Source organism: Sturnus vulgaris, chromosome 9 (assembly GCF_052056855.1).
Source record: "Sturnus vulgaris isolate bStuVul1 chromosome 9, bStuVul1.hap1, whole genome shotgun sequence".
Classification (NCBI taxonomy): domain Eukaryota; kingdom Metazoa; phylum Chordata; class Aves; order Passeriformes; family Sturnidae; genus Sturnus; species Sturnus vulgaris.
In genome coordinates, this window is record NC_142251.1 from 16,547,464 (window position 1) to 16,619,552 (window position 72,089).

General features: G+C 38.1%; 1 protein-coding gene across 6 annotated transcripts; it reads right to left on the bottom strand.

Annotated features, from left to right (window-relative positions):
• Positions 1–2,804: 2,804 nt before the first annotated feature.
• Positions 2,805–54,490, bottom strand: ZNF644 (zinc finger protein 644). Of its 6 annotated transcripts, XM_088169959.1 has the most exons (9): positions 54,416–54,490; positions 34,973–35,028; positions 22,831–22,903; positions 19,543–21,571; positions 18,558–19,113; positions 17,779–18,384; positions 15,107–15,229; positions 7,749–7,851; positions 2,805–7,249 (listed from the first exon to the last, which is right to left on the bottom strand). In XM_088169959.1, the coding sequence occupies exons 4-9, from the start codon at positions 21,538–21,540 to the stop codon at positions 7,057–7,059; spliced, it is 3,579 nt and encodes a 1,192-aa protein (XP_088026085.1). In that variant the 5' UTR covers positions 21,541–21,571; positions 22,831–22,903; positions 34,973–35,028; positions 54,416–54,490; the 3' UTR covers positions 2,805–7,056. The 6 variants fall into 6 exon arrangements, with proteins under 6 accessions (XP_088026085.1, XP_088026080.1, XP_088026082.1 ...); XM_088169954.1 differs by having other exon boundaries at positions 18,558–21,571; XM_088169956.1 differs by having other exon boundaries at positions 18,558–21,571; positions 22,798–22,903.
• Positions 54,491–72,089: the final 17,599 nt, after the last annotated feature.

Consider the following 72,089-nt stretch of genomic DNA (forward strand, 5'->3'; position numbering starts at 1 on the left):
ACTGTCTCTATAGAAAATAAATCATAAATCAGACCAATAGCTATGCTTTCAAGAATACTAAGCAGTACTCTATCTGTTTTTACAGTAATATAGGACTTTCCCAAAAAGCTACATCACTGGTAACCAGTGGTAAAATAAAGTCCTAAAGAAAAAGAGAGATGGAAAATGAAGACAAAAACCCAGATGTAGATATAAGCAAAAATTGAGGAAAGGGAAAACAAACCAAGCTAGGAATGAAGATAATGAAAATGGTCAGGTTAGCAGCCCAGTGAAACACGGCTAAGGACCAATCCCAGATGGGAACCTGGGCCTGAGGGCAAAGAAATGAGTTTGGGTTCCTGCAAAAATACTCACATTCTGGGTCAGGGTCTTCAGTCACTTATTAGCACTCATGGGCAGCTGCAGTCAGAGAACACTGGGTTGAGTAGTGGAGGTTATTTCAGTGAGAAAAGAATGTTGCAAAATAATGGATGTCAAATAGTAAAGGGAAAAATTTTTGGAGGCAATGAATGGCAATCTATCATGAACAGAAGCTGAAAAATCAGATTTCAGTAGCAAATTTGTAACTGAGGCTATACATGGGGAAGACCAGTTCATGCTCTTTCATGATTGGACTAAGTGTCTATGGATTTATACACAGCTCTTAAAAAGCTTCAGTGAATGTACTCCAGATGGCAAAGGGAATGGGTATAATTGACTTCCTACATGAGAAATTGGATTTAAAGCCTCTTTCCCCTGTCACTGCCTATCTCTTTAACAGTTTTGGGTGAAAACTCCTTCCTTGGCTGTTCTGCTAAGGATAATAGTTGCCCTAGCTTCCTCTGTGCCAGGAACCCAAGTGCACCCCTGAAGATTTGGAGGCACAGCAAATGCAGCCATCAACTAGATTTCAGGGACTATAAAACAAGTGTCAACCCCAGGCTTATGCTGTCTTCTCCTCTTTGCAATTTCTCTTTCAACCTATGGGGTTTTTGTTTGTTTTTAAAAGATTTTTTCCCCAGCTTTTTTTATCCAAATAAGGCTGTTTTCTTTCTCCTACTTTCACACAATTAAGTTTTTTCAGAGAAGAGACAGATGAAAGAATTATTTCTTGTCAGCAAGACTTGTACCTGGGTGACACACAATTCCTTATTTGGTTAAAACACAGTCTAATGGTGTTAGTTTGCATTCTCCTTTATCAGTCTATTATTTTCTGAAGCTGTTTCAAAGAGCACAACGGGATTCAGAGCTTCAATATTGTTGCTACAGCAGTGAGGATGGATTTGGCTGAGTTTCACAGAGAGATACAAACATGATTCACACCTGCTGCTTACTTAAGATACATAATGAAAGGTTTACATGTGAAGTTTTCAGTTTCTAATAAACAGATTTTTTAAAAGAGGTAGATTTTATTTAGGAACACTTACCAAGAGTATCATGTAAGCATGTTTCATGTCACAGGTCTCTAACACAAAAGCAGAAGGGTTTTTATCACTTAGTACACAAACCTCAGATTTTATGAGTTAGAAGTGTACTTTTAAGTGAAAATACAGGACAGAAAGCCCAAAAGCATTATGATTTATACAACATAAGGAATACGAGCACCTTGGAAGCTCTGAAAAGGCTCCAAGGCTCCCTTTGAGCCCTAACTGGACAGTAAGAGTTGGAATTTTGGAACCTCTGGGCTCACAGTTACTGAGGATGCCATTTTCTTGGGTTTTAATTGTGGTAAAAAGAACATGGGAGCCTGCACGAGAAAGACTTTTCAGGGCCTCTGTAAAAAAGTTTGCCTCTACTTAGAGAAAAGCATTCCCACAGGAATGAATTTATTCAAATTTATATTTTTAGCCAAAATAACTCCACTCTTCAGATAATGTGTGCAAACCACCCTCATACTTAGTGACACACTGCCCAGATCCCTCCACCTGCCATTGTGGCACACTGTAGTCACCTGCACACGAGGTTAAGGCAGCCAGGACCACTTCCCTTAGGGGCAAGCACTGCAGCTGGACACCAGCTACTGGACCACAAGGTTTTTCTCCTTGATGGACTTGAGTTACTAAGCAGTTTTAGAAAAAGGCTGTTGGCTGACTTATGCTCAAATCTTAATAGGGAGTAGGACACTAAAGTTAAGAGACGTTTCTTAATTGCTTTTTAAAAATACAAGCTTATTAGTCTATAGCATAACTAGAAATGAAAATGAGCAGTTCCAGAGTTCAACCTCAGCAAAATATGGAAGGGATCCCCACTCTAATCCCTATTTAAAACAAACACACCCCTCAACAGTCTTTGATGCTGTATTTGATCAATCTCTGTATTTTTTTCTTACAGAGTGTGTGAATGGCTGTGGTATGGCAATGAATCCTCTCATGCTGCAGGAGGAGACCAGGACTTGCAGAGCACCAGGCAGATTGGATTTTTCACTGTGCTCTGTCCAGGTACATGTGGCAGACACTGGGCAGCCAAAGCTGCAAGGAAAATTTGCTCTTAACTGGAAGAGAAGGCAGCAGTGAGACCAGATTGTACAGAGTGGAAATTAGGCAGATGGGCACAGATAAGAGCCACTGGCACCTGGGATTCAGCTTCCGATTTGGGCCCCTGGCTCTGGTACCATTCCCTCCACCACCAATTTTCATCCTTACTCTCCAGCACTGGAATGTAAATATCCCCCTTCTTGCCTCATCTCTGAATTTACAGTGGCTACAGCCAGCAAATCTGTCCTGTGCATCTCCACAAACTGCTCCGGTTGGGGTGGAATTCCCAGGTTAAATGACATGTGCAGTGCAGCTCACCTCTGAGCAATGGGAAGAACACCAAGAAGCCTGCAGTGTTAAAAAGGAACATTTTATTGCAAGAGATTACAAACCTGGCACTATGGCCAAATGTTTCCATTACATCACAATTGCTACCCATGTATAGGCAACAGCACCTACAAAGCACGGTGGATTGAAATATCTGAAATCATAATGCAGTCAGCTTTTTAAAGTATCACCCCGAAAAGTTTGGGATTTTCTTTAAACAAACTCAAAACTATATAAATCTTTAAAATACGAATCTGGTGTTTAAATATCCAGGCCACTAACTACTGTTATAAAAAGTGGAAAAGTCTGTTAACCATAGTGCTGAACTAAAAAGGGTTTGTTCACAGCCCATAACCATTTAGTTAAAAGCAAATACTTGTTACTCACTGCTAATGTTCCCACATTTGTTCAGCCCAATTTATCTTATGTAGGTTTTCGGAATCAGGTAATTTAATGCATAACCCCTCTTTAAAGCACTGCAGGAAACCTAGAACCATAACTAGCTCAGGAAAAGCATCACACTCAAAAGCAGCATCGCATCTTCCCATCTCAGTCCTGTGACACTGACCTTTAGAAACTTTGGATGCTCTCCTCTGAGCCTCAGTTCATAACTCGTGTTTCTCCTGTGATCACTTACCTCAAAGAGCTTGGTGATTTCCCTGAGCATGGCTGAAACAGGAGAAATTAGTGCAGGCACACAGCTCAAACACGACCTGCCTGGCCCAGGACTCACACCCGACTGGCAGTGCCCCCCTCAGCACGGCCGTGCTCGCTCTCCCTCCCCACACCTACGGTCACAGTCCTTCCTCTCCCAGCAGGAGCAGCCAGCAGCTCATTTCCTGACACTGCTGCCTGGGGAAGGTGAGCCCTGAGGAAGAAGCTGGATCTGGAGCTGGACCCCCTCAGTCCGTGGGAGCAGCCCACCTCACACAGCTCCCCGAGCCACTCGGAGCAGTACTGGCCAAAGAGCAGTACCCGCCCAGCACGCCTTGTCTGCTCACCTCCATTTGCCAGGCGTCCAGCCTGAACACACTACCCCATGGCAGCAGCTACCGCGGGCACTTCAAATTATCACCTACCCAAGGCTCTGCAGAAACATCTTCTCAAGGAATGCAAGCAGAGTTTTAACTTTTGAAAGAGGATTTGGAAATATCACTGGGGCTAGGGAATATAGGCCATCATCTTAAGAAAAGTGTATGGGGGTGGTCTTTACAATTTTCCTGAGGCTACTACTAAAGAGACCTTTACCAGAAACTAGGATAACTTCAGAAACAAGTAGGACTGTGATAAAGAACCAAAATCAACCAAACAAAAAATCACTGTGCCACTGTAGCCTTTACCCCAAAGCAATCTAAGCCAACCTGAACAGACTAACACCTGTGTTTAGATGTGCAATTCTGGTGGAGGTCCAGCTCTTTAGCATGGACTGCCACAGAGCCCCTCAAGCCACATAACATCAGACTGGCATCACAAAGTGACTGATTTAATTTACCCTCTTCTACCACATTATTTCGAATTTTGGTAACTCCGGAGAGGAGGATTTATATTTCCTTGTAGATAATGATTAAAAAATACCTGTATTTCCAAACAAAAGAAACCAGGAAAACAAATAGTCCCACTTGAGGACTACAGGCTATGGACAGCTAATAGTACTCTATTTTTTTTTAAAGATTATTCAGCCTGTATCAACCACATATACAATTAATTTAATAATGAGAAGTATTCTAGAACTCGTACATATTTTTCGAATATACCACAAGGATCTGATGCCAGCAGGCCACACAGTTTGTCACTGAAAACTGCTCCTCATCAACAGAATCTCATTTTGGAAACTGATCAGCCCTAGAGCTCACTGCTCTTCAGACACAACCCTGAATTTTAGTATTATATAAAGAAGCTAACTATTGGGGTTTAATGAATTAAACAGAATTAAGTAGGGTTTTAAAAATTATTATTATTGATCTAGTAAGAGTTTTTTGCTAACGCAAAATTTTGCACAGTATGGCTTCACCTCACAAGCATTCTTAACAACACTAGATAAATATCATTTGCACTTAATTGATCTTTTCATTTGCTAAACAGCCATAAAACATGGTGCTCTCACAAGCACCTTTTTGGTGAGAAGGGTAAACAAGCACTCTATTAAAGCATTATAAACATTCAAGGTGATGTGATTACTTCCCTCTATTCTGTTTCAATACATTGCTTTAAATCTTCAGTTTTCACATCATATTAAAAAGTCCCACAAGTATCCACAAATTCAGAAATTTGTTACTCTGCATACACGATTGGTCTGCAATACACTTCAACATCCCAGTTATCTTTTCTAAAATCTCGAAAGCATGTATTCCTCCAGCCTTCAAATGTAACTATGTAGATTTTCCACTTACAAGAGAATAAATTTCAACAAGAAAGCTAAACTTAACTGTAGCAATTTGTACAGTTAAACACCTGACAGAACTAATTTAATGATAGCCCTGACAGAGCTAGGATGGCCTTGTCTGAGGCCTCTGTCTTGCACAGCTGTGCATTTTTAGCCCGTCTATTCTATCAGAACATTAACAAGCCTCATGTGTTAACTCTGAGCTCTGTGCATCCAGGAAGACAGACATTTATTCATACTTTCCACCAATCAAATGTAATGCGTCTGTGAACAATTCAGTTTATTGCAAGTAAATGTACTTTTACTCAAGATCATGAGAAGATTGTATTCTCAAGCAAGACAAATCAATTCCACAACTTAATTCACACAATGCAAATAAATGCTTCACATTATAGACATTTAGATTTTCTTTAAACCTTTTTATTTAGAGATTTTTCTGGTAAGGAGATATACCATAGGAAAGCAATTTCACTGGCAGTGAGGTATGTATATACTCTACCAAAATACTCCTCTTGCTTTAACTGCTTTTAACTTTATTTACATATAAAGAAAATATCAATGCATATCCTTGGCTTAACTACAGTATCTGTTACCCTATATGAGTAAAATGAAATGTTACTTGCATACAAAATTGATTTGTAGAGGAATCTAATTTAAACAAAAATCATGTTCTGAAGACAGTTTAAATGAACAAACACAATTCATCATGACCAAGACACCTGCACCATATTTCCATCCTCACAGCACATTTATTTCAATAATTCTGTAAGTAGGTCCTTAGCATGAGCATAGTGTTACAGTTTTCATACATATAATCACATCCAAAACAAGCTCTAAAATTTAAGTTGTAAACATTCTCTTCATATGTAGAAACATTTCAATCTGTGTTTGAATTTTCTAAAATGATCAATCTTTTAAACAGAATTATAAATGAAAAGCCTACTCTAACCGTGTAGTGAGCAATGCTTATTAGTACATTTCTACAGTGTTAAATAAAATAGTAGAGGCAAACTTCTGTAAGCAAGTCAGACTTTAAGTAAATTGTCATAAAAGTAACAAACTTGTTAACAAAAAGATGCTTTGTAATAAAGAAAGTTGGATTTAATCTACTATGATACAAAAACATAAGGGTAAATACCATCTTTGTTGACAAGTAGGAGGTAGCATGGATGCACCACTTTATTGTCAGTGAGAAATGCAACTGAAGTAAAGAATATTTCCTTACCACAAATTTCCAGTATTATGTACATATTTCTCTTAGAAATTTGTTTAAACAAGTTTCCCTCCACTTTTTAGTACAAAAAGCCTCATGTGATTTAAAAAAAACACTTACACACCTAGATAGAATAGTACTAATTGCCCTATTTGAACGAAACAGTCTCTTGAACTATGAAGTACATGGTATTTAATGCCCTAAGTTGAGTAAATTGTATTAGCAGTTCTTGGTATTATACAAAACACTACATACATACAAACAAAATATAATAGTATCTTATTTTACTATGTAATTCTTTTTGGAATAAACAGAATCTTGATTTGGGTAACACTGAAGAGAACGTGGTTTCTTTGTTTTATTAAATCTGTCTTTTAAGTACCCATGTGCAACAATTAAAAAATGGCTGCCATACATACAATGGTCTTGTATTGATAGTGAACACAGTAACTGACAAAAACATAATAAACCTTAAAAACACATCTTCCACCCTATATAAAATATAAAGACTACTTACTGTAACTGTTAAGTATTCAATTTATTTTGATGTTACTGTAATCCACTTCCTCTATTTTCTCTCTTTAGCATTTATAAACATAATTTAGTGTAGCAATTTATCTTAAAAAATGATGAAGTATTTCAAATTTACACCCAATTAAAATTTTAAATGCTTCTGTGTTCTATGATGCTGCTTCTGCCATCAGTAAAGAAAATGAAGTTTCAGTGATTGAAGCAGGCTTTTTAAGTAGTGATGTGACCTCAACCATGCCAGCTCCAGTCCGTGGAAGATTTGCGTTGACAATGTGTCGCTGCAAGTGCTTTATCCAGTCTTCTTGAACAGACAAAGGTCCTCGAAAGACCAGACCACAAAACCTATGCAAATAGTAAAATTAATCCATCAAGATACATCAATCTCTACTGAAAAATTATAAAATAAAGACAGTAAGAGGAAAGTCTTAATTTTCTTGAAGTTTGTTTCTACATGTTTTAGCTGAAAAACGTAGTAATTGAGTTCATTAGTAGTAACTGTGAGCACAAAACCCTGCAGCTTATACAACTAACATTCTCACACTTTCAATGCCAGTAATAACAATTTGTTGTTCTTCTGTAAGGTTTCTTTTGAATGATAGAGCATTACTCAGACATGACCAATAAGATTTTAGCTCAAGAAACAACCGGCAATTTGGATGTAACATCCAAATGTGACTTAATCAAATCCTCTTGTTCAAATTAACGAAAACGGACAATTCCTTTCCCCCCTTATTATTCAATTTAATCACAAACATTTACGAATACAATCACAAATCTTTTTATGACTAACATTAGTAAGCTCTTAAGAATGTATTCTTCCAATTAAAGTAACACTATGTACCTGCATCTGAGTATGTAAACTTCATCAGCACTATGAGGTAACGGCAGCATTTTCTTCTTGCTTCCAGATCTTGACCTTGACTTCTTTTGCTTACAGTCTAAAGCTAAGAAGAGAAATTTTCAAGTGTGAAAGTAATACTTCGTTGGGTATTAGTTATTCAGTAAGTATTCCCTATACCAAAAATGAAAAGGCATCTACCCTCCTTGTTTTTCTATATTTAATTATGATGTAAATCCAAAACAAGTACAGCGTATTCTAAGAAATACACTGGCAAAACATACGAAGCTGATTTTTTTAGCTTAGCATTGTGCTTGCTCTTTGAAAGATTAGATAATTGACATTCAGCATTAAACTGTTGTTTTAGTATCAGCAAGCACCTACAAACCTATTGCAGAATTATACAGAAGCAAAGCACCATTGGAAATTCCCTTTCATGCACAAAACACCGTCAAAATCTCAGAACTTGTTTTGTAGTTCAAGCACCATCATAAGACCACTCATGTTCAACCAAGTTACAACTTTTATGAAGTTGTAGCTTTCAGCTAGTACAATCAGGAATTTCTAGTTTGAATAAAACACCTGCCATTTGTTTTCAACACAAAGGAAAAATCTGTCCTTTTGTTCTAAGAATTTCAAATGAAGCTTCCCCTTCACTCCTGTCTGAATTCTAATGAAGCTTATAAAAAGTATGTATTAGTCCTTGGCAGTGGGAGCTGGTATTAGGACAATCAAGAAGGATGGTAAGGCAAATTCTTAAATTCAGTCTAAGCATTTAAAACTGTGTATGAAAGTAACGTGTGTGAACAGGAAATATATAGCAAATGAGTTCAGATAGCTTTGAGGTCTGTATCTCCCATAAACAAACGTAATGGGAGTCTGAAACAAAACCTGGAGATCCGAAGAAGCAGCCAAAGTGGGAGATTAAATGGAATTAATATTGTTATGATGCAAACAGATGATAAAGCTCAAGAAGTTTGTGACTGCTTGAACTGAGAAGTGTATCTAGCTACACTCTATTCCAAAACACAAGACACCAAAAATAGAACTCCAACACAAAAACTTTTTGCAAACAACCAGTTACATCACTTCAACAAAAACTCCACAGAAACCAGAAAGACAGTACCAGGTGGTATTCTTGATACCAAGAAGGCATAATGCTATGCTACTGAAGTGTCTTAACAGTAAAATGGGGAAAAAGAAATTGTTACACTTGGCTAAAGTTTTGACTCCTAGAATATAAAACAGAAGAAATAACTTCTTAGCATTCTGAAGCATAAGACATCATCTGGTGAGGTAAAACACGTTGATTTAAAAAACACACAGTCTTGATTGTATCCTTAATTTTTCTCATGCCCTCCAAACGAGCACCTCTCAAGCTTTTACTTTGTAGCCCAACTTTTAACTTGGTAGACCTACCAGATATATCCCAGTTCTATCCCCAGACTTAAGGATTCCTACCTATCTAAAATTCAGAATGAATTTCTGAGGTTTGAAGGTATCAGAGAACCAACAGAGTAAGTAGAAAGCAGACACCAACCTAGAGAGACTCCTTCAGATCAACATGAGGAAAATGAGGCTTAACAGCATTTTTTTTCTGACAGCAACAACAAAACCAGTCTAGATTAAAAGGCAATAACCCAAGGTGGCAGAGGGCAGAGAGAGAGAGAAATGGCCAAGATGCTTCTGGAAAAGCATCAACAGGTTCTTAATACTTTACTCTCTCACCAGAAATATATTCTTCACTTAATTAGGAAGAAAAAAGCTAATGATCATATCAGGTAGGAACTACCACATATATAAATATTTTACATACCACAATTTCAGTAACACCATCAGCAATGTAAGTAGGCAAAATACTGGAACCGACACCCATGCTTTGAAGAGAACTGTTTGTGTAAGGGGCAACTTATCTGCAGCAGTTATTACAGCAAAAGCTTTGCCTTTGCCAATTTTGTGGAACATCATGGGAAGAAGGGAAACAGAAGTCGGTATTACCAGAAGGTAAACATGTCCATGAGTTGAATCTGATGACAGTTAGTTGATGTCAGTTTATACGCGTGGAAAAAAAAAGAAGCAGTAATGACAACAGATTCCTCCTAGAGAGGCCAACCTGCATTTGGAACAAGAACTTGCTGATTTCCTTGATGTTGGCAAAGACATTCTCATCAAGAAATTTGATTCTATTCACATACATCTGGAGCATTTCAGAGACCCTTCTCTTCCCTATAAGACCTGGACTGGTCTTCTGCAACAGATTCCTGACACCTAACGTTTGCGTGTGTGTATAATCTTCTTAATCTTCTAAAAAAAAAAAAAACCCTCTCAACTACTGTGCAATCAAACAACAGCAACAGTGACAGAAATTGCCATAATGAACCCAGAGAGGTAGTTTCTACTTCCTTGAAAGATACCTTTTCCACAAACAGTGAGAAAACAAGGAAAACAAAATAAATGGCATGTTCTCTGAGCCATTTATGATGGAGGCTCTATATAAGGAAATTCTAAAACAAAGAGAAGAAAATATCATCGTAAATGACCATGAAAAATAATTCAGATTATGCTATGAATTCTCAGAGAAACTTAGCTAAATTTGAAAGTAGATTTGCCCAAGCAAGAAGCTGTGATAAAAGACAGAAAACACTAAGAACACTAAGCCCATGTTCTGTAAGGGTCATTTTTTGTGCCCTTTGTCTTCTGAGATAGTGAACATATTCTTTCACATTTTAGGGAGCTCAAAACAGCACCAGTATATTTAGAATTTACTCCAGTGAAGATGGAGAGAGAAGAAGGAAGAATATCCGAGTAAAGCTCATTGAAAACTACAATTCAAACAGCAGTTAGGAGGCATGTGTAACTATAATCACATTAATTTTTGTTCATCCAGAGAGCAACAAGTTTAAATAAAGTCACATGCACACTCTTGAGTACTCTGTTGGTACGATGTTTACAAGTGGCTGCAAACATCAAGCACATCAAACAACTGCCTCAGCCATTGTCTCCCCATAAATTAGCCATGTTCTGACCAAAACTCAGTTGCTGCTTTTTCTATGCCTTTACTGTAACAGAACATGACCTCTTCAGAAAGTATATTTTTATCATGCCTGGGAAGAGACCAAGGATAATTTAGCTCTAGTAAGCCGCATGGAAACTGCAGCAAACTGCTAAAGAGATGCAGGAATTACCTAACACTTAGTTTGTAATTTTAACAGCTTATGAACTATCATTCCTCATTCTCCCTAAAGGCCTACTTCTTTTCAGAAGAACTCTCTTTCTTTCAAATTTGGCCACCTGGTGTTTCCTAGTTGATAACTGAAAAACTTATTGTAAACAACCAGTCACATCACTTCTTCAAACTGCTGATACAACATGACAGAGAAAAAACAATTTAAAACAAAAGACTATCAAACTTTGGAGGAATCTCCTTGAGATACTTATGTACAATTTCAGAGCACACTACTTCAAAAAACATATGCTAGGTAGAAACACTGTGTACAAAAACCTCTACGACAACTTGTCAAGAAAGACTACAAGCAGATGGACATAGGAGGTTACAATGAGCATGACCAAGTGAATTAGACAGGTCACAATTACAGGCCCTTTCATGCCATGACATTTGGTCTGCAGCTCCAAATTAAAATGCTCGGCTTCCTGATGTCCCCCAAAACGAAATGTTTCTTATTTCAGGAAACCTGAAGCTGGGTCTTTTATTCAGACTTCATTACCTTTGTGAAAGTGTACGTAAGCTAAAACAAGTTGAGTAATTGACACAGAAATGAAACTAATTAACCATTTGAAAACACTGCCAATTGAAAAGTAAAGAATAATGAACTATCTTTCATTTTCATCTTACATTTAGTCACTAATTTTTAAAATTCAATCACTTGCACATCCTCATCATTACTACACAGTTACATTAAAAAGTACATTAAAAAGCCCCTCCTATCATTTGCTCCCTATAGGATTTTATAGGATACCGAAAATGAGCTCGTCATGCCAGCGGATTCGTTATGACTGTAACAGCACAGAACAATCACACACAAAGCCAGTGGAGCTCAGATTTCTGTGTACCTGATACGCCTCCACCACAAGCAGCCCAAAGGCACAAGTTTGACAAAACAACATTTGAAATTATTTGAACACACAGTAGCCATCATGAACTGCTACCTCAGGCACACTGCTGGCTTGAAGGCCAGACTCCTTGGTCTGTACTTTTATTTTTCCCTCCCAAACTTCTGACAAAGTAGCTTCCACCTACAGAAGCAGAGACCAAAGAAGAAAGTAGTGACTCCCAGAAGATGAAAGTCAGTAAGAAAAGACTGAGTATGTGAAAAGAGTTAATAAAGAGAAGATGGAAAAAGCAAGTGTGCAAGAAAGAATCAAGAGACTTAGGAAGGCCCAGGGCAGGAGGGAGCAAGAGAATCCCAAAGAGAAAAAAAAGGAAAGGAAGGTGAATATACAACTATAACGAAGAAGAGTGAGATGCATTTTGAAGACTTTGTGTAGGTTTGTCCCATGGTCTAAAGATACTCAGAAGAAGCAAGTTGACCACCTGATCTGAGAAACACCAATGTGTTGCCATACATCAAAACACGTATAAAAGAAAATTAACATCTACTCAAGATGAGCAATTAGATCATTACATTTAAAAAATTGGACTGAATAACAACAAAAAAGCTCCAGCCCGATATCTGAAGACAGGTATTTCCTCTACAGCAGATCTATACTGCACTGGTATAGGCACAAATAAAGTTTAATAAAGACTAGCCTCAAACAGCCTAGGAACTTTCACTTCTAGGATGTTTTTCTTGAGTCCATTCTCCAAAGCTACCATTATGCTTAACTATGTCTACTATACTACCAGAAGTGTCAAGTTGTATTTGAAAAGAAAAACAGGCTAAGATTTAACTAAATATGATGACATGACTGACTGAAGAAGCAGGGCATCTGCTAGAAGAACAATATGGTAACAGTCAATATCAAAACCACGTGCAGACAAATGGAAATTCTGAGACTAGTACATAAGCTAATGTAATGCCTCACTTTAGTGGCATGCAGAGATCACATATTTCTCATGTATTTCTCCTAATAAACAGTAGTGCCTAGATAGGTCCCATGACAACTGCCAGATAAAAGAATTACAGGATTCATGCTTAGACACCATTATTTTATTACAGCAAGAAACTGAGATAATTATTCAACTGATGTGATTTATTTTTGGTAGCTTTGTTTGCTTTAGAAGATATAAGAAAAGCTTAATGAGAAGGAACATGTATAAACATGTCCTCATTGTCTACATACAATGGCATTGAAGGTTCAGCTGTGGCTGAGGCCCAACTGAAGACATCTTGAAATTGTTCTCAAGTGCAACCACCTTTTAATAAGAAAACCTGAGATCTACCCAAGAGCAACACTCATAACAAGGGTGTACTTGTGTGTACTTTAAAACTGGTGTGTACTAGTGAAATCTTGCATTAAAATAATTCTCTTCACAAAACTTTTGAAGTGGAACATCAAATAGAACAACTGTTTAAAAGCGTATTTTTTGGTCTACAAGCCTTGCGTTAAGATTGCTTGAATGAGAAGGCAATGAGCAGAGTTTACAACCCTCAGAGTTGCAGCAGAGTAAAGACTACAAATATACACTGGCTGCATGATGTTATAGCCAGAACTCAACACTGACTCCTTAAGTCAATGATTTCAGTGACAGGCATTTATTCATGGTATAAATTATTTATCTGGCTTAGCTCCAGCTTCTGAGAGCAAAAAATTTTTTTTTCTAAACTTTTGTTTCTAGCCTTCTATTTAAACTTTCTTTCTAACATCATTTTGTTTCCAGCCTAATTCAAAACCAACTTCTAAGTCCAAATATACAAGACTCATGAGTTTTCTTTCCATTTTTTTAAGAAAGTGGTAATTCTTCTGATGACTATGCAACTACTTCACTAGCAAAATACATTTTTTAGAAAAAACAAACATAAATCCCTGAAAGTACCTAAACAAGCTCCCTTCACTTTTCCCACTTAGCAAAAGGGAAGCTAGGTACAAAGTGCTTGTCCAGAATTCAATCTCTGTGTACTATCCTGTTTGCCACTGTCTCCTTCACTGAATTACTGTTAAGATATTAATGTGCAATTTAAATATATAGCTATTGAAAAATACTTCCTCAGTAAGTATGTAAGAAAAGGAACTTACCACAGGGTTAATATCAAATCACAGCAGTGGTAAATGAAGTTCACTATCATCACCCTTCTACTGGATAAATATGAAAATTTTCAGAATCACTGACTAAAGACATATTCTTCTACATGTTAGGTATTACTGCACCTGCTGACTTCCTTCCAAATCTGCTTTATTATGGCATTAATGTAGTGCAACATAAGACCTGGCAGCCACAGGCCCATATTATAAAAATACTTATTTTAGCCTTCTACAGAACAAGTCTGCTACTCAGTTTGTCATTCTTAGCATAATGAACTACATTTGCAGATAAAAAAAGGATTATGCATTTTCCAAGAGCGTTATGTAAAAGTCTGCGTTTGTTGACACAGAAAACTGATGGTTGCCCTTCTTAATTACAGAGTATTTCAGGCTTCATATCTCCAAATTTTCCTCATTATACTGCATCTCTGCTCCTCAATTTGCTGTTATTCATGTGAAGTCCCACTAATCTCAGCAATAGTCCAAGTAAACTCAGAAACTGCCTACAGCCAAGCAAGCCGCAGGTCTCTGAAAACAAGTCAAAATATGGCATATTAGAAGAATTTAAAAATTAAGTGTGGTTTAATAAAAAATATTAATAGCAGTGCCCAATGCTGTACTACCCTCATTCAATGTCAGAGCAGGTAGTTTTTGGGTTATGAGCCAAACAAGATATGAAACCAACTACATACAGTATGTTAGAAATATACAAAATGTAAAACTACTTGCTTTTCCTATTTTACTGAAGTATTCTTTGCAATTATACGTACTAGACAATAAAAACTACTTGCACTGTTGCCATTTTTTTTTCTCCCCACCACTCTCATTTCCAAGACACTTTAGAATACTTCATTAGAAGGCAAACTATCTGGTTTGGAAGTTGTAATATCATAGGAGAATGAATTTAATCAACCATCTCTTAGTTTTGCTTACATACCTTAAGTGTTGGATCCAAAATCAAAGACTAAGAATGAAAATCAGACATGAGAGTGGACAACAGCAACATACGTTTTCTTACAAGTTGCTGAAGTTTTATGGCAAATAAATCGTTTACCAGCAGAAGCTTCAAAATAATTTTGAATTAACAAATGCTTTTGTCCAGTCTGATGAAGAAAATGTATCATAGACAGACTTGCTTTTACATCTGTAACAAAACATACCTGTCCCAGTCAAAAGTCCAGCACTCTTCTTTCGTGCATAAGCGCGTAAGTGGTTGGACAGGCTAACAGCACTTGTAAACGTCGTATTGCAATGCACACACGTTCTAAGCTTCACAGGCATACCTATCATTCAAAAGAAAACTATAATCCAGTTCTCTCTTCAAAAAATGAAATTCTCAAAGCGTTGTAAAAAGTTTTCTGCAATAAAGATGGTTTAAAATATATTCACTGCATTGACGCGATTGTTTAGTATATTAGAAGGATCCAAGTTAACCGTTATTAGTTTTCCACCTAGTGCTTTAAGCCAAACCGTGTTATTCGAAAAAGAACAGAAAGGAGGCAACTTGAGCCAGGTAGGCTACTCTGCATTTAATACCTACTACCAAGCTCCTACAGATCTCCACATAATGAAGCTCTAATTCCAAAATATAATCCTGCAATTTGAATAGCACAGTTCTGTTGAGAAATTTCAGAGTTTTCAGAATTTCCAATAAAGAGAATTTGAAAAGTCAAGTTGACAAAGTGGCAATTAAAAGTGTTTTACCCATAAGACCAAAGTGCTCAGTATTAAAATTAGGCTGCTGTTGAAGGCTCAGAGAAAAAGGTGGTAAAACACACCACTGAACAGCTGTTAGACAAAACATTTTGTTCAGTGCATTTTCTATTCATTACATTAGATGCACAATTGATAATGAAAATAAATGATTTGAAGTTTTTTGCTAAAATATTTGTGCTAAATAAATATCAACAAAGCAACATGCTATTTATCACACGAAAACAATCAAACAATACTGAACTCCTCACTTACAGACAAAGAAACCATTATAACTTATCTCCTGCTCAACTTCACCATAACATTTCTCCCTGCATGTTACCAAAGATATATTGTTTTGGTCAACTAATATTTCAGGCTCTCTACTAATAAATTATTAGAAGAATAAATGAAAAACCTAAAACTACTCAGCTGAAAAGTCTCTGCAGGAAAGAAAGAATGCTATTCTCCAGCAGCCCACAGAAGACATGCTGTTTTTTCAGGCAAGTTATAGAAGAAGAACACCTGGCTGGTAAAAGCCTTTTTAAAACTAAAACCAGAATTAGGAATATTTGCCCTTTTTAGGAAAACGAGAAGATTTTCAACTTGATGTTAAATATTTTCTTATTAACTCAACTGGCACAGTGCGTTAGTTATCAAATTCTGTTACCTCAGCCACAGAAAACTATCGGGCCCCATTCAGAACTGTTAGTACTATGCGAGCGTATGTTTATTTTTACTTGGTTGTTCATCACAACCAAACAGGTTCTACCTAGTACTGAGCAGTAAATATTACACAGAAAGCAAAACACAGTGTCAGGTTTGGCAAGCTATTCCATGAGCATTGTTTTTCAAATCATTAAACCTGTCAGATACACTTCCTTTATTAAGCAATCTCCAGTCTTAAGGGACAACCACAGACGTACAAAAGACGTAAAATGTAATTCTTTCCCACTTCTACTATGTCATTTTAGGAAGCCACCTTTCTTAAGAGATTTATTGCCACACTTTTATAGCCCCCTAAAAGAACTTCTGAGCACATCAGATTGCTGGGGTTTTTTGTTTAAAGGAAGAAAAGAATATAGGTGAAAAAGTACTAGGCACTGCCAGTTTTACTAACCTGGTTAATAACAAGAAAAGAAACAGCACCAAAAAAGTCAGGGGTATAAAAATAAGAACCTGCTCCTCAAACTAGAGAATCCTGCAGCATTGGTGGCGTCCAACCAAGAAAACCAGTAAATGCAACCTCTACATACATATTAAAAAGGATGTTGTAAGAGTTCCCCAAGACTAGAAATAATTCTCATGTGACAAGTAAGTTAAAAACATCACCCTAAGAGCCTGCTCTAATAGAGTCTGTATACTAATAGTACACAGAGTATCTAGGAAGTTGATTGTAGAATTGTTCGATTAGCACAATTCTCAGTGGAAGGACAATCTAGGTCCTTAATGGTCAGAGGCTGTGCTTTGGAAACCTGCTGGCTACAACTGTATGCCAACAGAGCTTGAACCAGCACAGGTTGTCACTCAGGATAGACAGGCCCTAAGCAAGCATGAGTTTTTCACAATAGCCACAATTTGCAACAAACAAGAATTAATCTATGTTGTAAGAGTATGTTGGCCTAAAACCATCAAAATTAGTTGACAGTGATTTACCAATTTGCAGTAATGGTATCAACAGTTCTGTTAGTTTGAGCAAATGCTGCCTTGCACAAACCTTGAAGACTTAAATGCAGTATTCCCCAACCAGCTGTTTTAACGTCCAAAACCGGGGTTGCAAGCCCAAACATTTCAGAACTGTTATTCTACTAAATGTGCATGGACACTTCAACTTGTTTACTGCAGGATGTCTTCTTCCTTACTGAGGCTCACTTTCTGTCTGCTTTCAATTTGCATGCCCAGTCATATGCAGAACAGGAACTAAATTCCATGCAAAAACCCTTCAGTGCTGCTGAGGGGTTTTTTCACTTTAGGAAAAACATGTCAGAAAAATTTGCTGTGCTACCTCTCGCAGTCAAGTGTCCTCTGGAAATGAAACAAGAATTAAATGAACAGAATCTCAAATAAAATACTCTGCACTTGCACATTTTCTATGAATTATATAATTCTTTGGAAATGTTGTCAAGAAACACCTTCTTACCTGACTGCATAGTCAAGTCCATTTTTTGCGGCTGATACATCAATGGACTGTCTTCATTTAATGGAAGAACACATTTCTGAACAAACCTCTTTCTTGCAGTTTGATTATGAATCTTTTGAGGGGAAATATCAGGATTCCTTTCTTCTCCTAACCTCTTGTTTTTCAGGAGTTCTATCAGTGTAAGTGATTGATTTCTTTTTTCATCATGTAGCACTGCTTTTGCTTCATCACATTCATTTAGGAAACTCAGCCCTTCTTCCTCCGATGCAGACACAGATATATCTTCAGTCTTTAGGCCATTATGGTATGCTTCAAGAGGTATAACATTCTGAGATAAAAAGTCATCATTTGATGCAAATTTCTGAGCAACAAATGGTCTGGGAATAATACGGCGACTGTTCAAAGCCTTTAGGATTTTTTCATACTTCTCTTCATTTTGCATCATCTCATTCAGAACACAGATGGGAGATTTGTGTGCGTCCCACTTGGTTTTGCCAAGCCTCTTCAGGTGTCCTCGCACATGATTAGACAATCCAATTTTAGTATCAAACCAGCCACCACAGAGCTGACATGTATGCTCAGAGGAAGTTTCAGATTTCTCAATCGCTACAAAGAAAATAATTATAATGTTTTTTGACAATTATATACAGTTAAATATGACAACTGCAAATCATGAGAAGAGAGGCTTTACAACAAGATAAAGCAAGTCTTGCTCAGTGCTCAGTAAACCCCTTTGTCCCCCCCTTTACTTCGTACCCAAATAAAAAAACAAATCTTACCTTTTCTGACACGTTTAACAGGAGTCCCTGTTCCAGCTCTTTTAAAATGTTGCATTTTGTCACTTGTTGCTATCTGTTCTGGTGAAACAACATGACGAGCTTCATAGCTTAGTCCAGCTCTGTGAAGATGTCCTCTGACATGATTGGACAAGCCAACACCTGTTTCAAAGGTTGCTGGACAGTACGGGCACGACTTCTTTTCAAGTGACAAATCAGTCCAATGGAAAACTGAATTATGCTTTGGCAATGCTGATCCTACATTTTCTAAATTCTGAGGATCATGCAAATCATGCAAGAAGTTACTACCCTCAGCATCTTCGTAATACTCAAAATAAAAGCCATCATTCTGCTCATAACCAAGTGAAGATTTATCAGCAGCTTCATTATCTTCAATTTTACCTTTGAATATGGGGAATAGGTTTACATGCTCCTGATTAATATCACTGTAAGATTCATCCTCCACAGACTGTGTAGTGTAATCACATAGTTCAACATTTTCCCATGAACTCTCATCCTCCGTTTCATAGCTGTCTTTTTTTTCAGCAGAGTTTAGTTTCTGTAAAACAACAACAGTCATTTTATGCAGAAAATCTGGATAGCAATCCAAATCATCTCCTGTAACAGAGCCTTCCCTCTTGGATTCTTTAACCACTCTTTTTACAGCTACATGTCTATGATCTTTACAGCCTTCTGCCCTTTTGCAATCAAGGCTATTTGAATCCATGACAAAACAATTATTACTTGATGAAGAAAATAAATGTAAAGCACTGACAGATTTGGACTCTTCCTTTTTTAAATGCAAAGGGTAAGAGTCACTAGATTTTTTAATTATCCTGTAGTTTTCATATTTGTGTCTATACAAATAATTACTTTTTTTGACACTAGCTTTCTGCTTTGCTGCTTGATGAAAACATTTACGTTTTTGGTCAATGCTACTTCTAATAAAAAAGTTCTTGTTTGTAGAATTTAGATTGCACACACTTACAGATGTCTGTGAAACGCTTTTCCGAGCCTTCTGTATCCTGTAGGGTCTCTTGTGAAGTTTTGTGAAGTTACTGGACTGTGAAGTAGAGCCAAATGATCTTTTTACATCCTGTTTTAAAGCAGAGTTCTTTGGAAAAGTAGAAGAATGTTTGATCAACTGTTTTGTCCTGCTGCGAAAATCTAAAGATTCCTCCATTATGCTGCCTTTTCTTTTCTCTAGTCTAAGATGGCTACCAAAGGGATCAATGCATGATGCTGAATGCAAATATGCCATGTGTTTTTTTAAAATGCTTCTAGCTGAAGTAGCAAACGGACACAGCTTACACATATATGTCGATGACTTTCTCGAGGATCCTAAATAAGGATCTTTCAAGGATGCCTTTTTCTGGGTTTTTCTCTGGGATAAGTCACTACCAATAATTGAACATTTGACTACTGCTCCATGAGCGATCCCTCGATGGCATTCCAACTCATTTTCTGTCACAGCCATGAAATTGCATTCCTCACAACAATAATACCTTTTATCTTTTTCATGGGTCTTTGCATGCTGCACAAACGTTTTGGGACAATTGGTACCAAATACACACTGTGGGCATTGTAACCGTGCACTCCTACCCTCATCCTGAAGTTCTTTCAGCTCACGGATTTCTTCCATCAGTTTCTGCCTTCTTTCCTGGTGAATTATCATATGTTTAAGAAGTGAATTACGATCTCGAAATGTCCTTCCACATTCCCTACATGCGTAGGGCCTGGGGACATTGAGATGCCGGAAATGACTGTTCCCATCTAAATGGTACATCATATGCCTATGCAGGTGTTTCTTCTCTCTAAAATTCACATTGCACTTTGTACAGGGATAAAATGATGGTTCATCAGTACTAAAAGTAGATGGTGGTTCAGAATCATTCTCTTCACATTTGTTTTTCAAAGTATTGGATAGAAAAGTGCTAGTGTGAACAGGAGAAGTATCTTCTGCACAGTTACTAGTGGGACTATAAATGAGCTGCTGGATACCATCAACAGTTTCCAGCTCTTCATCTGTGGATTCAGGCTTTACTTTACTCAACGAATATTTCTGTGGTTCTACTATTTGTAGTTCCTCATTCTGCTCTAAGAATTCAACATTTAATAGTTTTGATTTACTAGGAATACAACTGGTATCATCAAAACAGTCTTCAGTATAACGTGTTATTTTACTAACATCCATTTTCCTTTTTCGCTTCTTTTCTATCCCTACCTTACAGTGAATGGGAGACTTCTCTGCTGTTTCTTCATTTGTCATAAGAAACTGTATAAACTCTTTTTGTGGATCCCAGCTAGGATCACACCCCGATCTGAAGTCACCTGTACCTGAGGAAATGCCTGTTAATGTATCAACACAATCATCTTTTAATAGTAAATTTTTATCATCCTCACAAACTTCTACTTGGTCTACTAAAGTGCTATCTACACTGTTTCCTACTGTTTTCTGTGAATCACAACCAGTTGAAGCAGAGGTAGGTAGATTTTTAATGGAATGAGTCAGGTTCTTAGCATGTGCTACATCAGGTAACAAAAATAAAACTTGGTGCTGATTTGATTTCTGTGTTGTACTCTTTGCAGGCAGCTGAAGATCATGAACCACTGTCAAAGTTGAGCAGGAATCTGTGAGATGACCTCCAGGCTGTCCAGTGGTTAATGAAGCACTGCCTTTATTCATAATGGAAGTCTTTGTTGAGGTGGAGTGTGAAACTGGTCCATTAACAGCAGTTCCTCTAGACAACATGAAGTTTTCACTAGAAACAGTAGGAGCACCAGTGTGTATAAATAGAGAAGCCTGGCCTCCACTTAAGGCTTTTTCAGATCTGTCCCTTGATAGCTCCTCAGTCAGAGTCAATGTGTCACTCTCTTCTGGTTTAGGAATGCCACCTTCTTCCTCAGATACAAAATTATCATCACATAGGATTTCTTCTTCTTCTTTAGCACCAGTGACACCAGTATTTATTTCTAAATCATCCATATTGCTGGTCTGTCCATTAAATACATTTATACTAAAAAAGAAACAAGAAAAAAAATCAGACAATTGCAGAAATAAATAATGACAACTTTAATTTACAGCTTTTCTTCAGGATCACTCTTCACACTGTAATCTAAAAAGATGTTTTGAACTTTTCAAAAATCTACTTTTCATTTAGGATATCCAGGACATTTATAGTGAATCAATGAAGCAATAAAATACACTTTTTAAAATATGCAGTATTAATAACCATACATAAACTAATCACTGCCAAATATCCCAGTTTAAAGAAGCCTAAGACCTACACACAAGCAAGATGGGGAAATTTAGATTGCAAAACAAACTCAAATACATTCTCTATGTACATAAATACAGTTTATCTTCAGTTGTTCTGCAAAAGTCAAAGTCAAGAGTAAAGGCTACCTAGACATCTACAAGCTATTTTGGGTTTTTTCAAGACATACTTTCTTTAGGAAATTAAAACAGTCTTTACATTTCTCAAGGTAGCACTTTTTTTGAAGTACTTCCATACAATTGACCTGATGCTAAATGGAAGCCTGCAGAAGGAAAAAACACAATAAAGCTGATTTTGAGCATCTGATTAGTGACAGAGACACAGCAAAGCATCAAACTCACTGAGTTAACTAGATGTCTTCCTATTATCTTCTTACAAAAGGACTCTCCTTGCTTTAAAACAAATCCTATTTGCTTATAAGGTTATTTTAAACTATAAGGAAATCAAACAACATCTTATCAAAGGTGAGGAAAAAATACTCTAAGAACAAAACATTTCATTAGGATTTACCTACCAGATGAAGTCACCGTGTTGAATCCAGAGCATGACACTAACAATATCTTCCAGTACAGAGAACTACTGTTAATTCTGTTAATTAATTACTGTTAATAAATACTGTTAATTAATATCAATTCCCTGTGGATGGCCTTGTCTTTCTACAAATGACTTCTATTCATATATCAAATCATCTATTCAATGCTCAGCAAGCACAAATAGTTGCCTACACATGAAAATCAATGTGTGACCTGGCATTCACTTTTCATACGGGTCCTCAGAACACAGGGAGCATAACACATTAAAACATTCATCTAGGAGTCAGGACATCTATATTTTACAGAAATCAAGTCTTTTACCCTTAGAGAGTACTACTCACTTTGATCTTTTGGGGGTTTGATTCCTGTAATCACATAGTTTCAGTTACTAATTAACATTTTGAATAGAACTCAGTTATAAGGAGTTATTACCTAGACTTTTTTAAGTAAGATGTTATAACTCACAACTAGTATCCATGGCTTCCTGCAATGGTCCTTTATTGAAATCCAGGAAGACCACTTTGGACATCCTTTTTTCCTAAGGAGAGAAAACAACCTAGTTAAACAACACCACTTTCATCTTCACACATAATGTTTTAATAAATGTCCAGTATTTTCAATTCAACCAAATGACAGCTATCCACACAATTCAAAGCTAACTACAGCTTCATGGAAATTCTCTTTTATTGCACTTGTTTTGTTTCAAATCAACAAAAGGACAAAGCAATTATTTAATCACTTCTGAGTTTGTAGAAAACAAACCTTAATGTACAGTAACTTATTTTGGCAGATAAAAGTAATTTTATTTGGAGTAGAAATACAATGAAATAATAAGTCATTAAAAATATACTTCCTTTGCTACTCCATCACTGAACTAGCCCATTCAGAAATACAGCAATGCTCACACCAGAGCCATAATAAATGTTTAAAGTGTGTGAAATATTTTATTATATTATTATCTGTAACATACCTGTACACAAACGTTTTACAAGACACACCAGTTTCTCATCTTGCCATTTCTTAGATGTTTGCTTTTCTTTGCTGTTTTGAGATGGGTCATTTTTCACTATAATAATGACTTCCAATAAGATCACATCCAAAACTATCACCCTAAAATGGTGATAATGCACCACCCAGCAGGAGTCTTTACATCACCTACACAAGTTAGAAATGGGCAGTACAAACATGCACTAATAATCAGTAATGCAAAAGTCAATTAAAAGAAGTGAAGCCTACAATGATGCAGAACAGCTCCAGCAATTTTACAACTCAATAATGTAGGCTTCATATAGCATCAGGCAGCAAAGTATAAAACTGTTCACAAAACATTTATAAGAAACTGAGCAAGACAACTTTGCCTGGAAGATGTGCGTTTTCCTTGGTGTATTGCTGCAGAAGCAGACAAAAGCGTGCTCAATCTGAGAGCCTGTATTAGCTTTTCTCAACAGGAAGCAACGTTGCTAACGAAGTGGTAAATTCAGTGTTAATGAGTGGCTTCACTGTTACCACCTCTGAGGTAAAACCTTCCATGTTCCAAGATCCACCCATCTGTTCTGGTGTGAGGGGTTCAGAGGAAGAACAGACGCTTCCCATTAAAAGCAACTTCATTGGTACCCCCTGAACAGCAGGAAGGCAGACTGAGAATACTGTGCTGCTTGGAGACTGAAATTCTCATTATCAGAATGGCTCCTCAAAACTTCGCACAGGTTTACAAGATGAAGACAAAACTATGTTGCTCTACATACAAAACCACACTGCTAATGAATATTTGTGTTAAAGCTGAAGTTAAGAAGGTGGCTGTGACACCCTGTGGTCACCATTAAACTGAGATTCTCTTCAGACTTATCAGAGATATCTGAAGTATTACCTAATACAATCTTCTAAGGATTCCTCTCCATACTGTATATTAATAGAGATTGTGAAGTATTCCATATGGATATGATTAGAAGTCTTCTATGGCAATACAGGTATCCCTACAGATTTCAGTCTTTGAATCAAGCCTGAAATGGTTACTGTATCAATAATGTCACTGCTGTATTTTAAAAATTTTCAGCTAATTATCATTTTTATTCTTATCATCATATATAATTATTCTTTCCAGCTATCAAGGTGGTACAACGCACTATTTTTTGTGCAGGACAGCAACAATAAAGTTAACAGTTTTAACAGTGTGGCATTAGAGAAAACAGAAAATGTATTTTGAAATCACAATAACTTAGTCTTGCGATAACGTTGAACCAAGATGCAATACTTCAGTTACATTATCTACTCCACGTGCCAGAATTTATGCAGTGACAACGACAGGTATAACTAAAGACACAATGCCATGTTTTTGAGGAAATGTTATCATCTAACTTGTCTCTTGGGAAAGAAAGAAAAATCAATCATTGTAACTAAGATGTAACCGAGGCTATGCAATATTCTTTGCATGCTTCCATCAGAGTTTTAAATTTATCTTCTCTATACTATATCAGGAATACAAAATTATTAATTCTGTCAAAATATATAGCATTTAATATTTGATGTATTTGAAAAATTAAAAATTGAGATCAAATTTTCAATTTATTGAAAGTACTGCTTATCATATCCACTACCAGGACTATATCACCTCAACAAGAGAGCTGAGGTAATTTTTATTTAAGCATCTAAGTGCAATACACTTTGGAGATATATACATGTAAAAATGGTGATGGAAAGTGTCTGGAAAAGCCTGCAAAAGTGTACATAATCCCAGCTCCTACCTTTGAAACATTTTATCTAATGGCTAGGTAAAATTCAATTCAATTATTTCAGTTAAGCATAGAATAACTGCAGTGCATTTAACAGTGTTATTCTTGGTTTACTTGCTATGCTATTTTCTATACAGAGATTATTTCATATTCAAAAGTAGAAACCAATTATTTATCCTAACTGCTAAGCCAAACGCCACTACTTATTAATTGATTTAAAATCCAGCTAATTTTAAATACTGTTTTTGTTCATAAAGTATCAGTTTTAAAAATCGTAATGTGTTCTGCAGATATGACTGCCTGTGGCCAGATAATCTAAGCACTAAAAAAGTGTAAGGTCAGATCTATCTCCAAGCTGACAGTTCATAATTTAAATGCCTTAAGCTAATCTTATTGTCTTAAAAAATCTTGAACATCAGTATTTTTGCAAACTATCAGCACTTGCTATAACACCCTTACTACACTACATCTTGAGGTTACTACAGAAGAAATGAGGTGATAATTGCATATTAACATAATTATTTGGTAATCCCTCCAAGCAAGCTTCCTAGGTCACTCAGTAATTCAGATTAGATGCAACCTTCCTGTCATCAGATCTATGCTGTCCACTTTCTGTTCATTAATAATTCTTTTTGATAGGAATGTACTTAAATCCATTGTTCTATGTACATTATTAATTGTATTTATTATCAGTAGGTTTATGACCTTTCCAAGTTCTATTTCATAATGACAACCTTTACTATGCAGTAGGGTCACACACCAAATTAGGAGCACTGCCTTCATGCAATGCTAGCTCAGGAAAGCTTACACCTCAGTGCTAAGCACACCATGCTGTTGCCTACTAGCAGTTGTAGGCAAGAGATCTGGCAGCCTCTGTTGCAAGCACTGTGTCATTTTATAGGAATTTACAGTAAATCTGAAAGCACACTGGAGCTGAAAAGTTAAGACAGAAGAATTTAGCTGAGTTTGTGAAAAGCATGAAATACCTTTATGTGTTCTGATATCCAGTTTCTCACGAAATTCATAAATATGAGCCAATGAGCTAAAAGCACAGAGTGACTATTAAGCAGCACAACAACTTACAAGCCGTCTCCTAAATGGTTTGAATTTAATCAGCTTTAAAAAAACTGACGAAATACAGTGTCTTTCAGCAGTGCTGTTACAAAGCAAAAACGTACTGGTCCTATGCTAAACCACTCCTCATAAGCCAAGTTCTTTAAGCAGATATGTGAATAACCAGGACACTCAAGGGATTGTTCAAATATTCAACAGATAGGAGAGGTGCTTCAGGTCTGCACTGCTCCCATTTATAGATCTTTCATCAAGACTTCAAAATGTAAGCAGAGAAAACTAACAAAACCTACCATCTTTTCCACAAGTGTTTCATAATGAAGCTTTCTCAAGTGACAAATTATATTAAAGGTGATGGAACCGAAGTCACAGATTTTTTAGGCAACAGAGTACCAGAGAGAGTTAAAGTACATCATAGTACAGGACTAAAAAGGCATCATCTCCTTCCATTTTGCCCCATCACAGTCTATGCTTTAAAACCTTAATCATGGCAAACATCAAGCCATCTGACCTTCTGTCAGAAGAGAAAGGTTTAAGAATCTCTGGAAAATGAAGGTTTGTACAGAGCAATAGAGGAACTGGTAATGTATCAGCACAAACCAGCCACATCTTCAAAAAAATACCCTTAGAATACAGCTGCACAATATTTTTGCCTCTTCCATATAGTAACGCACGGTTTATGCCTCTGGAGCTTTGGGTGTTATCTAGCAATATTAATGCCCCAAATCAATAAAATCATGACACACTGATCATTAGAATATCTATTACTTGTTTTCCAGTTTATTTCTTTTTTAAAAGCTATCCCAATCCACTCTTCAGATGGAAATAAAACCACAAAGCCTGACAACTAGAGGACCAGTCAGTGACCCACCTTGCCTTCCCCCAGCTTCTATTTGTGTTTGCAAACTAAATGGTTGAAAATACATTTCCTTCTGCACAGCAGAAACATTACTTGTAGACTGCCTTACTTAGCTTTGAAATCTACAAATGAACACTTTTTTCAAACTTCTGTAGTGAAGAGACAGCTTAATATGCATAACACCATGAGTACTGCCCCCCCACACCTACTTTACACACAGGCTGCAGTTATTAATCTAACTACAACATGAGGAGTTCCATTCAAAACTAGTTATCTTCAATACAATTCAAATACACAGCTGTTCACAGACTGCCATATTAAAAGTTTTTAAAGCAGTATGAAATATTACCATACAACATTTGTATTATACCTAAATAAATACAAAGTTACTACCACCTACAGAATAACTTTTTTTACTGTTAGAAAGTTCACCGAGTTGTCAAATATCTGTAGAAAAAAGTGACCACAAAGAAATTCTGTTATAGAGGAGCCGTGACAAGAGGAGCTCATCTTTTTAGTAAGATTATAATTGAGAATATCAAATCTGAAGCACACTTTTTCCAAAAGTTATTTTCCTTAAACTTAGTTCCCAATGCAACAATGTCTTCAAAAGCTCTCTGTCAAGAACAGTAAGGAAACCAAAAATTCCTTAAAGATGTCAAAATTTCAGAAACTCAATTTCTAGTCTAAAACACCTAAGAATGTTACATTAACATCTCATGTGAAAGGAAATTGGACAGAACTTAAGAACAACCATCATACAATTAGAAAGAACAAAAGAGAATTCCATTACTGCCACCAACCATTCTTAATCTTACTCCTCTCTAGTATTGATTTGCTTGGGAAAATAAACCAGTTTGTCACAATGGGGGGCATCATGCTAAAATTCAATACTGAAATCAATAATAATAAATGACAGTACAATTTAAGTGTCACAAGAACCGTATGCATCACTACAAAAAATACTCCTCTGATTTTAACTGCTCGTGCAGCAGTTTAGGATGGTTTCATCGGCAAGTGCTTTTCAAAATGAACTACGTATTTCTAAAAGATGACTAGCCAGAACACAAAACAAATATGTTGAATCTGGTAACTTAAGAACAGGCACATGCTGTCTGGCAACTCCACAGGCTTCGTAACTCCTGCCCAGAATTCCACAGCCCTGTTCACACACGACAGCCAGGTACTTGTCTTCATGTTCCTGCAGCTCTCTAGTTTGGATTTTTACTAATGCAATGTAGTTTGAATTGTACTGACATTAGCTCTGCTAGAAATGAGAACTGCAATCAAATATTGAATTGTCCTAAATGCAGTGATACATGGTAATGACTATCAGTTTCTAAACTGCTTCCTTACCTTTTACATGCATAAATTCTCTTCCTTGATGCTATCTCATGCTTTCCTTCTAAAGAAACTAAATGTCTGAGAGAACACTATTAATCTCCTTCAGCACCATTACCTTTGTTTTTCAGTGAAACGTATTCCCAAGCCTCAAGTATGGTACAAAAAATTGCTTTTATCTAGACACAACACAATAAACAATTTTATTAACCAGTAGCATTATTAAAACCAGAATGATTTCTTCATTACAATCGACAAATAAAAGTTCTGCTCCTATCCTTGCCGTGAGGCATCTTTATCACACTGCCAAAAAATTAAGGGTTGTGATCAGTAGTACGAAGTGTGCAGGACTAAATCTGTACCCTGAGGCTGGTACCAGGTCCCACAGTGTTCAACATCTTCATTACCCACATGGATGACGGGGCAGAAGGGACCCTTGGCAAGGCTGCTGATCACACAAGGCTGATACACCAGCAGGTTGTGATGCCACTGAGAGGCACTTCAACAGGATGGACAATGGGATTGAACGAGATGGCTACAGGTTCCTCCCAAACTCAACTATTTTGTGATTCTGTTTTTGTCACACAGTATCCCAGTTCTTGCTTACTTCAGTCCTCTTCAGAGTGCTCCACCATCGCTCAGACCTTCCACAATTTTTCAGTTGCAAAATATCAATATAGGTACGAAAGTATTTTTAAAAAGGCTTCCAACTACCAACTCTGAATTTATCATTCTGACAGCTGAAGAAAATGACACCAAATATTAGACATATGGTAAAAGCATGCTCTCTCTATCCCAAGTTATGTAAATATATTGACAGCAAAATTATAATTTGATGCTCCTCTCCCTTCTACGTCTCTTCCAGGGATCCTGTTCTCCTGAGTTCTCTCACTAAACAAAATAACATTATCACTAAGTAGAATAGTATTATCACACTCAAATTTACAAACATGCATTGCTCAAGTCCCACCTCATTTTCTAATTGTATTTCTACAGTTTTAGATTTTACACAGGATGAATCTCTCCTCTTCCCCACCATATACTTAAATACCTTCCTGATGTGTCACACCTCAGACAGGCTTCTCGGTGCCGGCCCTTCAGGCAACACAGTGAAAGTATTTCCTCCTTACAGAACCCACTGCCACCAGCAGTGTTCATCTCCAGTCACACCAAGTGAGACATTCCACAAAGAGACGATGTTCAGCAAAGTATCTGCACTCTTCCAGACTTTAAGATCACTACTACAGTCCTTACATAGGGCATTATACTAAACTTAAAGAACCTGCTGACCACTGCAGAAGATTTCAGCTTGCAGAGAAGAGGAAGTATTTTCAACACGGCGTCACATACTGTCAAATTACTGTGCTATTCATTGGAATTACCCTTTTCTTTGCAGCAAAGTCAGTTTAAATTAATGCTGCCTTCTTCCACTCTCCCTAGTTCCTTCTTTCACACTCCATCAACCATTTCATTACCCATTTTAAAAGGCTGGGACCCAAACACCACTGAATTGGCACAGTCGAGAGGCGACAACTATGGGTAAGGGCACAAACTTTTACTAGCTTTGTTGACAGAAAAATCCAATGGGGAATCTTTTCCTAAAATCTGTATGAATAAATAAAAAAGTAAAAATTTAGAGAACATTTCATAAGGCAAAAAAGAAGCTTTGACAGTCCTCTATTAAACTGCCAAACGCAGCACTATAAGGAATTCTAGCATGAAGCAAATTTTATGTTCTAAAATTACTTAAACTAAACTACTCAACTGAAGCAAACTGCTGGAAGTAAATGCTAAAATAATTCAACTGGGGAACATTAAACATATCTTCTGAGAATACTATTAACACAAGCAATACTCTTAAACTGCCTATTAGACATGATAGCTAGATTTTCCATAGAGACATACAAATGCAAATCCTTCCAGTGACTTAAAACAAAAAGTATTTTCATTTCTAAAACACGTAACTAACCTTCAGAAATTCAAAAACTAATCTCCTTAACCTATAGTTTTACAGGATCAGCCACCTTATCTGCTCAGAGACAAGTCCTTTTGAAGCCAGGTACTGCCACCAAGTGGTAGTGAAATTTGGATTTGCAAATCCAATTATCCCCATGTGTAAAGCACACAGAAATGAAAAACAGTCCTGCAGCAGCCAAATATGAGCAATGCTCTGCTAACACAAGACATTTAAAAATTAATTAAAGCAGAACCCAGATATCCAAATCTAAAACTGATCTTCGATGTAAAACAAAGCTCTTTCCAATAATTCAGTCCTTTTGTTCAGACACTGCTTGTAAGCAATTGGGTAAAGAAACCTTTTTTCCAATACAAATCCAATATATAAATAAAACAATTAATAATTAGGTGTTTTATGCATCTTTGCATAAAGTCCTCAATGACTACAACTATATCACCAGAGAGGTCTTATTTTCAGGATTTCAGGAAAAAGTGAATTCTGTAACTGACATAAAAAGACCTCTTAAGGTATAAATATCCAGCTTGTTATCTGGATAAGCCACCCACTCAATCTACATCCATTAAGATGTAAAGATCACAAACAGACAGAGAGGAATTTTTAGAAATTATATATATCTATTTTTATAGAAATATTTCACAAGTTAATCAAATACTATTGGTTACCTGCATGAATTAGTTGTGAAGTGTCAATCCAACAGATCACAGATGAAAACTTGAGTGACAACATGATGCATAATGGATTTACTGAGAAACTTTCTTAAATGATGATATTAGGAACACTTGAACCCAATTAACACAACACATCTTTCACCTTCAGAACAATTCTGACCTTCTCTACTGTTCTATTGAATAAAACTTGTCATGCTTTTTATCCAGCATGACCTAAAACACATCTAGCAGTTTCTCATGATTTTTGGTTTTTTTTGGCTGATAACCACTTGCTGTGCAAATGTTATGTAATCACAAATTTTAAGACTGTAGCTCCTGCTAATGTCAACAGATTTTTTAACTTCTAAAGCACAGTATCATTCCCAATTCTAAAAACACTAGCTGAAACAAACACTCTGCTTTTACTAATTTAATTCAGAACCTTAGAGTAATGAAACACATTAGTGATATTTACTCATCCTTATCAGAAAACTGTTTCTCATCCTATGTTCTTTCAGTTATCAAGGATTAAAAAGCTAGTAAGATTCTAAGTAGCAGTAGCAGGTAAGGCAAAAAAAGCCATCTTGTACCTTTTCAGATTAAGACATGAAGAAGGTGATTGCTTGCTGATGAAAATACAAAATCAGAGCTTTTAAAGGACTCAAACCAATGTAACACAGTACATGACCAGAAAAATATAAGTGAGAAGAAAAGTTCAGGTCAGCCCACTAATACTTGGGGTTTGTTTCTTTATTTTTTTAATTTAAAACAAAAAAGTCATCACCTGAAGTGATTAACGGCAGAAAACTCAACTTCATGTTACCAGGATAATATGAACAAGATTAAAATTATATGAGATCCTCTCTGAGCCAAAAAAATAAAAATCCCACATACTAAAATTTATCCTGTGCAGAGTTCTGTATGTAATCTATCCTTCTTCAGTATTCATGGTACTATTATTCACTAATTATATCCTTCTACTTTTAGGTAAAGCCATACTAAATACATTCAAGGCAGTTTCTGGAAGCAAGTTTGGTTTGCCTGGAATCTAAAATGCTTAAAATATGACCTCTCTTCACTGCACACACTTAGTTACACGGAAATTCAGCACAAGCATGTAACTTCTGCAACCTATCTTGCTCCACAGAAGTGTGGCCTACTGCACTTTTAACACATTGAGACCAACCTTATTGTCTCCTAATTTTCCCCTGTATTTAAAACATACTTTATTTAAGACATATTCTTTATTTAAGACAGATTCTCCTGTGGAGTTCAGAAACGCAGTCTGTAAATCAGAAATTTAAAGAACAAATACTATAGTTACCCAAATAAAGTACATTCACTGTTTGTAAATAGTATCTTATACCTGTGTGTTTCTAACTAGTAACAGATTTTCTTTATTTATATTTTATTTTTTTATTTTTATTTATTTTGTACTTTTATATTCGCCTTAGGAACATGAATGATTTGAAATATTAAGAACAAAACTCCAAACCCTTAACAAAAACAAAAAAAACAAAAAAAAACCACCAAAAAACAACCAACCAAAAAAAAAAAACCAAAAACAAAAACACACACACACAAAAAAAAAACCCCAAAAACCCCAAAACAACAAAAAAACCACCACCAAACCCTACATGGAAAGCCCACTAGCAGAGTCATCAGGAAATGCGTTACCATCAAGTGTACAAGTAAAATGCTTGAGCAAATAACTAAAGCACATTTTCAGCTATTGCTTTAAAAGAGATAAGCTTACACAAAAAGACAAGTCCACCCAGAGCTGTGGGAGTGAAAATTATTGTTTAGAAATCTCTTGAGATGCTGCAGCCACTACACTCCTGAGTGGAGACTGAAGACTGAGGCAGTTGGGAAGTGCAGGTTGTTCTTGAAAATAAACTCTTTCAGTCATCCCTGCTGCCCCTCTCTGAACCTTCTTCAGCTCTGCTATGTTGTTTTTCAGTCCCCAGTCTAGAAGAAGCAATACACATTGCAATGCAATGCAGCCATGGTACACCACAAATTTGTAGAACTGGATCTGGTTTTTGTTTTGTTCCCTACTAAAGCACAATAATTCAATTGATTTACTGACTATTCAGTTGTCATTGTTTACTGAACTCTGAGAACCTCAAGATCTCCTCCAAGCAATAGCAATACTGATCAAATGTCACTACACTGTTTCCATTTATTCTTTTACACATTTTTCTGTCCTCTTGCTGTGAATGTGTTCTCTATAGGCTGTCTCCTCAGAGACAGCTTTTTCCTACCAAACACAGATAACGACCATTAAGATGAAAGGTCTTCAGAATTTCATTCAGAAGACTTCATGCTAAAAAAACCCAGTTATTTATACATTAGACTTTTCAATTAATTATCTGCATTTAACAAGTAATTAGCTAACACACAAAGAAACAGAGCATAAATGGCAAGCTTTAAGTACTGAAAACATTAGAAGACACAAGAACAGTTTGAATTTTACTGTCAATTCAAGTCTCTTTTCTAGCCATAATCCTTGTTTTACATTCATCCTTAGATGAAGTATTTCCTTTTGCAGTGTTGTATTCATTGGTTTTCTCAAAGCAGCACATTCCAGAAACCAGCAAAGTCAGGCTAAGACAGTAAACATCATCTAAACATAAGTATATGCATAACACAGCAGTAGAGCTTATTTTTAATTGTTCACAGTTCAGAGTACTATTCATAATCAAAGTCCTGAATCGGTTATACATTATACAAAAGATCAACACCCAATAGAAGAGTTATTTTAAATTCTCCACAAAGCACTCTTTTATAATCATTATTTTGAAGCTGACAGCAACAGCTCTGAAGAAGTCTTAGTGGAACAGAAGATATGAACAAAGTAGTTCATGTCTATTTTAAAATGCACATACCACAGTTTCAAGGCAATATTAAGTCTACATATTAATTGGAGCTTGGAATTGAGGAACAAACTCATTTAAGTAAATGGGATCTCCCTCTCACCTCTTCAAAATACCAAGTCACTGCAAGCAGCTACATTCTGAGATGGCACATTAGTCAAACAGGAAGCAGGAAACTTGAGAACACAGCTTTGGTTTGTCAGAGAGGCCTCTGTAGCAGCGTCCATCATGCCATGTCTCCAAAGCAGTGAATTTACTGAACTCTGAGGCCTTACCTAAAGATTCTTTTGAAAGACTCAAGTTAAAATAGATTAAAGCTCTTTGTTACATGTTTCTCATAATTATATGGAGACAAGATTAATTTTATACTTCAAATTATTCCTCAAGTAGCAAGCAAATGAAAGAGAAAAAGATAAGCATCTTAATTCTTTTTCTCAAAATAACAGAGGAAGGGAGTAGGGGGAAGGAGGAAAACGCCAATTACAGAAAAATTTTCCTAGATGGACTCTTTGCAATTGCAAATGAACACTTCAGTTCTTCCAGCACTAAATCTCCATAAACTTTGTCTTTCAAATAGCTTGCAAATGGGTTCCTAAAGACAGAAAGAGGGGAAGAAATTCCAACAGAATTTCATTGTTTAACACTTGAAATGCTATTCTGATAGCTGGTCAAATTTCCCACACAGTTATTTATTAATACAGTAAGTGCAAGTTTAACATGCTGCTTTTATAGTGCAAAGTGCACTTTCAGTACTTTGAAACCAGGTAGATAATATGTAGAGGACAAAATTAATTTAAAGTGCTTATAATTTTGGCTTTCAACAGCTAGCAGAACACCTTGATAGCTTTTTGACTATAACAATTTATGGAAGAAAAACCGATCTATCATCATAATATTAAATAGTGGGGATTAAATAATGTTTTGTTCCTCTTTTGGCTTTGCAGAAGTAACACTGCACCATTACAGTACATACACTGCATGCATTATAGTAATCAAGATACAAATTTCAAGAGAATTTTCACTGACCACTTTTCTGCAGATTTAGCAGTATATGCAAATGGCATTTTTTGGGAAAAAAACCCCACCAACACAGAACTCCTACTTACCTTTGCTTGTTTGATTTACATTATGCTGTAAGATCCACTTCCACATTAAAACAAACCTGCAAAATAAAACAAGAACTCACTTTACAGCTGCCATTGTTTTCTGCTTGTGTCCTACACTATCAGACAAGACAGGCAAAGCAGAGAGGTAAGAAATCCACAGCCATAAAAGTATTCTGTCTTTTTGATCTCATGGTAAAAGCATCAACATTCCAGTGGTCTTCTCTCAAACATGTGTAATTTCCAAATAACACAGCAATTGTCATATTAATAAAAAAACCTACCAAGAAGTTGTATCAAATACACAAATGCTATTAAATTAAGTGGGCAGAACAGGGGAAAAGAAGTTGCATGGCAAGAAAAGCTCTGCATTTGCTGCTAGTGCATTCAAAGTCAGTTATCTCAAGGTCCCTGAACAAGAAATGATTCTCAGAAAGGAAATGGGTTACAAATGAAAGCTTTTAAAAAATCTTTTTAGCAAAAATTACCAGCATATATGAGATTAAGTGTTGGAGGACTTTAAGCCTGGGCCTTTCTAATTTCTCACCTTTCCTAAGGCAAAGTTGTGTTTATGATTCTAAGGTTAGCTGGCCCTCTTAAAAATTATAATTTATTTGTCTTCATGAAATCTGATCGGTGTCAGATGAACTTGTTTTGCTCATGTATCTTTAGAACTAACAAGGTCATTTTTCACTTCCTATTTGGAAATTCTGAAGAGACTCCAAAAGCAACTGTAGTCACACAAAAATAAGAATGGATTTGGGTATGGTATCTCTACAGAACTGGGTCTACTAATGACGACACAACTACTAGCATAGAGCTTTTCAGAAAGGGTAACTTGTTCTTATCTAGACTAAACGTTTAGGCAGCATCAAAATTTACTCTGAATGAAGTAACTATCTTCACACACTGTCCTTACCTCATTTTATTCACACACAGCTTTTTGACTCAGTTCCCCAATGAATCTTTTCTCAAAGCCCCTTGCCTAAATTACAAAGACAGAGTAAGGGAAAACAGACCTTTCAAAAAGTCTGACTGGATAATATAAAGCAATAGAAGATAAGTATTTGAGCTCCTCTTCCTAGCCCCAAGATTGTGTCCCAAGTATCACATTAAACTGCAGCTTTATGCATGAATGTTATTCAATATACATACTCATTTATCAAGTAAGACTTATTACAAAAAAAACAGAATTATTTGGTCAGATTTTTAAGTAATATTCACCTAGTGAAGCAGAAGTGTTACTTCCAAAAAGCAGCGAAGCTCTACTGTATGTTGAAAGTAATTGCAAAGCTACAGTTATATCCTCACAAAAATAACAGGCTCCATATATGAAGAGCCAAAATACCTTTCAAAAAATGAGAAAGTCAATGTTCATGATCAAACATTATGATGAGCACTAAACCAGACATGTCAGTAAGCCTATGCACTTTGGCTAGGGAGTGACAACCACAGTCTAACACTTCTCTCTGTAAGATCTACAATGACTGCCCCCCATGCAAAATGGCCTCAACACCCATATCCTCTAAACTTTACAATTAACTCAACATTAGCAATAACTGTTCTCAACATAGATTTCCTAGCTCGTGACTCAAGTGCAGACAGAATCTTTCCATCAAAGGATTGAGCCCAGACAACTGCAGATCACTGGGGTGATACAGCAGTACAGTGCCATATCACCCACTACTCTCTGTAACAGCCTTTCCATAGGAACACCTTACTTTGGACCAATCAATCGACTTAGGATAGGGTAAGACTTCCCATTTTGTGTGAACAATTTAGCTAGAGGACATGTACTCTTATACTCATTGAAGATGCACTTTGCAGAAAACTTAAATGCAAGTACTCTTGCATTTTATTATTCTTTGGATCACAGGGAGCTCACAAACCACACTGGGGATAAATCTCGGGTTGTTCTACATCTGGCACAGACGGAATGACAAGGAAAAAGAGAAGATGGGCCATCATAATTTGGATATTGTCCAGCTGAAGGAGAGGTGACAAGTTTCACAAAGAGATCACCAGCAAGTAAACTGCTGAAGGACCAAAGGGCTGGTCACTGTAGCCCTGCATCAAAAACTTAAAAGGGCTATACAGAATTAACTCCCCTTTTTGAGATTTCAAACCCTCTGAAAGCAAAAGCTCCACCCAATGGGAGACGGTACTTGCAATTTCATGCAAACATCTTCACGAAGGCAACACAATCCATCTTAGCCCAAACTACTGATAGCACTGAGACTGCTTAAAGACACCCACCTATAGTGCTTAACCAGCACTCACATCTCCTCTCAAAGGTCTTTCTGCTGTCAAATAAGATTTCTCTTACACCAGTACAATCAAGCTCTAACATCTACTATTAACTTCAAGGGTGATGACATTTGAAATAACTGAGTGCCTGATATTCTTCAGAAGCAGATTTGAGAAAGGTAGGTCTCCAAAAATTTCCTCAGGGAAAGGCAAAGATTTCAACATCATAAATGCTTTTGCTTCAATTTGCTTGTCTTAATTTGCATTATCAGGAAAGGAAGTGAGAGTAAAAGTCAGTGTCCCATACCAGGCAATAAAAGAGGGCAGGAAAAGGGACACAGAATTGAGTAATAAATGTAGTTACAGAGCACTCACCTGGAGGCCTCGATATTCAAAGAGTGAGAAGGGGGGACCACAGCAGGGAAAAAGGACTGATGTAAAATGGTCAGGCTTCTGATTAGCGATAAGCAGCTTCCTGTTCTGACATGGGCACTGAACAGGAAGTGAAAGAAAACTGAAATGGTGGAGATGAAAGAGAACACAAATGCAGCCCCAGTGATACTAAAGAAAAAAAAGATGGACTGAAAACTCTTGCTATAATGAAGTATCTCCTAAAAGCACACACCCTCCCTCTCTGAGGAAAAGTTGAAGAAACACTAGAATGCAAAGGTGTACAATGACTAAATAAAGGTTGCTGAAATCCCAAATGAGTTTTGATCAATTTGTTTATTATGTAGACCTTATTGCATAACAAATCTGCATTGTAACTGACATTTCTACATCTATCTTAGAAAAGATACCACCACCTTTAACTACCACCATCTCCTGGAATGACTGCAGCCAGGAATGAAGTTCATACGGAAGCTTTGTAGGTGGTTTATTTGACGGTTTTTGTGTGGCTGTTTAACACAAAACCAGTTTTGCCCCTACAGCTGATTATGCCTGTGTGGGAAGAAAGAAAGAAAGAGGAAGAAACAAAGACCAGAATAACTATATTATACAAACTATTTTTGTTGATATAAACTGTGGCTAAACAGTCAATTCCACCAGCTTGACATAACATCGCAAAAAGGCTTGCAACTGTTGTGTTGGCTTCACGGCTTAGAAAATTTGAGTATTTCATCGAGAATGGCAGCTACATTTATTAGGATATGACCATCCCAGCATGAAATTCAAAAGCAGGGTGTGGAATGTGGAATAAATTTCATTCTAATATCTGTTGCAGCTCTGGAAAAAATCTATAATCTTACAAAAATCTAACAATCCTAAATATCACTGCAGGAAAAAAACAGCCAGTAGAAAGCAGAGATCACTAAGAAAAGGATACTTCTGGCTACGAGAAACCCAGAAGTTCCTGCCAAAATTGTACATGCAGTATCAAGGATAAAGTAATTTCAGAAGAGGACTGAAATGGCAAAAAGTTAGCTGATGAGAGTCCTACATCAGTTGATACAGCTGAAAAGCTCTTTAAATACAACCCTAAACTGCAATTTTCCAAACAAGTAGCCAGCAATGACCTTTTCTGTACAAAATGTAGTTTCCTGCTTTCTATTTGCAGGAGCTTTGATTGTCTTTGATTTCTATTTAAAGAGTATAAAAACAACTTAATCTACATTCAGTAGCCACAAATATCTAGAACTAACATCCAGTATAGATTAAATAATCATTTGGATTTAAACATGAGGTTTTCTAAAACCACAAAATTAATCTCTTTCGAGAATTCGTAGAACCTCTCAATCTATGCTATTCCAACTGCAGTTTAACCAACTGAATTAAATATGCCACAACCTCATTGACCAAAACTAAATTTGTAAAGAAAAAATAGTAATGACTCTTCATAAAATGAGGAGCAATACTTAAGAACAGGTGGAGCTTGAATTACCCAGATGCCAAATTAAGCAAAAGCTTAACACTTTATAACATGAAGAGACAAAATTTAAGTCTTTTTACTGGAGATGCTCCTGACTTCAAAGTATCTGCAATGAATGAACAAAAGCAAGCAAGGGACTGCAAGAGAGAAGACTGCCTCCTGCATTCTGAATCTCCTGCTAGATTCTGAGAGTTATCTGAAAAATACTTCAAAGAAGTTACAGTTCTTCCTTTGTCTATTCATCACAGTAAAAGCCACACACACAGTTCCCAAAGCTGTGGTAGGGCTTTCACGTGGAAATGTTGAAATCTCTCGTTTTTCTACTCATAGAAAGTTTAGCTTTTTGACAACTCTCCATATGGGACAGTGAGGCACTTCAAGGAAACATGTGACAGCATAGGAAATGAATACAACTGATCATACCTCAGACTGGGAAGCTGTTTCAGTCCAAACAAGATTACAAGTATCTGAATCTAACATTAATATGAGTATCACAGTAGGGAAAAAAAGTAATCTGAGAGAGTAGCTTGAATGCAAAAAAAACCAACCTCTGTTTATATCATCAATTAGGTCGAACAAGAGATTTAATTATTATCTCAAAAATGTGCATACCACAAGTAAACATTTAAAAAGTCATCACAGCAAAAACTATTCTAGGTAGGCAGGAGTTTGGACTAACAAAACATACTGGTTGAAAAGGTTATTTTTCTTCTCTATCAGTAAACAGATCACATGCATATATTCAAAGATGGACACAACAGGCAGACAACAAAGATGCAAAGATGTTTACAGCAAAGCAAGGGGAAACAAACAATTTGAGAGCCATTTACTTTGAGTATACATTGTCCAGTAAGCAAATATGTAACAATGAACACACAAATGAAAGCATCATAAAAACATTAAACTGAAGCATCAGTTTGAAGATGGGAGTCCTACAAACATTTAGAATTTCAAGACCTTAAGAGAAAATACTAACATGTTGTTTCTGAAGGTTACTTAGCAATGCAGTTTCTCTCCTCAGCTAAGACGGGTGCAACATTCTAAGTATCATTGATATTAAAAAGTTTACAGTCCATCCTACTAAATTAAATGGCATTCTTCACAATGAGATCTACCATAAGCAACAAGTTACAGAAAAATAATTTGTCGTCATAATTTCTCTGCCTGTTTAAGCTATAGATCAACCTACCACTTCCATAATAAACATCCATACACTTTCAGTCACCCTTCAGCCTATTTATTTTGACCACATGAACTAGCTCTTCATTTGCTGCACTTACATATCTTAAATATAACAGCTTTTCTTAAATAGAGAAAGCTTAAAGCACAGAATGACATCATCTCTCCATTCCATTCCAAACTACTAAAGGCACTGTACACACCCTTGGATCATCCTTCACTCTGAACACGTCTCTGTTCATTATGCTGGCAGCAAAATCTCATCAATACATAACCTGGACAGGAAGTGCCTCTACCCTTCCACTTATACAACCACTTTGTGCCCAGACTGAATTTTTATACATACACACATTATATATATATGTATTCCTTCACCATACATCACCATGTAAGCTTTACACAGAGCACCTCAAAATACAGTGACATACCCTATGACTTTAAGCACTGCAAAAAAGCATTCCAGAAAATATTTACACAAAATCTTCCCTACCTCATAAGAAATTTGATTATAGTTCCTTATAAATTTTTAGTCCAAGTTTGCACCTTCCATTTCTCAGCTGAAAAGTAACCGAAAATACAAACGAGGAAAGCTTGATCACTGAAGTGCTTTCTAAGGAACCAACAGCCTTAAATTAAAAAAATGCATTTTGCGTCTTAAAAAAAAGCAAATTTTTAGAAACATCTGAGGCAGCCTCTTATATTTCAAGGTTTGTTTTTAAAATACTAAACTACACAGTGATGTTACACATTTCTAGTGTTGTCCTCTCCTTTCTCCAGAACTACAGAATGCTAATAAAAACATGAAACAGGCCAAGTTAAGTACAAAATTAAAAATGTTTGAGCTAAGATTGTGTCCATCAAATTAGTGCATCCCCTTTAGTGTACCACTAAGCAACACCATTGTACAGTTCAAACATCTGTCTTCACACACTACTCATTTTTCTACAACTTCGAAGTTTTATCTTATGTGTATTTGGTACACATTACTGTAAATAATTTATCAGCACCCCCCTACTGAAGGAATCCAGTGCCTTTTCAGTCAAGGAAGTCCAACAGAGAACCAAAATCCCAAAAGATGAAGAAAGTACAGAAAAATGGGATCTTCTCTAGGTATAAAACACATCACACATATGGGACTTTTATGAAGAGCAGACACAGTTTACTGTCAGACCATACCTGCCATCAATCTGCCACCTGTGGAATCCTGATAGAAACAGAAATGCATCAATTATTCTTCACACATTCACTGAACTTGACATATCCCTTTCCTGATGTACTGCATAAAATAACTCTGAAATTCCTCAATATAACTGCAACCTATTAATCAAAAAAACTGCAAGAAGTTTACTACACAATGCATACACTTACATCCTTATGAAATAAAATACAATACAGTTGCCCAAGTATATTCCACTCTATAATGACCCTTATTTATGTATCTTGATCCTTATTTATAAAGCTTCAAACAAGATTTAGGTTGGGCATATTTATTTCAAACTCAAAAAAAAAAATTAAATATTTAAAAAAAAAAGCTTTGCTGCACGCAGAAAAATCACTCAGGGCTTAATTTCAGAAAACCAGAATTATTTTACCAGATACAACGTATTTTGTGAAATAGTATCTCTGTACTGTTTTTTTCCCTGCAAGTTGTTTTATAAGGACCTTATGTTTATTATTAAAATTTCAAAACATTAAGCAAATCTTTTAGTATAGAAAAGGCAGTAATGAGGTTTTAAAACATATTTACTAGAAATTAGTTTCTCCACTAAATAGACTGGCATTCTGAAACAAGAATGCCTGATGACATCCATTACATCTAGATGGATTAAAATATCTGTTCCCTTTAAGGACACTTTTACTTCAAGACAGTATCTCACACAACATTTCCAACAGTAGTTAAAGCAGCACATTAATAATCACGCCATGTTCTTACTGTAGCAACAATAATTTCTGGTAGCCATTTTCTCTCCGGCTTTAACACTGTTTCAAAGCCAACAGTCCTTCCTGCAACCTCTGTATAAAGCCAAAGGCAGCAAAGTGCTCAGCACTTCTCCCTGGGTACACTCTGCAGATGCCTCCCTCCAGTCCAACGCACTTACCCATCACTATTCTCCAGCGCTGCACTTTCAGTTTGCACTAATGGAAATGTGACAGCGTGGCTGTTCCCTTTTTTAAAAACCCCAAACGACCAACCCCGCCATTTAGGAGACGGAACAGTTTGCTACTACAGGATACTTCAAGGGGAGAGCAGCGCTGCAGTTCAGTATTTTCACCTGCAGGCGCTCAGAACACACAGCCCAGAGCAGGATCGCCAAGCCGCAGGCAGCGCCTCGGTCACCGCACCGCCAGCAGCCACCGAGCCTTCGAGATCACAGATTACAACATCAAAGCCAGTGCTGCAGCCAAAACCAATTTCTTAATAGACTTCTTCTGAATATCTCTGAATCTTCTACGCTGTAAGGCAAACTAGTGTAAACGTTCACGTCCAAGTCTTCCTCTGTGTTTCCAAAGTCTTAAAAATTACAGAACTTGAAACACTTTCTTGAATTAGGACTGCAATGCAGATTTTAAAAAAGGTTGATCTTAAAATCCTACAGCTGAAAATTAGTGATAAATTACTATTTTCTTCTTTCCTTAAAAAAAAAAAATTAAAAAAATTCTCCCCTTCTTGCTATCATGACAGTTTGAAAGAAAGCAGTAGAGAACAGAAAGTGAATTACATAAATATTTGCAACAGCAACGGCAGGAAATAGTGCACTGGTATTAGCATTTAAGTACTCCCTACAAAACAGGATCCTAATCTCAAATTCAGTTCCTCACAAGTTTGTTCCAGTTGAAAGGGTAGCTATGCTGGGATCACGAGCTCTAATGCCTGCTGGTGTCTGTCTAGACAGCGTTTCTGACATTTCCTGACCATAGCAGGAAAGGGAATCTCCTGTTCCTAGCCTCAAAGGAAGTGCATTTTCTGTGCCCATGAAAATGTAAAATCTAACAAAAATTTCCTAGAGATTTCATGCACACTTTTTGTAAGTATTCACAAAGCTTTGCTCATGGAGTGCTAAGAAATATCTCATATAAAAGGTCTTACACTTAAAATGAAGGTAGGCTTATGATGAACTCTGAATTGGTGTGGCAGAGATTTTATTCTGATATCCCTATGACAGTGCCTTCCAACAGAGGACAGAGCAGACACTCTAGGGCATCACTCCCTGTAAACAGCACTGCTAACTCTCAGCCTTCTTCCTTAGCACAGGACTAATCTGTGACTACAATGAATGTTCCAAGATGAAGAAAAGAACCATATAAAACAATCCCCAAAAAATACAAATTCCAAACCAATCACCTAAGAATTTAAATTCCAGCATTGCCATTCTTCTAGCGAAAGCTTTTTCCAAATAAAATACACACATTTCATACAACAGGATTCAGCCACTGCTTATCAGATTTGAAGTGAAGCTACAAAATGCTTCCTAATTGGGTTGATATACAAGCTACAATCTCTACAATCTATGAAAGAGCACTTTTGGGAGCCACATATACTTAGCCAGTAGCATAAGGACTTCCCTTCATTTTGCAGGAGCCTGCTTTTTGGTGACAGAGGAATGGTTTTGGTGAAGAAGTAAAGTTGTAATATGCTGTCAACACTATCACCTTAATAGCCATTGAAAATGTAAAATCCATTCCTCGCTGAGCTGCTCAGTGTTCACTTTTGGTTTGGCGACACTGTAGATTTCCAGCATTGTCCATGGCCTATAAATAGGTTAAACTATTTCCTACCTTAGATTTGTAGCAATGCAACAAAAAAAAAATTAAGTCATCTGTGTTTTATTTTACACCTTCATGCCAAATAGCTACATTAGTGTTTTCTTACAACTGAGGTTATACTACCAGACCTGGCAAGCAAACTGTGGCAAATGCTGCTTCCACATCCCTCTCTGAAATGTAGTTTGTGACCAACAGTTACTGTCATGAACACTCCATCGAGCCAGTCACACACCACCAGCACCACAACCACAGCTCAGGTCTAACACAGCATCCACATCTCGTTAGTAAGCTCCTATTCAAGGTCCCTCTGTTCAATGGGACAGGGTCCACAATCTTTATTATTAATATAGTCATCATACAGGAGTGCTTCCTATAGTAAAATTTCAGAGTTTACTAAAAGTTACTGCCTTTGCTACAAAATTATTCCACGAAAAGCATTTTGCTAGGAAGTGGGTGTTTTCAAGATCTACCCCAAGGATTCTACTCAAGTTATGCAATACCTCGAGGTCTACTTTCTAAACTATTTAATAAACATCTATAGAGGCTTCATGCCAGATTGCAAGAAAATGCAGGCTCTCTGCAGACTTCACTTTAAGATTACGGCTTCATTAATCTCTCTTTTCAGCCTTGAACCCTTTAAACACTTGTGGACTTGTTCATTTCCTTTTGTTTCAGGCAAAAGCTTAAAATCTTTGATTCTTTTGCTATTTTAATTAGTTCTTCCAAATACAAGAAGGTAAATGGAAAAACTTGGTATTTCCAGCATGCCACACCAGTTATCCTCACCTGTGCATATCTAATCCATTGGCTGTCCTTAGGCATCTCATCCAGTTAGAGCTGTAGAATCAATATAAACTTGATTTGTCAGTTTTCCTAACCAGAGCAGGTTTCCCAATCAAACTTTCAAAAGTAGCTCAAAAAACAGAAGAGACAGATACTACAAACCTGTTCCATATGCATCTATATGGGCTAGGACTGCATTAAATCAAAGAGTGTAAATGGCACAAGTCAGTCACATGATTACTCTGTTTCAGAATATAGACACAGGTTTTTAATTAAAGCAAAGAAACCTGTATGTTTCCCGCCCTAGAAAGGATATAACCCTAAGACAGAAATGTTTTCTTCCAGCAAGTAAACACCTTATGTTACTTGCAGTAATAACAAAGCTTCTTAAAACAAATCAAAGTCAACACCAAAGATAAAGGAAACTTTGCCATTGTCTTGGACACTCACAGTTAAAATAAAATCCCCCTGAATACCTTGTTCAAAGGCTTCCTAAATTCACAATGACTAGTATGTCCCAAAAGCTTAGTGTTCTACATCAACAGAAGTTCTGTGCCTTCTTTTGGGCCCACAAATAGAGCTGACTGTTTGCCTACCGACTGGCCCCGAGCCACTGTGTTTTCTCATTATTGGGGACTTTGTAAGCCACAAGTCAGATTTCAAGACCTCATGTTTGTTTTCCACTGAAACAAGAAATATAACCAACACTTAAATGTTGAGAGAATATGTATGAATATGAAATCTGGTTTAAATGGATAAAAGGAGCAAGAATAACTTTTCCTTAAGTTCAAAGACAACATATAGAAGCACATTAAATTAAAGCAATTCTGATAAAAAGGTTCAGCACTTATTTAATACCTACTTAATCAACTTTAAACAGCTTCAGAGAAAACAACAGCCATGAATGACTCTACAGAACTCTGAAAGAAGTTCAGAAATACATAAGGTATTATTACAAATTTGAGAAATAACCTGTCTTTATCTTCAGATTCACAAAACTAAAGAAATTCTGAGAACAAATAAAACAGAAAACAAAGGAAGTTACAGCACAGAACAGGTTAACTTCTCCAAAATTAAGCCTTCAGAATATCCTAAACAAAGCTCTTCCTTGAACCAGAACACTGTTTGGAATTTACGATATTTAGAGGAAAACAGTGATAGTGGTATCTTTGATTTTTTAAATGAGATATAGGCAACCACAAACCACCCAGATTTGTACTTTAGTCTTGAAAAGCCAAGAGGGTTTTGCGGTGGAGGGTTTTCTCTTGTTTTCTTGTCAGGATTTTTTTTGGAAATGGTGTGGAAGTGAGGTGGGTTTTTTATACTAAGAGAATTGTCCTGTGGAAAAGCATTGGTAACTTTAACAGTTTTACATTCTTTCAAACAGCTGCCCATTTAACATCATACAGGTTTGGTTTTTATTTCTGAATGCTAAAATTTCCTTTAAGGACAGGAAGAAATGCTAATGAATCTACTGTGACAGAAAACATGAAGAAAAAGAACAGCTTCAAGCAGGTAAAAACCAGAGCACTCTTTCCAGCTGAAAATGTCATTCTGGAAAATTACTTTTAAAAATGGAAGAAAAGTTAAGGTAAAACTATCTGTCAGAACAAAAGTGAAATCACAGAGATATAACTTTGGACAAAAGCACCTAGCTCCTAGTATTAGTATCACTAAGCTGGAAGAAAACTTTGATCAAAGACGACCATGGAAACCACAACACAGGTGATCACTAATTATTCCTCCCTCCTTTATATTTGCATCCTTTGAAAATAGTATGCATCAGCACGCTTCAGGAGCTGCTTACTAGATGGACCTAAAGCCAAGTTACTAGAAATATATTAAATAGAACTTTATTTAAAACAGCACCCAGCATCCTAAAGATCAAAGTGGCCACCTTACAGAAGTCAAACAAACCTACTTTTCTCTAAACGGCTCTACAAGAAAAAAATCCCAAAACAATCAAAACCCAAAAACTAACCTATCATTAATGCTCTACATGACATGAAGGAAGGTTCTGTTGCAATACTGCTGTACTTCTTATTCAAAACTATCAACTCATCTCTGTAATTTCCTAATGGACATAGCTGAGCTTCTGAAGAGACTACAGAACATGGATCCTTCAGTTTTACTGAATGTCAGTACATTATCTTGAATATTGACTTCATTTAGAACTTTGCAGGATGTTCCAAAACACAATATTCCAACTTTTAATTGTTTGGCTATATACAATGTTGATTAATATCTGTAAAGATATAGACAAAGAAACAAAACTGCTCATTTGTTCCTGACGTAACTCCTTACTAGACATCATCTCTGCTCGTCTCTGGTAACATTCCACTGGACTGAAAAATGGAAGGCAAATTCCAAACTTGTTTTTAATGTCTAAAAGACATTTCTAAAAGTGAATTATCACAGTACCTGTATGGTATTTTTAGAAATACTGCGACATTTCGATTATATAGGAATTTGGGTGGCTTCTCCCAAGCATCATTTCTGTTTTTTGCATTCTCCCTTGTGCAAAACTATGCTATGTCTTCTAGTGCTCATTACTGCTGGTAAAACACTGAAAAGCAATAGCAGTCTTACCACTGTAGTAGAGAGACATACCTGGAGAACCATTTTTTTTCTGGACAAGCTGTTCTCTCTCTCCAAATCTCACGCATGCCAGGAAAGAAACTTCTCTCATCCACCAGCTCTTTCAGTCACATGTACAGCAGTGAGAATCACACTGAACTTCTACAGCAAGTCTCACCACCTCTAAAGTTTGGGAATAAGTGCTTGACATTTAGGGGAATGGGGCACAGAACACTACTGATATGCCTACCTTACTCCAAAACACTATCAAAAGGAAAGGTCTCTAAGAATCATGCTAAAGCAGCTCACCAACAAGTCTACCACTTTTCATCACTTGACTTACTACTGTCCAACACAGTCAAGGCTTTACAAGGACACAGAAAAAGACAATCACTATCCTAAACCACTTTTTTGAGAAAACAAGTCAAATAAAACAAATGTTCAATAGTTTCCCCAAAGCAAAGATCTAGAAAGACCATGGACAGTACCTACTATCTTTGGTTTATGTAACAACACGAGCAACCTTTCCACCTCAGTTTCTGCAGCATTTCAGCTCAACTTGCATTCCAGACATGCAAGTGTTCTACTCCCTCCCATTCTGCAATTGCTCCAAGCCTTTCCAGTTTTTCCACTGTGGCTTACCTAGGTCAATTCACCATCACATGTCTCCCCGACTTATCTTCCTCCTTTTTACCCCAGTAAAAAAACTACCACAACATAATATAATTTTTTGTTAATAACCACCTGATTAGGGAGTTCTAACTGCCATTTTGTTCTCAACTTTCTACAAGATGAGAAACTGTTTTAGATGTAATTTCAGAGTACTAATATTCACTACAATTCACACACAGTGCAGTTATTTTCATTACATGCCACGGATTCTCAGTTTCAAAGTTTTGCCCAAGAACACAAAAGATCAGGTGATTTCAATATGTCAATAAATATGTCAATAAAAAGGAAGCAAAAGAGGGCAGAGTACTCACTTCAGTGTGGGAGAGAACTGCAAGAAGCCAGCTGCAGAACTGCCACTTCCCACTCTGTGATAGCACACACAAGACTCTCACATGAGAAACACTCACAGCTATGGTATTAAAACAAAAAACCCAGCACTTCTCTGTGAAGAAAAAACGTTATTTATATTGGAACTTAGCAGGCAGAGCCTGTCCTCTGTTGAAAATATTGTTTCTAATACCAAGCTGACTTAGTAGCAACAACAAAAATACAGCTGTTGGAAAAAAATACTCCCCTTCCCTGCCCTCCCTACCAATTATCACAGAGGAGAACACAGAAACTAGTGTCTTTGGTGAAGGCTCCTAAGAACATTCATAAGAATACACAATATTCTTATATGCATAAACAGAATATTCTACGTAAGTATAAACATAATAATAAATGCAATAACAAACCACTGTTTTGGTTGTTGAAAGCCTAATTTTAGGACACAAATTCTATGAATTTCCAAACTGTTTTGAATGAAAAAGATAAATCCAGAAAACTAAGTTAGTATTAGAGACAGTTCCTGAAACTCTACAGTCACAAAACTGTTGTATATGCCCACACTTGAAGATGAAGAAAGGTATCAGCAACAAACATTATAAACACTGACGACTTTCCAAAAGTAAGTATCAAAAATTTTATCACACAGTGCTCCCAAGAGAGCTGAGTAGAAGCAGAAGCAAACAGCAGAAATATACAGAATATAACCACTCCAGAAAACAAAAACTGAAGCTAAAATAGAAAAAAATCCTATCAGCCAGAACACCCCAACCAAACCAATGAAAGCCCTAAACCAAACCCACCACCCACTGATTGCAGCCAGGCAAGTAACAGACTCCAGCCACTTCCTACCAGAAGCAGCAAGGAGCAGCTTCAGAGCTGCCACGCTTTAGGAGCAGACATAAGGATCCGTTTTCCAAAAGCAGTCACTTAGCCTCCTGTTGTTTGCCTTTTCTGGAAAACTCACCCCTGTCCTTACCAAAGAGCCACACTGGGAAAGCAGATGGGATAAAGCACAACTCCATGCCATCAATCTACCAAAATACTATTCTGTGAAAAGGCAGGCAAGAAGGGACTCATTACTACATCTCAATGACTGCATTTGGTAAGGAATTCCTTGTCTTTCTCTCAAACTAAAAATGGATGCGTCAGGTAAAAGCCTGTAAATAAAGGTAAATTACACAAGAGATACTTTTCTGTGGAAAGTATTTTTACAAATGGGTGCCAAAAGTTTGTCCAGAAAACAGGGAAGGTACAATGATCTCGATTCATGATTCAGCTACAACTGGACCAATCAATAAGGCACCTGTAATTCCTCCCATCCTGTTTCCCAAAATGCGCCCTCTCTCCTATTCCATTTTGTAAAAATGAACATTATCAAGTATCCCTTTAAGGCAAGCAAAAAATACAATCATTCAAATACTCACAAAATAGTGTCCCTTTATGAAGAAAAAAAAAATCCAATTAAGTATGCTAAGTATCTAACTTGTAGTATCCAGCATACTGAAAAGTTACAACACACTAACAATGGGCCTGAAATATTTCTAAACCCAGCCATCTGACCTTTATTCTGATTTCAGCATGAACTCCACATAGACTAGATTAATTTTCAAGAAATACTGAATTACTAAATAGCCTCATCCTTAAACTAGTTAATTATTTCTAAGACAAAGCACTCAATATCAATCAATAAACAGCAACTAGAGAATTCCATTTCCAGTATCTGGATTTAATATGAACCACCAGTTCCCATACCAAGAACATTACAATTACTTCTACTGGAGTGAGAGCTCTCTGTAATCCCAAGTTTGCTCAAAAGTATTATATCACTTAACATTTAGTGTAACCAAAACACACATACACACTGTTAAGCCACTGTCTTCCCCCATTAAACCTCACTGGCAATATCAGGGCATGGCTGCAACATTTTGTCAATCTAACAGCTGCTTTGTACAGTTGAACAGTGGCAGAAAGACAGCACAACTGGATTTAAAATAAATTATTTTATAATACATTTCATCATGAAATGTTAAAAAAGCTCGCTCTCCTTCTCCTCGAGCACTACAGGTAAATCCTACAGATTCTGGGTAGACTTTGTACCAAGATGAAATATTCACTACGTGACACTGAATTGCAGACTAGGTAAGTAACAGAGCCTACCATGCTTTTTCAAATTTTGAAAACAACACATATTAGAAGTTTATGCAAACTCATTACATGACCGTGATGAGTTCTTGATGGTGAACTGTGATTTAAGCAACAAATTGCATCCCACAGGATTACTGCACTGTAGAGGTGCAGGATATTTGCATCTGTTTTTAAGTGGCCATTTCACATCCTTGCCATCAAAAAACTTTTCTACAATTCTGTGAACAATGTGGGCATACCTTCTACCATCACCTCTTGCATGAAAGGTTCCTATTAATTGATCTAAGGGACACAATGCATACAGGCATTAACGTTTATGTCAGCTTTCTGTCAGGGTTTTTGGGTTTTTTTTTCTTAATAATAAAAAGGATATTTTTCCATGATACTACAAACTTATGAAATCCTTTAACTCCTTCTGACAGTATCTTTATGTGTATCAGCCAGAGTGACCAACAATCACAATTTCCACAGGTAACTTGAGCTCTTTATGCAATAAAATATAAAGTTTACATCTACATTGGTAAAAAAATGCAGCAAGGAAGAATGTTAATTAACAAAAATAAGCTTATAGATTTGGCTTATAGGCAGAGTGCTCAGGAAGACCAATGAATATATTTTCAGAGAAGACACACTGGTTTTAGTTTATTTCACCAGGGATTCCTTTACACTCTGAATTAGGGTGGACGTTATTTTCATCTGAACAAATCCAATTCTGGAGGTTGTGCCAAGTTTATTCAGCCTCAAAATCAATTTAAGTGAGTGCAACATTGTTTAATTTTATTGTCATTTTCAGAATCTCTGGATACGCAGTACAAAATACTCTGCATAGAGAACAAAGGGAAGTAATTGAATGTGGCTTGTAGTAACTAACACTGGAGCAATGCATATGGTACTAAAAGAATAAAGGGAGTAAAACAAGTACCTTAAGACATGATGGCCACATCACTTGAACTTTGCTAAAGACAAAAAGTTGCTTGAAAATGCAAAAATATGAGAGCGGTGTTAGTGACACAGTGAAGCAGCAGCTGTTCAAAAACCTTTAATTCAAACCAACTTCAGGTGAAGCTGCAGAGCAAGTGTCGTAACTGTTCTGAATTTTCTCCAGTTTTAAGTTCTCAGAGCTTTTTAAAGCCTCAAAGTGTTTGAAACTAATAACTGTGTAAGCACACGTGTGATTTATTACTATTGAGAATTTTATTCCTTTTTCAATTCCATTTTCTCCATAAGTGACTTGAAAAGGCTTGAATTTAAAAAGTATACACACTAGTAGGGTGTGGTAATACTTGCAAGCATAAGCACAAACTATTGCTCAAGAAATTCCACTGACAACCCTTCACTTCAGTGTCCATATGAAACTCAGTTATTTTCAAGTCAAAGGCATTGCCATTCTTGTTTAATACCCTGTTTATTCAGCTGCTGATGCCCCTATTTCAATCAATCTTTTCTGTATTAAATAACCTCACAAAGATGCTCCAAATGGTCAAGTGCCTTTTTCCCCTACTAGCCAGGTCACCTGTTGAGAGTTCAACTCCCTTTTTGCATTAAGAACTTTCATACTTTCCTAGGCATATTCCTCCTAGTGCTACTAAGCATGAATCAGATACTGGACTTCATAAAACTCTAAAAAAAAAGTCAGAGTAGTACACCCTTAGTTGGCTGGTTTTTGTTTGGTTTTTTTTTCTTTTTATTTGCCCAGGACTTCTTTCAACTAAAAAAAAAAAAAAAATCCTGCGGACTGAACAAAAGAAAAAAAGGTATAAAAAGATAAGTCTCTCTGGTGATATTATGGGTGCTTTCCTCCACAAAATTACTTAACCTTGGGTAGGCCTTTTTAGCAAAAATGAAATCTGCTGGAATGAATACTAGACATCAGAAGAAACTAATCCAAGAAGATATTCTGAAGATTACTAATTTCAATTCTCACAGCAATTCTTGTGTAACTCTGCACCATATCCCTCTGCAGTTACATTATACAGGTTTGCAACATCAGCTCTGACTCTAAGTCAGTGTAACAGGATTGTCACACTGCACTGCTCTTTGATGCACTCTGCTTAAACTCCTCTCCAATAAGAAAACTGCTGCATTTTCTCTGCATCTAAGTGACCCACTAAAAGTTTCCCCAAATTTATCCTGCATTGTCTAATCAGACCATTCATTCTGTCCTCAAATCACCAACGTTGCACAAATCAGGTAGCAAAGAAGTACACAGAAGAATCTCATTAAAAAACACTCTGAAGCACTTTGCCCTTCACTGTGAAGAATCTTCTCTTTAAAATTTGTTTTAGAATTTGAATCATAAATTATGTTGCAACTTGCATTAAAAACCCTGACAATTAATCAATGTGTTCATTCATTACTCTATACAACATGAAATGATTTCTCACTCTAAAATCTGGTGCACATTCGTTCCTCATATGCGTCTGAAAGCAAAGCTCCATGACACAATCTTCATAATTAAATTATGCGATGGAAAGGGGGGCAGGAATCAGAATATCACCGCAAATGAGGTTTTGCTCAAAGGGCTAGAGCTGTAGAACACTGATGGAAACCTATTTTGATATATCATACTTATTTTCTATTACGACTTGATTTGTCAGTTTACAGACTACACTACCACGACAGAGGTATTGCCAACAGGCCGAAGGTTACAAACAAGCCGTAAGAAGAAAATAAACTTCCCACATTTCACACAAGGTCCATTTGTCAAGATGATGCTCATCACTGCAAGCTGGTAACGAAAACTTTGTCAGAGAAATCGCCACATCCTGAAGCTGCTGGGAGCCCCAACACACGACTTCGATCCCTGAACTGGTAACTTTTCCCCCGCTGTTGTAAAGCACCTCGGCACCGGGAGCTCTACCACCGCTCCCGGAGGGCACACCGGCCAGCGCCGCGGCGGGCCGGAGACTCGCCAGCCCTTTGTACCGACACCAGGCGTTTCAGAGCCCCTCCGCTTCACACCGAGCAGGAAAGCAACGAAGGCGAGAGAGAGGAGCGCACGCTCCCGCTGTCCCAGGACGGCAGCACAACCTTTCCCGGGCTGGCCGCCAGCACAGGGGGCAGCGCGGGCGGGACCCGCACCAGAGAGACGCGCGGCGGAGCAGAGGCGGCCCTGCGGGACCCGCCGGGGCGGGCGGCGGCAGGGCACGGACGCCTGCGGGCCGGGCCCCAGGGTGACCGGGCCACCCTCGAGCGACGGCATTGTCCCGCCCGGCCGCCCCCGCCCACGGGGCATTACCTTGCTCCCACGGCCGTACTGTCGCCGGCCTGGCCCCAGGCCCCGAGCGGCGGCCCCGGGTTGCCCAGCTCCTCCGCGCCTGGCAATGGCGGCGGCCCCGCTCCCCCTCCCCGCTCCGCGCTCACTGGCTGCGGCGCTTCATGTGACCGAACAAAACCCTCCTCGACACAGCCCTTTGTGTCCCGCCCGGCCGGGGCACCGGGAACGCCGCTCGCCGGCTCGGGGAGGTGGCGAGGGGCGCTTGAAGAGACGGAGAGAGGCGCCAAGGCGGGCTGGAAAGGGAAGGGCCGGAGAAAGCAGCGCCTGCCGCGGCCGCTCAACCTCCGCCACGCCGCCGCCGCCCCGGCCCGGCCACTTACCGCGGCGGGGGCGGCTGCGGCCGAGCCGCGGTGCCGCACCAGGTCGGAGGCGGCCGCCATGTTCCCGATGCGGCAGGATGGGGCAGAGCCGCCCGCTCCGCCACCCGCCGCTAGGGCGGCCGGCCCGGCCCGGCCCGGCCCGGATTGGGTGGGCTCCGCTCGGCCCCGGCCCGCGCCCCCCGGCCCGCGGGGCCCTGCGCCTCCTACTCTTCCACCTCACTCCGCGGCCGGGCGGGGGCGGCGGGGGCGCGATACAAAAAAATAAATCGTAACGGGAAACTCACGGGCTCGCCGGGCTGTGCGTCACGCCGGGGTTACGTCCTGCGCGCGCCGTCGTGACGTCATCGCGCAAACCTCCCGACCGCCCGCCGCTCCGCGCGCGGCTACACGCACACGGACACACGCGCGCACGCGCTTCGCGGTGGGCGAAGGGCGCACGCGCACGGCATCCCCTCCCTTCCCCCGCCGGGAGCGCGCGCCCCCCTCTCCGGTCCCGGGCGCGGCCCCGCGGGCTCGGAGGAAACGGCCCCGCGGGCGGTGCCTCGAACGCGCCGGGCGCTCAACGCGCGGCCGCTGCCCGCCCTGCGGGCTCCCCTCCCCGCTGGCCTGGGAAAGCAGGTCAGGTGCAGCAGGATGTGCGCCGGGGCGCTCCCGAGCCAGCGAGGAGGCAGACGCGGGCTCAGGCTGAGGCTGAGGCCGAGGCCGAGGCTGCTGCGGACGGTGCCGGGGGCCGCGGGGAACCTGAGCGCAGCGGGCACGGCCCGGGGGACGGGCAGGCAGGAGGTGACAGAAAGACACGATCGGTGCCCTTCTCTACTCAGATTAAAGCTGCTGAAGCAAACCCACGCTCACAGAGGGAATTCTCCCAGAGTCAGGGGAGAATGCTAACACTGTAGAGACTGCTTAGATGAGTTAATTTTTTCCCTTCAGACTCGCTGGGCCCGGGAGATTTCACACCAGAGTGAGAAGCTGATAAACACAACGTCAGAGGTGTGAGCGGTGGTCAGAATGCTCAGGAAGACAACAGATGTCAGGAGAGAGGGAGAGGAAAAACACCGCACATATAATTCAAACGGGGGGCAATAGGTAGAGCCAAGCACTGTCAATCATTCCAGCCTCTATTCCCAGAAAATAACCACACATCTTTAAGTACATGATAGCTAATGAAGTGGTAAGTTACAGCCAACATAGATTTGTCAAAAAAATCACATCAAGCCAAACTCATCCCAAGCTGTGACAGGATAACAGGCTTTGGATGTGAGTTGTGCCTGTTCGGTTATGGCTTGACCTAAGTAAGGTTTTTGTCACCATCTGAGTTGAGCAAGCAAAAGACATAACACAATGAAATTACTGCAGTGGTGCAAAATTACATCAGCAACGTTTCACTGTGACAAATAGCAGGACAGAAAATACGGTTCCCTGGAGGTAGGTATGTCCTGAGTGCAATACCAAGTCTAATTAAACGAGTAGCAGAATAAGTTTACATGGATTGGATTTGCCAACAACGCCAAACTGGCAGAGCTTGGAAGCATGTTACAGCACAAGAAAATAATTCAAAACCATCCTGAAAAAGTAGTTGCAGAAATATGATGCAATTGAATAAATATAAGTGCCAACTTCAACATTTAAGCAGGAAAATTAAAATTGCACAATTGCAAGACTGGGAACAGATGAATAAACACCAGGTTTACAGAAAAGGGGCTGGGGATCAGAGTAAATCACAAACTGAACATGCATCAACAATGTCACACCATTGTGAAAAAAGCTGCAGTACAGAGACATGCATAAACAGAACTGTCATATCTAGGACATAGGAAGAATTCCTCATCTTTAATCCTGGTGAAGCCTCATCTCTACGTTCAGATTTGGCCTCTGCATTTCAAAAAAAATTTCTTTCAAAAACTTCCAGTAGAAGACAGTAGAAGGAAGGGGAAAAAAATTTCATCATTTTAAATAATGTGAAAATAGGAATGTGTGAGATTTTTTAGTCTTTTAGAGAATAAAAGACCATGGGCAGAAAAATCCATTGTTCACTGAGTCCACTGCAGACAAGGCTAAACGTAACAGCTATAAACTGTACTGAGAAATTTCAGACATTAGGAACAGTTCTATTATGATACAGATAAATAAAACTGACATATATTCTCTACAGGATCCTAGAAGTGTTATTAGTATAGTTTTTAGTATTAAATACCTATAAGAAAAATAGAAGCATTTGACTGCTGTGAAGTAATGGAGGCACACTAGGTAATAATTGCTTTCAGCATAATTTTCTGTAGCTGGAGTTACTATCCAGATACCCAGATATCTGTTCTGATCCTATTTTTTTCTGACAAAAGTGAATCCTAGAGGCATTTAAACATTTAATGTGTTGTCATGATCTTATGCACAAGTGTAGATATCCCCTTTGGGAGTCTTTGTCAAGTTACAGTCAGTATAGTTGTGTGGCAACATATGTCACATGCTCAGCTAATTTGCTAATTTATAAAAGTTATATATCACTATAAATTCCACATTTAAAAATAATATGTGTGTTAGTGCTCATGTAACCATTGTCTATCACAGCTTTTGCTTTCCTTTGCTTTTTCTCCATGGTACCAGAGGCTAATTTTCCCCAAAATCCATTAAATTCAGGGGTTTCTCTGGAGCTTGCCAGCTAGGAGAAGGCAGTGTGAGTGGTTTCTGTTGTGAGACTGAGACCCACCAAACTCAACTCATTAGAGATGACTAAAAGGCCATTAAATAGGCCAATTTTCAATCTCCACTGAGTTAGACTGAATTCAAACTGATAGCCCACAGGCAAAAGGCTATGAATTTCATTAACAGTACCTCAAAGCACTCAGTCCCCTAATGAGTGCTAATATTATTCTTCTGAGAATTAAGCTTGTTTTCTGAAAATATACATTTATAAAATTGAGTTCTAATTATTTTGGAGCTTGTAAGGACAGTTTTTCCACTGCTCTTAAACACAAGAAACATTATCATCTTGTGCAATCCACAGACTCTTTCTAAGATTCTTACATCATATGTACTCCATGCTAACTGAAATACAAACAATAAAAATGTGAAAAAGCAAGTATTAATGCTACCCCTATGCTTCTTGCTGAGAATCACATATTTTATTACATGCAATCATTTCAAGGTCATCACACTTACTTCAATTTTGTCCCATAGAAGTTAAGATTTAGGGAACAATAATTCTTGCTTCAATTCTGCAATTAATAACTGAAGGAAATCAGCAAATTCCATAAAAGTATTAAATTATAGAAGATGCAGTGTTTTATTATATTTCCCATCTATTTGTGAACAAGTAAAATGCTTAGCATAAGAAAACCTGAGCTTCAATTCTAATGCTGCCAAATCCCACAATTTATTAATAGTTTAAAAAATTGCTAAATATCTTTAATCTCTCAACTTAATACTTGAACTAAGAGGCTCAATTCCATTAGTACTAGTGGACTCTTAAAAATGCTTATGATTCACATAATCTGTGAATCAAAAGAAAAATCCACATTTGGTGTGAATGAATAGAGCACATAAATGCAATATTTCATTAAAATGGCAGTGTGGTAAAAGATTATGTCCAGTGGTGTCAGAAGTCTTTTTTGATTTCTAATTCCACTTCTATTGCCATTTATAGTATGTGAAAAGTAGTAGATCATCTTACAGGTTGCCTGATGGATTAAGAAAACTTAAGAAATAGACACAAAATGACACAAAATTGGGAGTTAATGTCTGCACAAAATAGAAACTTTAGGACCAGTGAGGCATTCTAATGTCAGTAAAAGAAAATGTATGGCCAGTAAAGGACCACACAATAGGATTCTTGAAAATCAAGCCAGATACTGCACAGCTGACTTTTTGTTTGCCGAATTCTGGCTGTGTCCTGTATTATTTCTCCACCAATGCAGACAAGGCCTAATAATGGTTAAAACTGCATTTGAAAATCTCTTGAGATAATGATGCTGCCTAGTTCCTCCTGATCTTCAACATGGCTATAAAAAGCTTAAACCAAGGCAGGTTCTTTCAAGTTAGCAGTGAAGTATGATTAACTGGAACCAATTTAGAAACTGTTTCTTCATATAAACGTTTTTGTAGCTGAAGCTGCAGAGGGAGAGTTGGAACAGGTTTAAGCTGAAGCACTTTGATGAAAGAAGACTGCAAATGCCTTCTTGTAACACATAGCAAAATCCCAAATGCCTGGAGGGAAAAACTTTTTAATGATAATTTCTTACATTTATATAGCACCTTTAATTCCCTAGGACCCCAAGCACTTCATTAACTCTATGCAAAAAGCTTCACCATGGAAATATAGCCACTATATGCATCATTCCTTGAAAATTTCATATTCAGTTGACACATATTCTGGTTATCCTGTGTACAGCAAACAAAACAACAACAGATAAAATATTAAGCTATATAATTTTGAGTTGTAGAACAATTTAAGGCTGCATGGCTTACAAAATGCTGTTATGTAATGGATACATGACATTTAGCCCATTTGTTTTCCTTCTCCATTTACTATTTCAATCTCATCTTTATACCATAGCCCTTGGTGGAAAATCTTGTCTTCCATAACATTTTCAAAATTGAAATGATTCTTGGTGTCTGAATTTCAGACAAAATGGTCTCTATAGGAAAAAGTAGCATCTTTTATTAAATGCACTACTAGTCTGAAAAAGTAGAGTTTTTGAGTACCTAAGATATAATGATGGGATTTTTGTAAGGCGAGATGATTGTACTAATAAAATCCTTTAACTTTATGTATAAAACTTGTCTTGTCTTTGCCTTTAGACCCTTGTAACTACAAAAACAAGCACACAGAAACACGATGTGAAAGATATCTGCGTTTTATTGCTTAACCTGCCATAGAGTTTTTCTTTACACTCTACAGAGATATTTCTGGTTTCTTGGCCTTTCTTACAATAACATAATGATGATTTCACTAATATCCACAAATTTAGGAACTCAATGTACTGGTTGTTTCAACAAACAGTAATCAACATTATTTCAATTGAAATATTAGAAGAACTAATAAAATAAGTATTTGAAGCAGTTTGATTTATTTCCACATTGAAAAAACCAAAACGGGGAAAGTGACTTTTCCTAATCTTTTTTTTTTTTTTTTGCTGCTTGAGCTGTTGATTCATGTTTTGCTGGCTTGCTTGTTTCACAGGCTCTTTTGAGATACAGTTGTCAATGTTAATTAAAGAGGATTGTCTCATCTTGTCTATTTTTCAGACAGAACAAAAAATGTATTTTATTTATAAATTTAATCTCTGCCATAAATCAAGATATTATAGTCATCTTTGTCAGTATTAATTAAACTTTTAGAATTACTAGTAAAATAATAAGAGATATAGGTAAAATTAAAACCATTAACCATTAAACCTATGTCTCTCTTAGCAGTGATCCCAAGATAAGGTTAGTCCTGAAATAAAATATTTTGCAACAGAAGGGTGTTTAGACAGCATGCCTAGGGAACATTACTGCTTGGCACTGTGGATTGCCTTTAGAACTGTCCTACTGTTGTAAGTGTTTGAAATCTCAAAGCCAGGAGAAGATTGCTCAGATTACACAATAAATACAACTGCCACTCTGTTTTGTCACTGCTCAGCTTCTGTCCATAGGCAATGGTACAAAAATTTCTGTGTCTCTTGCTTAGACCTGCTCCCCTTGGCTAGGCCTGTGCTTGCAATTACAAAACAGCTTTTGTCAGGACAGCAGCTCGTTCCCAGCTTCCCACAGTCGTCTCCTGTTCTCGGTGTCCCCACTATGGAGTGTTCCTGTCATCTGCCACTGATCAGAGGAGAGCAGCTGCTGGGGCAGCACTGCCTGCCTGGCACACCAGGCTCCATTCTTAGCTGTTCCACAGGTACCACCACAGTAAACATTATCACTTACAAATCCTGGATTAACTATCAATAGTCATTGATGAACCTTAGTCCTGATGCTTCTTTTATTTCATCAGGTATTATTCTAATTCATCCTCCATTAAAAAGACCACAGCTAAGCCTACATCTGTGCTCCTTTCAGGAGGATCTGCCATCTCTCTTCTCATGTCTTACTGAGCTCAAGTCTCACAGAATTCAAAGATCACAAGAAAGCAGATTAGTGTAGGAAATACCACCATACATTATAACACTGATCTTCTTAAAAACAATGCATTGCCTTGGAAAGTTGCCATTTGCATCACACACAGGAAGCATTAATACATGAAACTATGCTATGAGCAACAAAACCATAACAAGTATCTTCCTGAATCTGTTGATTAATTGCAATTTAGTGTGAGAAGAAGAAAGCAGTGGCAATAAACTGGCCTTCAACAGGTGATGGAAAAGGACCTAGATCTAATAGGTAAAAATTATCATAGCTCCACTTAACTAATGATTCAGTTCGCATTACAGTGCCAAAATGATACACAAGGAGAAGACAGAAAAAGTAATTTCAAGATCCTTGTTTCAGGTGTCACACTGGTAGCCTTAATATCCTCCTGCAGAGGTCAGAGAACGAATGAATCCAGCTCCTACCACTGTGGGCCCTGTGCCAGACCTTTGCCATGACTGTGCTACGCTGGCAGAGTGCTAGTGATGAGAAGGAAACTGCACTAGGCCTGAGAGTGTCATCCAAGGTGTGTCACCCCACTTCCTACATCCACCTCTGTGACTAGCATCAGGGTCACACCCATGGCTGCAGCAGGTATTAGAGACCAGAGCAGTGTCCATGTGGAGAATTAGTGACAAGAATCCTGTCTGGCACACTCCGTCTCCAAAGTTGTGACTTCTCTATGTCCAGTGAGGGACACAGGTGGCACAACATGGCAAAGTCCCCTCCCTCAGACAAAGAACATTATGACACGTTCCCCAAAAGGAAAAGGCTTTTCTAGCCAACCCCCACTTCTGTACTTCAAAGCCATCTGGCCAGATGGAAGCCAGGACAAAGATCCAAGTGAAGACATCTCCACCAAAACCCTCTGCATTTAGAAGCAAGTTACATTTGTTTTAGCAGCACTTGAAAAATGAACAGTCTCTCAGTCGTCAATATCATTGCCAGGCAGGATTTCAAACCACCTTCTTTTCAATTTCCTACTCCTCTGCCTGATAGGCAATTGCTACATCAGCAATTCTGATTTCTCTCACCATTGGATGGACATACACAACTTCTTGTCCTTATGCTTGACACATTACAAAAATTTTTATTATTGTTTCTTTGTAAAGTGCCAGAGGTTTGTGTATGGGAAGACATAGCAATTGTTTTTAAAGAAGAAGTAAAGAATGCAAAAAAACATTTTACTACTATTAATGTGGAAGTACTGGGGATCTTATTTTGTATTTAGGTAAGATCACAGCAGCAGAAAGTCTGTTTGATATGCCATACTTTCTGTTTGTTTCTTAATTGTAAGGAGTTTGGTTTTGATCAAGACAATTAATTATGAATATACTTGAATTTTCAAACATCAGAGATAAAGCTTAAAAAAAAACCTACAAAAGCTCTTTTAGACTATATTGTAGTGTATGGATAAGCATATATCTTCAGGGCATAAAAACAGACATCTTTGTAATTGAATCCTGAAAAGGAGAGGGCGGGAGAACTACCTCAAACTGTGATAGTTCTGCACAGTCTTAGAGTTAATATGCAATTGTGAAAAAATATTTATTGAATTTTGTGGTTGCACAGAATCAGTGTATGGAGTGGTTTGTTAACAAAAAAGAAAAGACCAATGTATAACCTAGGGTTATTATAATGACAGCATTGTTATCCAATAACTTTTTCCTTTCCAACCTCTCTGCCACCCCCTTTTTATGCCAAAGGAAGAGGAGCATCTCTTAGCTCCTCGCTTTGACCACATCCATTACCACTCATCTGCTAAAAAGTATCTTCAAGTGCAATGTTCAAAAGCTATATTAAAACTTTTGCTTCTTTCTTGTTCATCCAGTATTTTCATATCACATCCCACTTAAACTCTCAGGTGAATTATTTTGAACAGCAGTTCATTTGCCATCATCTCATATAGGAAATTCAGGTTTAGGATTTGCAGGCAGATCTTGTATTATACCACTACTGGTTTTAGTGTGAAGCTCATATGAACATAAAGTGTCTCATTATAAGGTCACTGAAATAACTGCAAAGACTTTAATGAGCTTTCAACCAGGCTCTAAGAAAGAAAATCCTAGCACTAATTTTCCTACTAACAAAAATCTAGGTATTTAAAATAACTGTAAAATAGTTATTTCAGTATCCTGGAATGCATGCTGAGTAGAGGTTTCTCAGACAAAAGAAAGAGTGAGGAAACTCAGAAGAATGGTCATGTTGAGTTTTGAAATTTGTCCCAGTTTCACAGGCCTTGGCTCTAGGTTCCAACAAAGTGTGTGGAAATGGACTCAGGTAAAGCTTTGTAAGGGTATTTTTAGTTAGATCGTGCAGATAATTCATGGAGTAAAAATGGGGTATCTGTGAAAGTAGAAATAGTCAGCAGAATAGTATAATTTTGGGAATTTCAGCAAAAGCTGCTATATCTGAACACTCAGGAAACACTCCAATCTGTCTATTAGTGTGTCAAATGTGTCCCTCTAATTCCATCCTAAGCATATTAGAATTTCTTCTTAAGAAGTTATGTGTGAATTGTCATTCAAATATACCTCTAGCTTTTACTTACTACATTTATAGTCTACTCTAAAACAGCATAGAAGTTTTTACTTACTCTGCACAAAAGAGAAGCCTGATTTTGAATTTTAACAGGAGCCAGATAATGGCAGTTTAATATTTCATGTAGATGTCTTAATCAGCAAGTCATTTAACCCAATCAATGTAAGAGTACTTTTAAAAGTATTCCATTTACAAATAACCAATACCCATGTTTTGTCACATTTTATCAATTATGCTTTCCAAAAGATGAGGGTGTCATCTCATTTGTGATAGTTTTAGGAAGCAGAGTTCTCCACAGTGACTGTTAAAATGGCATATGCTGGGGAAAACAGTGCTTATTAGGATTAATTTAAGACAATGGGTACTCACTAAGCCTGAATTGTATATGATCACTTCCACCATTAATGCATTACAGTTTAACTCATCCTTTAAAAATAAATAATTATATATTGAAAATTCCTTTTTTTCCTTGAAGAGCTGACAGAATTTAAATCTCAGGCCCACAGGAGAGCAGTGGCTCGAGGCACACAGCCCTCCTGTGCTGCAGCAGGACAGTGCAGAGGACAGTTCAGGCCAGCAAGGGCTACGAGGAACAGTGACATCGCATCCTTTCAGGAGTTTCAAGTAGTAGGTTGTGGAAAATTAATGATGCCTGACTGTCAAAGCTTGTGTTGATCAAACACCTCTGCAGCCTGCTGAGAGCAGAGAGGCTGAAAACACCCTCTGAGAGCACATCCTACTTTTGCTGCATAGGACCCAGAAACAGGAGATCATAGTGCTTCATAACAGTTCAGGGAGCTGATACCTGGTGTTTACAAGAGGCCAAGGCTGGAAACGAGGGTGAGCATTCAGGACATGGAGCCACCATTTCTAACTCCAGCCATACATAAACACTGGCCCCTTTGTGCCTCTTGTGCCAAAAAGGATCAGTGTAAAGTACAGCCTGGGGCAGCAGCAAGTGGAGGAGCTCCTGAATGCAGAGATGTTGGGAATCAAGGTAGGGCAATCACAATATGTGCACAGGGGCTGTCCCAAGACGCTGTGTTAGGTCTCCAGATCTCATAGGTACCTCTATCCCATAGCAGCAGGATACCATGTGAGGCCTGTCCAGTACTGACATTACATCAGTACACATGTACCACACACAACCTACACACCCCTACCTTTATGTTTAAAACCTCATCCATGACCAGCCTTCTGATCCTGCTGCAGCAGCCAGTTGGTCTCCTCCCTGGGATGGTGAGCACCTCTGTGGTCCCTCAGTCCATTCTGAGATGAACCACTCAGGCCTTCACTTCAGAAACAAAGTCTGTAGCACTCTCTCCTTTCGCTTTGCAAACAGTATAGAGAAGGGGGGTCACTCTTCCTTCTGGGAAAGAAGGTAGCTGATCCTCCTCTGGGTTAAGAGATGCAGAAAAGGCTTGGCTTGTAGCTGTGGCCTCCCAAAGAAGACTGTGAGAAGCCCAAAGTGTTTGCAGATGGCAGCCCAGGGCCAGGTGGAGGGGGCTGCACTGAGGGTGATGAAGAACACATCACTGTTAACTACATGGCCAGCTGGTGCTGAACAGGTGTGGGCAGGTGTGGCACACACACAGGTGTGGCACACATAGAGGTGCAGAGCTGCAGTGGAAAGACTAAGCCACATGGCTCTGTTGGGCAGGTATGGGGGTGCTACAGGGAAAGTTGCTGAATGGAGATGATCCAGATTCTATGCATGTGGGGGGGAAACTGAGAAGGTTTCTGAACAATCTTCCTGTAGCATCCCAGCTGGTGCACTCCCAGGGAGTCCCAGAGGGCACATGATGATCAGGCAACATAGCCTTAATGGTAGCACAGGAGCACTTTTACTGGACAGAAGGACAAAACCAGTTGGCCTGCCTACATCTGTCAGTTCTTTTGTTCTGAGAAGGATGAGGATATTTTACTTGCAGAAAGGGGAGGCTGACTGAACAAGTCCCATTTCCCAGAAGGACCAGGAAAATTAAATGGCTTGGGGAGTACCCTACTAGAAATGTCACGTGAGTGATTACCTGTGCCCCTAAAAGGAAAAATAACCTAATATAAAATGTAGTATGTATCAACCTCAACTTAAAATGCCTCCTAGCTATGTCATCTCAAAAAAAACCCCCACAAACTCAAGCCTTGAGTTCAATTTAATTTAGAAATTCAATTTTTGATTTTTTTTTTCTTATACTGGGCTGGGCTAGAAAAGAGACTATAGAAAAAGGAACTACCATAAAAGTGCTTGCAGAAGAACCCAAAAATTCTCCTTATTTTATATTTTACTTCAATGGAACTTTAAGTGTAAGAAGACTGGCGTAGTCCAGATTTGATCATTCTTTTCCAAAGCCTGGGAGACTTGCAAGAGTGCCTATGCTTTACATTCTGCTTCATGGGAGCATTATTTTGATTTTTATTTTACTAGTATTAAAAAACACTCACTAGAAGTTCCTGCAGCTGTTTGGCCACATAATAACAGACAGCCTCTAATTTCTCATGCATGGCACTCAGCATGGTGTAATCAGAAAAAAGGCCCCAACCTGTTCCTGCATTCTAATAAGTATGTGTCACTTTGTAGGAGATCAGAATCCTGTCCAAATTCTGCAAAGTCTAACAGAACAACAGTTGCCAAATGACAAAACCTATCAGAAGACACAGAGTAAAAAGACACATCTTTGTTTCAGATCTTCATAGCGCCAGTACTGGCAAGAGAAGCGTTAAGGTTTCCAAAACAAAGCCAGTTAACCACTGCAATTGCTATTAAATATAAACAGACATGAAAGTAGGGTCCTTGGAAGCCAGTACATGAACGTTTGAAACAGTAGCTAGGTATACAATTAGTGCTGTGTTAACATTATTTACTCCTGGAGCTGTGCAGCTCCACTGCCTGCGCTGGGAACACAGGCACAGACCTCTGGGACCTGCAGCAGGAATCCCAAGAGCAAAATATTTATGCAGCTACACTGTGGAGTGGTGGGAGGAGAGCAGGGACTGCAGAGAGGTGCAGCTTCTTCCCCTTTACTGTCGGGCAGGACACATTGCACAAGGAAGCAGCAAGAGTACCTTCCCTGTCCTTCTCCCCAGTAACTCCCCTCATCTCAGTAAAGGCCAGCAAGACAAATTCATGACAGCAGCTAGTTGTTTTAAAGGCTCTGCCACAAGAAAATATGTACTGGCAGCTTAAACCAGGTAAAATTGCTTGGAAGATAACATAAAAGTGAGAGCTTAATGGGTATAAATTAGTATGTTAAAAATACAACAATTTTTCTTGCATTGACACAGCTGTTCAATAAATGCACTGTTCAGCACTGATCACCCATATGATATGGTAAATAAAGATGGCATTTTCCTAAGTATGAATTATGATCTTGTCTGTACACAATACCTGTATCCATTTAATTTAGTCAGTAAAGAAATGGATGCAGAACCATTATGTAGAAAAAAATGCAGGGGGTAAAATGACATTGTAAGGGTCTATTCAATACTTACAATTTCAGTAGCCTTGTTTTCTGCAGGTACAATGCTGGCATTTTTCATCTGAGCACATCCTATAATGATCCAGATTCTGGATGTGAGGAACAAGACTGATCCATTATGCATTGAGTACAGGCTGAAGTTTTGGGGAACTGCTAGAAGAATCCAAAGAGAACTATTTGTGCAGAATTGCACTGAACTGCTGTCCAAGACACAGCTGTTATTGGAGTATTCCTAGTGCTTCAATATTACAAAACAAATACACTAAAATAATTAATTGATGTCATTAAACTGCTGTGGTGTTGAACACATATTGCACTTAAACATATTGAATGTTGACAATTTATTATTTCAGGTTTTGTGACAATGCCTCTGTGGTAATATTTCTGCAGAATCTGTAAGATATAGGAAGAGGAAGTCTGCACATTATAAAGTGCCACAGAACTGAAGACTTGTCAAAACAAAATGAGCTATAAATACAATAATATTCAAGCAACATCACTCTCATTAAACACCTAATGATGCCACAGGCATATTAGTGGGGAAATGCTCATGAGGCTCATGAAGAATTAGGAGAAAAAAAATAAATAAAACCCCTTCTAAAACCACTTGCCAAGCTGTTTGTACATTGTGCCGCAGGCTGTTTCTTGAAAAAGATGGAGACGTGAATGGAGACAGGCAGAGACTATTAGATGCTGATGGCAGTGAGGGCAAGCAGAACTGATGCTACAGATAAAGGGCTGCGTTTTGCTTTCAGTTGTCTCTCCTGTCCCAACATTTCATAGTATTTAAATGAATCTGTTGCATAAGGCATTTCTCCTGTCTATGCCGCTCAGCAGCCATATTCTCCTTTCTGGTATGGATTGTCTTGGGAAACTTGCCAAGCTGTGACAGAGCAGTGCATAAAAGGAAATCATGCTCATAAGCTGGGGGCGGGGAGAGCTGCAGGTGAACACATTCAGTGCAGCAATATATATACACTCTCCTGTCACACAAACCGAGGGTTTAAATGAAATGTGAGTCACAGTGCTGCTTTTAAAAAGTGCATAGGCTACTAAAGACCCCAAACATCCCATTTATGTGCTCCAGGGAGGGTGTGACCATAGTGGAGCAGAACTGCTCAACACTGCACTGCTGCTTTGGCAGATTGGAAGACCAAATAAGTACTTTCTCTAAAGACACCAAAAAAGCCACATCTAGTTTTGAAGCACATTCATGATACCAAACATTTCCTTTACACTAAGAAAGGATCTAGACCTTTTAATTAAAGACAGAGGAAAACACAGTGGACACTGCCTCTTGTAGGAGTAAGTTATTACCTGCCTTCCAGGACCTGCCTGCAAGGTTTGGCATTGCCTATAAAGTTCAGGGAATGCACTTGATGCATTTTTTAATTAACAGTCAACTGTTAATTATTTATTTTTATTTATTAACAGTCAAACTCTCAGGTAGCTGTCGGCTTTTCATCTCAACGCCTTAAAATGCTTTATAACAGAGATCATTACTAACCAAGGGACACAAACATCTACATTTGGGCTTTAGCATGGAAAGAGTGTCACAGTTCACCTATAAAGTAGATTTGCCAGCTCAGCTTTACTCTGGTCACCTGCCCTGGAAACAATTAAAATATTGGGGGCGGGTGGAAGGATTCGCAGCTGAAGTTCGGTAACACATCTACAGGAGATAAGACAACTCTACACAATATTGTGCCTGGCTGGAAGATGTGGAGATCAAGGAGACTCTCAGCTTGGAGTCTACAACACTGCAGCAACCTCCAGGAATCTCCAGATCAGACCAAGATTCATTACGGGAAGGTACTGCTGTGGATTACTGCACTGAACACTTTTAACTGCTCCATCCCTGACAAAGATTTACTGTCCTTTCACCATTTGCACTTGTTATAGTAAAAGGCAGGTAAAGAAATATGTTTGAGCTGATAAATTTTTTTGGAAGTTTTGCACAGCACACAGACTAGGGTTTTTTATCTTAATGACCTGCAGCTGAAACAGATGTTTTGCTTTACTGTTTTAAAGCACGTCACAAAACTTAACATTAATTTATTCTTTCACAGAGCGTGGGGGAAAAAAAGCCTGATATCGTTACTCACATAACAGAACAATGTGAAAAATGGAAACAGATGTGTCTCATTTAAGCATGAATAAGAAGGAAGTGAAAGAAAAAAGATGATGGTGATGGTGTACTAGTGATTAAGAGAAATACCACGGCTTGGTTAAGTCAAGACAATCTCTTATGGATCGCCAGTGAGTCCTGAAAGATCTTCCTAATAAGCTGGTCCCTGATTCAGCAAGCACATGGAAGTGCTTAACTCCAGCTGTGGAGGTTGTCTCACATGATTCATTTATAAACTTTTAAAAGCTGTATAGCCAAATGAATGCTTTACAATTAGGAGCTGAAGGATCAATGGCATTGTTCATGAAGACAGTAAGGCACTTAATGTTTTCACGAACTACAGACTTCAGAATGTGAATATCAGAACAGAAATAAAGTCGAACTCAAACTACATTCTTCCTGAAACATAAGTGCTTTGATTTTCTGCAGCACAGACAGAGAATTGCAAGATCCATAAACAGCAGCCAGGGATCCACTGAGAGCTCCAGCCTTCCCCCTAAGGGGTGCAGCTCCTGGCAGCAGGGATCTGATCTGCTTTGGCAACTGCCTCTCACCAGAGACTCTCCCTGCAGAAAGAAAGGTCCAATTTCAGCGACAGGGCCTTCCCCTTTAAAAATATTTTGTAAACCTTCAGTGACATGAGTTTCACTGAGGAAAATGCAATCCTTTAACAATCCACCACTGAGAAAAAAATTACTTGCCAGGATGGACTGAACCTAGACAAGGGGTGTATGTAAAGCACCCCTTTATTTCTGTGTCTGGTGGGATTTAGGCACAGACAACCCATCTTTCATGGTTAGTACTAATTTTGTCTTAAGCCTGCCTTGGACAGTGAAGGATCCAAGGCAGATCATCAGGCTCAGACAAGATTGTTCCTTCTCTCCCTCCTTCCAAAGTAAAACCCAGGCCAAGAAATGTGTCCTCATCCCAGAGGCATTGCCATGGCTCCCAATGACCTCCAAGGTGTCCTAGGGCTCTCACCACTGTCACAGGCAGGAAAACCCCACCTGTGCTCACAGCCAGGAGGGAGGTGCAGAGATTTCTTCCACCACAGGAGATCCTCCAGGCATTTCCATTTCATCAAATGCCTGCTCAGACAGTTTTCACTATTTATTACCCCAGAGCAAATGATCCTCTCTCCAGCCTAACTGAATTCTTTTTGGTCCATCTGCAACTGCATGTCCTTCCCCAACTGGATGAAGTGCAGCTACTCCTGATGTTCCCAATAGGGAAGAAAGGCAAAATAAATGTTCATATTCCCCATGAATTATAGCACTATTACAAAAAATGAAATCCTTCTGTTTCTAGACTGTACCAATTTATTAGGAAATTGGGAAGAAACATAGACCAGTATAAAATTCCTTTTACAAAGGAATTCTTAGAAGGAAAAAATGAAAATAAGGCTTTGAATATTTTTGTTTTACTTTTAAGGACAGCATTTTAGTTCTAGGAAACTGTCACTTTCCACTCAGCATTTTTAATATGAAAATAATGTTTCAAATTTGTCACTCATTTCAGTACAGTTGCCGAGGGAGATTTGGCCCTGTGTGCAGTCCACAGACTGTGCATGCAGAATTAATACTCTCGTTAACATTACTATATGCAAATGCTCCCAGGATGCAAAAAGAGATTTGTATTTCAGATTAATATTTTATGGGAGTTTTGTGTGTACATGATAAATGAATAAATGGAGGGACACAAGGGGACATGAAGAACATGTGCATCATGTGTGAGAACTGCATTAATTCTTAAATGTTTGCAATGGCCACAAGATGGTTGAGGAACAAAAAAGATTTATTATTGCAATTACATAGGCGGAGAGAATAAGGGAAGAAAAATGAGAGATCAAGGGAGTCGTTTCATGTTACAGTTTCTCCAGCTGCAGAGCTGGCTTCAGAGGTTCTCCAGACCCTCCTGCCCCCATCCCTTCCACCCCATGTGCCTTTCTCTGGCTACAGATCACCATGCCTTGAATTCTGCCAATTCAACCATTTGCATGATCAAGCTTTAAACCAGCTCTTAATTACAACATGGAATCACACTCTTCATTTACTTAGTCTCTCCTTCCTTTCCATATTGAGGGCCAGTACCATATAAAATCTCAGCACTAACACAGTGCAGTGGACATGAAAAAACAGGCACGTCAGGGAGACTGAGAAGACATGTCAGAATTTGCAGATCAAAAAGGAGAGTTATGTGGAAAAACTGTCCCTGATTTCCTGCTGTTCCATCTTCTGCATCACCCCTTCCCTACCATTCCAGTTGTCCCTATTCCACTGAAGCTTTATTGCTACTCTGGAATGACATGAAGCTCCTTCACACTTTAACTATAAGAAAAGTAATACTGTATTTGTCCAAAAACCTACATGAGTAAAAGAAGATCCCTGAGTGGATATTATTAACTGCCTGCTACTTATCATTGATGGTTATTCTCTGAGACAACTCTCCTGTTTAATCTTTATGCTCTCGACAATAACCCTTCTCTCTTTTTGATCGAGTGTTTAATTTTCTTGAAAGATTTTCTCTGACTTTAGTTATTACTGAAGGGGATTTTAATTTTACCCCAACTCTTTAATGGCTAAATCTTCATATCCATTATTTCAAATAGGGGTATTTCAGTTACTCTAAGTAAATAGTTCAAGGATTTGGTCTTGATAGGTAGCTGGAAAATTTCAAATCAAAACAAAATTGAAATTGCAGTTTCTTTTCCACTTTAGAATAGCGGTTTTTGTCTCCCTGAATGACCTGTCAGTGTATTGGAATAAGAAATGGATACTGTTAGACTGCTATAGAGCACACTCCAATGTCAGCACAGTTTCATCAGGAGGAGTGGCAGCCCTGTATGGGAAATCAGTTAGCTGGTTATTTCATCTGCAGCTGATCAAAGATAAACAAGATAAAAAAGACAAACAAAGGAAAACAATGATGTAGAATGTATTCTTACTTTCCTAGCCTCCACAGGCAATATAATAGCTAAATTTCCTCTAATTGTTTATAGTAGAACTTTAAAGCAAAAAATAAGAGAAAAATAAAGGGAAAGAAAAACAAAACCAAAAGAGGTTCAGTAGAAAATAAAGCCCAGAAACTCTTGAAATTTTCTTGCTCCCTATTCTAACAAGTATTCTCAATCCTTCCTCATTGTCACTGCATTCCACAGCACAGTTTAAGTCCAGATCATTGGTAAATATCTAATAATATAACAGTTATATTTACAGCAGCCCATTGAGCATGGAAAGATTGCACCATAGGACTGAAATCTTTTTGGGAAGCTTGTTTTGTTTTGTTTTGTTATCCTGGGTATTCCTGTTTCAAATGACCTTGTTGTCTGTCATAATTACAGCGCACAACATTCTCCTGTTCCCAGAGCCAATAAATTATTAGAGGGCCCATGATTTTGTCTGTATTCCCAATATTGGTTCACTGTCTTCTCTTGTCTGATCTGGATGTCTGGGAACGGAAACACAGAGCCTCAGTCTGCTCCCTCCTGTGCAGCCACCCTCCTTCCCTGGTCAAAATGGGAGCTTGGTACATCTTTCTTAGAGACTGAAGCAAGACAATTATTCACTCATCTTCCTTGCCCCTTTTCCACAATAACTCATCCTCACTGCTAACCTCTCTCCCAGCATGGACTTGCTCACAGGCTGCAATCAGAGAGGTGCCAGAAGCTGCATAAGGCACAGCTGCTCCACGACCAGGAGTTCAGGTGAG

Bases quoted from the DNA above. Each gene is read 5' to 3' on its own strand.
- ZNF644 (XM_088169954.1), bottom strand. From the start codon at position 21,540: ATGGATGATTTAGAAATAAATACTGGTGTCACTGGTGCTAAAGAAGAA. The intron at 15,230-17,778 runs GTAAGAAGGTGT...TTTGAATGATAG, and splicing joins GGACTTGACTATGCAGTCAG to GTATGCCTGTGAAGCTTAGA. The intron at 7,852-15,106 runs GTATGTTTTGTT...TTCTCTTCTTAG, and splicing joins TGGACTTTTGACTGGGACAG to CTTTAGACTGTAAGCAAAAG.